At 42.9% G+C, this 70,661-nt stretch overlaps 5 protein-coding genes and 1 long non-coding RNA gene across 8 annotated transcripts; 3 read left to right on the top strand and 3 right to left on the bottom strand.

Moving 5' to 3' along the window:
* The first annotated feature begins 20,530 nt into the window (after positions 1-20,530).
* kpna6 (karyopherin alpha 6 (importin alpha 7)) lies at positions 20,531-34,816 on the top strand. The gene is made up of 14 exons (XM_077008497.1): positions 20,531-20,654; positions 22,894-23,027; positions 23,173-23,268; positions 23,388-23,487; positions 23,584-23,678; positions 23,871-24,002; positions 24,925-25,013; positions 25,194-25,293; positions 25,574-25,737; positions 25,869-25,947; positions 26,048-26,173; positions 28,715-28,842; positions 29,236-29,414; positions 29,532-34,816. The coding sequence occupies exons 1-14, from the start codon at positions 20,651-20,653 to the stop codon at positions 29,717-29,719; spliced, it is 1,614 nt and encodes a 537-aa protein (XP_076864612.1). The 5' UTR covers positions 20,531-20,650; the 3' UTR covers positions 29,720-34,816.
* Positions 34,817-35,081: 265 nt separating this feature from the next.
* On the top strand, positions 35,082-44,053 carry txlna (taxilin alpha). The gene is made up of 11 exons (XM_077008492.1): positions 35,082-35,240; positions 35,783-35,949; positions 36,523-36,768; positions 37,128-37,219; positions 38,548-38,718; positions 39,086-39,280; positions 39,535-39,654; positions 40,250-40,324; positions 40,489-40,581; positions 41,706-41,801; positions 41,902-44,053. The coding sequence occupies exons 2-11, from the start codon at positions 35,790-35,792 to the stop codon at positions 42,223-42,225; spliced, it is 1,572 nt and encodes a 523-aa protein (XP_076864607.1). The 5' UTR covers positions 35,082-35,240; positions 35,783-35,789; the 3' UTR covers positions 42,226-44,053.
* Positions 35,091-36,539, bottom strand: LOC143516718 (uncharacterized). The gene is made up of 2 exons (XR_013131770.1): positions 36,416-36,539; positions 35,091-35,179 (listed from the first exon to the last, which is right to left on the bottom strand). It is a non-coding gene; the product is annotated as an uncharacterized LOC143516718 (long non-coding RNA).
* A 657-nt stretch (positions 44,054-44,710) lies between the features above and the next one.
* Positions 44,711-49,027, top strand: eif3i (eukaryotic translation initiation factor 3, subunit I). The gene is made up of 11 exons (XM_077008496.1): positions 44,711-44,870; positions 45,467-45,559; positions 45,641-45,728; positions 45,822-45,887; positions 46,152-46,301; positions 46,561-46,688; positions 46,839-46,949; positions 47,151-47,240; positions 47,662-47,735; positions 47,947-48,039; positions 48,737-49,027. The coding sequence occupies exons 1-11, from the start codon at positions 44,868-44,870 to the stop codon at positions 48,816-48,818; spliced, it is 978 nt and encodes a 325-aa protein (XP_076864611.1). The 5' UTR covers positions 44,711-44,867; the 3' UTR covers positions 48,819-49,027.
* Positions 49,028-49,296: 269 nt separating this feature from the next.
* hdac1 (histone deacetylase 1) lies at positions 49,297-55,983 on the bottom strand. Of its 3 annotated transcripts, none has more exons than XM_077008493.1 (14): positions 55,841-55,983; positions 54,861-54,973; positions 54,639-54,756; positions 54,098-54,172; positions 53,822-53,960; positions 53,525-53,666; positions 53,312-53,404; positions 53,078-53,186; positions 52,825-52,965; positions 52,536-52,644; positions 52,140-52,267; positions 50,553-50,717; positions 50,189-50,237; positions 49,297-50,053 (listed from the first exon to the last, which is right to left on the bottom strand). In XM_077008493.1, exons 1-14 carry the CDS (start codon positions 55,890-55,892, stop codon positions 50,029-50,031), a joined length of 1,458 nt encoding a protein of 485 aa, XP_076864608.1. In that variant the 5' UTR covers positions 55,893-55,983; the 3' UTR covers positions 49,297-50,028. The 3 variants fall into 3 exon arrangements, with proteins under 3 accessions (XP_076864608.1, XP_076864609.1, XP_076864610.1); XM_077008494.1 differs by having other exon boundaries at positions 50,571-50,717; XM_077008495.1 differs by lacking the exon at positions 55,841-55,983 and adding an exon at positions 55,490-55,575.
* Positions 55,984-59,204: 3,221 nt separating this feature from the next.
* On the bottom strand, positions 59,205-61,958 carry marcksl1b (MARCKS-like 1b). The gene is made up of 2 exons (XM_077008491.1): positions 61,686-61,958; positions 59,205-60,506 (listed from the first exon to the last, which is right to left on the bottom strand). The coding sequence occupies exons 1-2, from the start codon at positions 61,767-61,769 to the stop codon at positions 59,967-59,969; spliced, it is 624 nt and encodes a 207-aa protein (XP_076864606.1). The 5' UTR covers positions 61,770-61,958; the 3' UTR covers positions 59,205-59,966.
* Between the last annotated feature and the right edge of the window lie 8,703 nt (positions 61,959-70,661).

The following is a 70,661-nucleotide window of genomic DNA, read 5'->3' as shown; positions in this document are numbered from 1 at the left end:
TATTGCTCGGAGGCCAATTTCATTAAAAGCGGAGGAACACATAATGATAGTGGTCAGTTGAAAGGATATCTGCTCCCTTTCACATCCGCCTCCTCAATGGCAAAGGCATTATGTGCTTTCCTTTGAGTGTTACACAAAAAAAAGTTGGAGGCGGGCACATGACATGCAAACTTAACACACACGTTCACACCCACACCCACCCACCCACTCTTACACACACACACACACAACAAACTCTCATTCTGATGGATGTATTCTCTGTGAGAGCTGCAGTGAAAGTGACTTATTCATTCCTTGTGAAGATTACCTCTCTCTCTCTCTCTCTCTCCCTCTCCCCCACTCTTATGGGTGTGAGGGCTGATGGTGTGGTGAGGGAGGGAGATTAAAACAGGTTTTTGAAGTCCCGGAGGTGCGGTAGCTGTGCTGACGGCGCAGAGTTTTCAGTAAGCACTGTCGCTCCTGCATTATTTATGGCTCTGGTGCTCCCATTATCTTCCAATGCGCCACTCTGCCGACCAGTGTGTGTGTGTGTGTGTGTGTGTGTGTGTGTTTGAACACACGTGCGTAAGTGCCTGTATGTATGTTTGTGTGCGCATGCCCGCGTGGACAGCACACGCAGAGGTACAAGGTTTTTTTTTGTTTTCAAGATATCTGCAAATGTCTTCCCTTTGTGAACACGCTGTACTGTATGTACACTGTACTGTACAGACACACACATGGTTGGCAGACGGTGGATGACTATCTTTTGTTAGATCCATAGTCGGAAGGGGCTGGCTTTGTCTCTGCTCTTTTACAAATGTTTCAAATCCTGTTTGTTTCTAACATCCTGACAACAAGCGACGAGCACATCATATTTGTAATTATGCACGGAGCGTTCTTCTCCTCCTCCTTCACCTGAACGCTCCCGTTCTTGTGTTCTCCGGCGCTGCCGAGATCAGTGTCACTCCTGACAGCGGCGTGGCCTTCAACCCAAGCCGACGAGGATGTGACATCGCTCCGCTGGGTTCTGCCTTTCACTGCGAACCTGTCGAGCTGAGAGGTGTAGTCAGCAGCAGGGCGGCCTAATTTGGGTTGAAGCGTACGCTACTTCTGAATGCACTACTTATCAGAAGCTCTACCATCAAGTGTTCATAACCCAGTGAAGTCGTTGCCCTGATTCAGAATATGAGCTGAGATTTTCACCTATCGTGGGAGATTGTTTTGACAATTGGAAGACAAGGCAATTAGCAAATAATGATTTAACTTAAATTAAGCTTTATTCAGATATTCATTCGTGCTTTCCATTGTTGAAGGAGTTTGGTATGACACATTTTTGCTTGATATTTAGGGTTCACACACACAGTGTGGGAAACCTATTGTTATTGTCGGGTTTTTTCTTTCTTAGGGGTCCAAGCACCAGCGGTGCTGGAACCCTATTGTAATTGTTCTGATTATTATTATTATTATTATTATTATTATTATTCTTTTTCTCCGCTAAAACGCGTCGTGCAGCCTAAACCGTAAGTCCTACAGACTTCTCCTTTGGCCAACTTGTAGTACTCCTCTCCGCTACTCAGGCGCAACACGCCAGCCCGATCGGACCATAGGTGGCGCTATAGCGCACAAAATCGCATGAAAAAGTTTACACAGGTGTTTCTCCTACACCGTATGTCCTAGAGATAAAATTCAAACTGCATCTGATCAGGCATGAGCTCATCTAAAAAAAGTTCCATTGAAGCTATATGCTCCGCCCCTTACATGTCGAGCTAATTTGCATAATATGCAAATACGCACACATTTTTGAGCGCGTACTAGTCCCTGGATTTTTCACATACATGCACATATGTGGTATCCAAGCGCTCACAAGAGTCTGAACTTTTATTGTTATGGAGCCAAAGTGCACATTTCTGCACATGGGCGTGGCCACATCCATCACAAGTCAAGCGTAGAAAATTCCTTCGCCAAAAATCCACATATTCTGCTGTATCTCAGGCATACTTTCATGTATTCACTCCAAATTTCACACACATGTACCTATTGGGTGTCTAGACCGGCACATACATTTTGGAAGACATGCACACCTAGGTGGCGCTATAACGGCCAAAAAACTCTCCTGCCCACACCGATTGGCCAAATAACTCCAAACTTGGTACGCATCATCTATATGCACCTATGACACAGGTCCTTGACCTGCACCATCATATGTCCAATATGGCCGCCGCTATCGACCAATCAGCTTTCAGTACACCTTTCACAAGCTTTTCATATGCCAATTTTTTTTCTGCCTTAAAACGCGTTGTGCAGCCCAAACCGTAAGACCTACAGACTTCTCCTTTGGCCAACTTGTAGTACTCCTCTCCGCTACTCAGGTGCAACACATCAGCACGATCCGCCCATAGGTGGCGCTACAGCGCACACAAATGCATGAAAAAGTTTACACAGGTGTTTCTCCTACACCGTATGTCCTAGAGATAAAATTCAAACTGCATCTGATCAGGCATGAGCTCATCTAAAAAAAGTTCCATTGAAGCCATATGCTCCGCCCCTTACATGTCGAGCTAATTTGCATAATATGCAAATTTGCACACATTTTTGAGCGCGTACTAGTCCCTGGATTTTTCACATACATGCACATATGTGGTATCCAGGCGCTCACAAGAGTCTGAACTTTAATTGTTATGGAGCCAAAGTGCACATTTCTGCACATGGGCGTGGCCACATGCATCAGAAGTCAAGCGTAGAAAATTCCTTCGCCAAAAATCCACATATTCTGCTGTATCTCAGGCATACTTTCATGTATTCACTCCAAATTTCACACACATGTACCTATTGGGTGTCTAGACCGGCACATACATTTTGGCAGACATGCACACCTAGGTGGCGCTATAACGGCCAAAAAACTCTCCTACCCACACCGATTGGCCAAATAACTCCAAACTTGGTACGCATCATCTATATGCACCTATGACACAGGTCCTTGACCTGCACCATCATATGTCCAATATGGCCGCCGCTATCGACCAATCAGCTTTCAGTACACCTTTCACAAGCTTATCATATGCCAATTAACATGAAACTCACATATTATGTTCATCTACACACCCTCTAAGACATACTCAAGTATGACGGGAATTGCACCACTAGGTGGCGCTATACTAGAATTTCCTGAATTACCCCTACATCTTTCTTACACATGCACACACATGCAATGGCCTACCTATAGGTTTCATATACACATTGCTTCACCCATACCTACCCAGTGATTACACACACATGCTTACGCATCTCAGGCGTGCCAGATGGTGCCCATACCCAGTGCTTGGACCCCGTAATTGCCGCTTGCGGCTATATTTATTATTATTATTCTTTTTCTCCGCTAAAACGCGTTGTGCAGCCTAAACCGTAACACCTACAGACTTCTCCTTTGGCCAACTTGTAGTACTCCTCTCCGCTACTCAGGCGCAACACGCCAGCCCGATCCGACCATAGGTGGCGCTATAGAGCGCAAAAAATTGTCACGCCTACACCGTATGTCATAAACAAAAAATTCCAATTGCATCTGATCAGTCATCTTCCATTCTACAAAAAATACATTTGAACCCATAAGCTCCGCCCCTTACATGTCGAGCTAATTTGCATAATATGCAAATTTGCACACATTTTTGAGCGCGTACTAGTCCCTGGATTTTTCACATACATGCACATATGTGGTATCAAAACGTTCAGAAGAGTCTGAACTTTAATTATTATGGAGCCAAAGTGCACATTTCTGCACATGGGCGTGGCCACATGCATCACAAGTCAAGCGTAGAAAATTCCTTCGCCAAAAATGCACATATTCTGCTATATCTCAGGCATTCTTTCACGTATTCATACCAAATTTCACATACATGTACCTATTGGGTGTCTAGACCTGCACATGCATTTTGGCAGACATGCACACCTAGGTGGCGCTATAACGGCCAAAAAACTCTCCTGCCCACACCGATTGGCCAAATAACTCCAAACTTGGTACGCATCATCTATATGCACCTATGACACAGGTCCTTGACCTGCACCATCATATGTCCAATATGGCCGCCGCTATCGACCAATCAGCTTTCAGTTCACATTTCACAAGCTTATCATAAGCCAATCAACATGAAACTCACATATTATGTTCATCTACACACCCTCTAAGACATACTCAAGTATGACGGGAATTGCACCACTAGGTGGCGCTATACTAGAATTTCCTGAATTACCCCTACATCTTTCTTACACATGCACACACATGCAATGGCCTACCTATAGGTTTCATATACACATTGCTTCACCCATACCTACCCAGTGATTACACACACATGCTTACGCATCTCAGGCGTGCCAGATGGTGCCCATACCCTGTGCTTGGACCCCGTAATTGCCGCTTGCGGCTATATTTAGGGGTCCAAGCACTGAAGGTGCTGGAACCCTATTGTTTTTGTTCCGATTATTATTATTATTATTATTATTATTATTATTATTATTCTTTTTCTGCCTTAAAACGCGTCGTGCAGCCTAAACCGTAAGTCCTACAGACTTCTCCTTTGGCCAACTTGTAGTACTCCTCTCCGCTACTCAGGCGCAACACGCCAGCCCGATCCGACCATAGGTGGCGCTATAGCGCACAAAATCGCATGAAAAAGTTTACACAGGTGTTTCTCCTACACCGTATGTCCTAGAGATAAAATTCAAACTGCATCTGATCAGGCATGAGCTCATCTAAAAAAAGTTCCATTGAAGCCATATGCTCCGCCCCTTACATGTCGAGCTAATTTGCATAATATGCAAATACGCACACATTTTTGAGCGCGTACTAGTCCCTGGATTTTTCACATACATGCACATATGTGGTATCCATGCGTTCAGAAGAGTCTGAACTTTAATTGTTATGGAGCCAAAGTGCACATTTCTGCACATGGGCGTGGCCACATGCATCAGAAGTCAAGCGTAGAAAATTCCTTCGCCAAAAATCCACATATTCTGCTGTATCTCAGGCATACTTTCATGTATTCACTCCAAATTTCACACACATGTACCTATTGGGTGTCTAGACCGGCACATACATTTTGGCAGACATGCACACCTAGGTGGCGCTATAACGGCCAAAAAACTCTCCTGCCCTCCATGCTTTCATGTAGAAGGACAATCATGATCTCATATGATTCTTTGCAAAATCACTAACAACTTTGTAATTGCAAGTGCTTTGCAAAAAAGTACAGATTTTTGTGTATAATCCAATACATATAATTTACACTTTTCATACTAGTCCTAGGATTTTCACTCCATCACCTCAAATCACATATTCTAATATCCAGCAGCATGTGAAATACAAAACTGGTGGAACAAATTCTAAGATTCTTGCAATTTAATATTTTTCATATGCATCACAATGGTACCGTCATGACATATGAACTGCATATTTCAAAAACTCCCCTATATAATGTCTGATTGTTATGAAAATGGACAGACACATTCAGAAGACCACTGAGGTGATATCTGCCAAGTTTGTGCCAAATCCATCCACAAATGGTTGTACTGTGAATATTTTCATTTTCTATGCAGAACATGCATGCAGATCAAAGGTCATTCTTTTCCTCAAAAGAGTTAGAGTTGAGCCTATTCCAGTCAGACCCATTAGCTCAATGGGTAGAGCAATGTGCTCCCAGCCACAATGCACGTGGACAACGGGGGTTCAAATCCCATGTTGGGCAGTATTCCACCATAAGTTTAAAAAGCTGCCATTTCGATTCTGTTTTTTGAGCAGGTACTTCATTCACGAACGTGCTTCATATACTTTCATGTACATTTCATAAAGCTTTACATGATGTACCAGTGGGTGCAAAATCTTGCCAAACCTCAGCTTGGACCCCGTAATCGCCGCTTGCGGCTATATTTAGGGGTCCAAGCACCACCGGTGCTGGAACCCTATTGTAATTGTTCCGATTATTATTATTATTAGGGTTCACACACACAGTGTGGGAAACCTATTGTTATTGTCGGGTTTTTTCTTTCTTTCTTATTAGGGTTCACACACGTAGTGTGGGAAACCTATTGTAATTGTCGGGTTTTTTCTTTCTTATTAGGGGTCCAAGCACTGAAGGTGCTGGAACCCTATTGTAATTGTTCCGATTATTATTATTATTCTTCTTTTTCTGCCCTAAAACGCGTTGTGCAGACCAAACCGTAACACCTACAGACTTCTCCTTTGGCCAACTTGTAGTACTCCTCTCCGCTACTCAGGCGCAACACGCCGGCCCGATCCGACCATAGGTGGCGCTATAGAGCGCAAAAAATTGTCACGCCTACACCGTATGTCATAAACAAAAAATTCCAAATGCATCTGATCAGTCATCTTCCATTCTACAAAAAATACATTTGAACCCATAAGCTCCGCCCCTTACATGGCGAGTTAATTTGCATAATATGCAAATTTGCACACATTTTTGAGCGCGTACTAGTCCCTGGATTTTTCACATACATGCACATATGTGGTATCCAGGCGTTCAGAAGAGTCTGAACTTTAATTGTTATGGAGCCAAAGTGCACATTTCTGCACATGGGCGTGGCCACATGCATCACAAGTCAAGCGTCGAAAATTCCTTCGCCAAAAATCCACATATTCTGCTATATCTCAGGCATGCTTTCACGTATTCACTCCAAATTTCACACACATGTACCTATTGGGTGTCTAGACCGGCACATACATTTTGGCAGACATGCACACCTAGGTGGCGCTATAACGGCCAAAAAACTCTCCTGCCCACACCGATTGGCCAAATAACTCCAAACTTGGTACGCATCATCTATATGCACCTATGACACAGGTCCTTGACCTGCACCATCATATGTCCAATATGGCCGCCGCTATCGACCAATCAGCTTTCAGTTCACAATTCACAAGCTTATCATATGCCAATCAACATGAAACTCACATATTATGTTCATCTACACACCCTCTAAGACATACTCAAGTATGATGGGAATTGCACCACTAGGTGGCGCTATACTAGAATTTCCTGAATTACCCCTACATCTTTCTTACACATGCACACACATGCAATGGCCTACCTATAGGTTTCATATACACATTGCTTCACCCATACCTACCCAGTGATTACAAACACATGCTTACGCATCTCAGGCGTGCCAGATGGTGCCCATACCCTGTGCTTGGACCCCGTAATTGCCGCTTGCGGCTATATTTTCTTATTATTATTTTTCTACTGATAAAACGCATACTGCAGCCTAGACCGTAAGGCCCAGGGAGACCAAACTTGGCAGGATGGTGTAGTCTCTTTGCGAGACCGTGCTAAAGCACAGAGACCCACATTGGCCTGATGGTGGCGCTATAGCGCACCATTTTGCGTTTTGGTCCATATCTCCCAAACCGTAGGGCCTAGAAACAAAATTCCACTTCTGATGGATTCCTTGGCTCAAGCCAAACAAAAAAGCCTCAAGAACCATTAAGCTCCGCCTACTTAGATTTTTTGCTAATTTGCATAATATGCAAAACCTACTTTTTTATACTAGTCCCTGGATTTTTATCGGATCACCACAACCTTGGTGTCAAAATATTCAGGAGAATCTCATTATCAAAGTTGCTTAAAAACATTTTGAGATTTGCATATAGTCTGGCTGACACATGTCAATCAATAGCTCCAAGGCGTGGCCAAATTTACTTAAACAGCCATATCTCAGCAACGCTTTGACCGATCTTCATAAAATTTTAACAGTTGTTAGGGCACATGACTCCGAGGTCATAGGTCAAAGCTGGCCACGATTGTCCAATAGGGGGCGCTATAACATGGGAAAAACTGTTTCTCAGAAACCATTAGTCACATCAAGCCAAAACTTTACAGGCATCATCAGGGGCCCAAGTGATATCAAGACACACAATGATGACATCATCACTCAAAAAACATGGCCGCCATGAGCCAATTAATTTTTAGGGTTCACACACGTAGTGTGGGAAACCTATTGTAATTGCTGAGATTTTTCTTATTAGGGTTCACACACGTAGTGTGGGAAACCTATTGTAATTGCTCGAATTTTTCTTCTTTTTTTTTTTTCTTCTTATTATTAGGGTTCACACACACAGTGTGGGAAACCTATTGTTATTGTCGGGTTTTTTCTTTCTTTCTTTCTTATTATTATTTTTCTACTGATAAAACGCATACTGCAGCCTAGACCGTAAGGCCCAGGGAGACCAAACTTGGCAGGATGGTGTAGTGTCTTTGCGAGACCGTGCTAAAGCACAGAGACCCACATTGGCCTGATGGTGGCGCTATAGCGCACCTTTTTGCGTTTTGGTCCATATCTCCCAAACCGTAGGGCCTAGAAACAAAATTCCACTTCTGATGGATTCCTTGGCTCAAGCCAAACAAAAAAGCCTCAAGAACTATTAAGCTCCGCCTACTTAGATTTTTTGCTAATTTGCATAATATGCAAAACCTACTTTTTTATACTAGTCCCTGGTTTTTTATCGGATCACCACAACCCTGGTGTCAAAATATTCAGGAGAATCTCATTATCAAAGTTGCTTAAAAACATTTTGAGATTTGCATATAGTCTGGCTGTCACATGTCAATCAATAGCTCCAAGGCGTGGCCAAATTTACCTAAACAGCCATATCTCAGCAACGCTTTGACCGATCTTCATAAAATTTTAACAGTTGTTAGGGCACGTGACTCCGAGGTCACAGGTCAAAGCTGGCCACGATTGTCCAATAGGGGGCGCTATAACATGGGAAAAACTGTTTCTCAGAAACCATTAGTCACATCAAGCCAAAACTTTACAGGCATCATCAGGGGCCCAAGTGATATCAAGACACACAATGATGACATCATCACTCAAAAAACATGGCCGCCATGAGCCAATAAATTTTTTTTTTTATTAATTGGCCATTTGACAGACTTACCATTGGCCAAACAACATGAAACCTCACCAGTGTGCATATCTCAGGACTATGTGTCTTGCTGTGCAGTTTTGAAACATTTGGCCACTAGGTGGCGCTATTTGTGAAAATCATGCATAACTCCTCCAAATTTTCACTTAGGAACATGCACCTTGTTTATGTTTATTCCTTGCAGTAGACCTGACAACTTTGCAATTACAAGTCTTATTAAAAAATGCATACTTTTGTCACATTCATCAATTGTTTGAAAATAGCTATTTACAAACTAGTCATAGGAATTTGATCCAATTATGGAAAAATTGCTATAAGCATAATCAGTAGACTCTGTAGGTAAAAAGTGATTTTAAAAATTTTGGATTTTTATTTTTCTGATTGGTCCATTTACCCATTATATCATTGTGGCCATGCCATTTATGACCTATATTGCTATAACTCATAAACCATGTATGCAATCAACTCCCAATTTGAATGGCTTTTATATCCTGAAGTCCTTGTGAGGTATGCCAAGTTTGGTTCAAATTGGCCTGTCGGGGGCGCTACAGTACCCAAAAACCTAAGAAAACATAAAAACTCATGCTGCAATCTTGTTATGCAGAATACAGACAATTAATTGGTCTTGTATGATCCAGATCAATAAGTTCTATAACATTGCAATTACATCTTATAACAAAAAGTGCACTGCCTGACCGGAAATGAACCTTTTAATTCACCAAAATGTCATTGCATTACTGAGATTAATGAGATATCAGTATGGTAGTACTTGGGCTCCATCTAGTGGCCAAACACCGAAACTGACTGAAAACTATTGCTCACATGAAATACCACACAAACACACACAAAGCTGATCTCAGCATGTGATTTAGTTCTGTGATCTGACTCAATTTCCCAATACACATTATTTTGATCCTTTTGGGCCTTTAGTGCTCCAATTGAACCTTTTTTTGCACATTAATTTATTTGTGCATTTTTTTCCACTCAAACAGCTTCTTTTCACATTTAGGGTCTAAAGGACCTTTTGGGCCTCTGCCTATTGAGGCCAAGAGGCCTATTCGTGTGTGAACCCGCCAATTGCCGCTTGCGGCTATATTTATCGTTTGTTTTTGCATATTTGTATTGAAAATTGTCATAATTTTGCAGCGCGAGTAATTCTTACAGGTCTGCTTTATGTTAGCCTCACACAGAAAGCAGTGTTAAATGGATCATCCGCCCACATACGGAGCATTTCCTGTGTACTTGAAAAAGTGAATGGCGTGACACAGCAGTCTGCTGCTGCCACATAACGGAACATTTGTTTGCTCGGATCCCTTTTGTGTGTATTGGGTGGACAGACATTAGGCTGGTTTTACTGACCTAAATACCATACAGCACGGCCACATGGTACGACATACAATGTAATGCATGTGATGAGAGGCTTTTTCAAAATCAATTGAGCCACTCGTAAGTGTGGATGTTCAGTTGAGACACTCATGAATATGGATGTTTAATTTATTGTAAAGTACATGATTGTGGCCTAAATCATCGGCCGTCTAAGGGGAGCCCTCCGCAGCCGTTGGCCTCCGTGTTGAGAGCTTCCATCCAGCGTCCCCATGGGGGGGTTGTACAAACATGGGCTGTTGTCTGTTCCTCTCCCTGTCCTTTGTTAATCGTCCTGCTCCTCCCATTCATCACCACTGACAGCCACACGCGGGAGGGCGGATACTCAGAGGACAGACGCCAGGGACGGGCCTATCAAAGCCAGCGGAAATGTGGGCGTGCACGGGAACCAGGACCCCGAAGCTGACCTGAGCTTGGTCTTCTAACCTGCGCCTAGCAGAAACTCATTTACCTGTGCCTGCGTGTGCAGGATTGGATGGATAATATGAAAGAGCCATAACTCTCCGTTCACCATAATGTGCTACCACAGCACATTTGTTCTTGTTTGAGATTTCGTAAGATTCACCATGTTTTCAACTGGTGCTTAGCCTAAAGGAAAACACGATGTTTGTTGATTTGTGAAAAATTAACACACTAAAAGAATGTAAATTTAAGGGTCATGTGAGGCTGTCAAGTTAAAGGTAAACGTGAACAGAATCGCCGTAATGATGTGATTTAGACTTACCATCATTTAGGTCAAGGATTAAAACAACTTCACAAGCTGCCTCGATACCCTGAGCCTAATGTGATCAGGACGGGTTACCACCTTGAGAGAAGGATTCAAACCTGTATTCCTTCCCTCTCTCCATTTCTTATATGCACACACACACACACACACACACACACACACACACACACACACACACACACACACACACACACTTTCCAAACCTTTTGCATCCCAGATGCCACTGGCAAGTTGGCTGACTGACCGGGGATTGTGGAGGGTACAGGGTAGTCGGCTGTGACGAATATGTCTCCAATCCCACAAATCCCCTGGAGAGCCCACGCTGCCTCGTCATGACGAATCACATTACGGTAGGTACACAGCATGGGTCTGCTCATCTCATAAACGTGACTGCCAAAACACTCCACACATTTAGTCATATTTATATGTTGCCAGAGAACTGGATTTCAAGTCATGCCCCTAACGACATACTTCATAAAATGCTTCTGCCACAACCAGTAAACATTAATGTAACAACCACTAATGATTACATAATTAGTCACGTTTATGCACATATAGAGCGAGGGCTGAAATAAAGTGTCAAGAGTGTGGTGTAAAGCTAACTGAACCTTCTCAGTGGGAACGGAGAAGACCTGCTGGGGTCAGGTCTGAAGTGCTCTCTGGAGGTCATGAGCTCAGGGGCCTCGACCTCTTTAATTACTGTGGAGTCAGTGCTAGTGTCGGGCATGTGTGTGTGTGTGTGTGTGTGTGTGCTGGACAAGAAATAACATCTCCTGCCTCTGACTCCATTTACAGTGAAACAGAATTCCATCAGGACCCCCATCTGTTTGGATTCTGGGAGCTTATGCTGTGAGGATAAGTTGTACCTTCCCGAGTTTTCACCACTTTCTGTGGCCGTCTTCTATTAGTATTGACAGCCTCTCCTCTGGGCCTCCGGGCACGTTGGCAAAGCAGCAGAAATCACGTCGCGTTCATACTCATTCACGGTGGTGCGCTCACAAAAGTTCACTTTTTTTTTTTTTGTTGTTGTTGCTGAAAAATGCAAATGCATTTCTTCACCAGCCATTTAGACACGCCCTCTGTAGGCCACTTGAAGTGAAGTGTTGATGGTGTGAGTGCGATGTGTGACACCATTGCTCCGACATGCCATCGTCGATGGCTCTCAGCCTGTCAAATCAGGCCCTCTACACGCTCACGACCCTTGACACTCGGAGGCTAATTAACTTGCCCGGATGCAAAATAATCAGAGTTTGAATGTATTTTCTTTTCCCTGAGCCTGTTCAGAGACCGTACGGAGGAAAAAGACCCAGCAAACGCTTGCCGGGGGCCCGGCGTCTGTGACCTGCGGTGGTGGTTGTTAGCGCTCTCCCCGGTGGGGTGTGGTGCTGCCACGTCTTGGGCCTGTGCTCTCCCATCAGCAGGTGACTGACGAGGTTCCTGATGATCTTCACTCACCCTCTCACCAATTACAGAGCATTGCACGGCACCACACTGGTAATTAATGCCCACGCGCCATTCCCCACAGCTTCTCAGTGTGTGTGGGGAAGGGTATGTGCGGGGGTGTAGGTATGTGGAATGTGTGTGTGTGTGTGTGTGTGGATGCACTCCACTGACTCCTTCACAACAGGGAAGGTTTTTTTTCACCTGCGGTGAAAATCACAGAGTAATTCCTGAGCACAACGATGTGCAATTTGACTGGTGTGCCATTGAGAGCCAGTGGCTAAACATTCTCAGTAAACCCATCCAGTGAAGCAATATTAACCTGTTTATTTTTGCATTTTGCAGTTCAAATGCTGCATTTAACCCTAAATCTAGATTGTTAAAATGAAGGTTTCATTATGATATACTATTTGGTATGTAGTTCTCAATATAAAGCAGTAAAATGTCTCTACCTAGACTGAGTCATGGGTCTCTGCACCAGTAAGGTCTCTACCTGGACTGAGTCATGGGTCTCTGCACCAGTAAGGTCTCTACCTGGACCGAGTCATGGGTCTCTGCACCAGTAAGGTCTCTACCTGGACGGAGTCATGGGTCTCTGCACCAGTAAGGTCTCTACCTGGACCGAGTCATGGGTCTCTACACCAGTAAGGTCTCTACCTGGACCGAGTCATGGGTCTCTGCACCAGTAAGGTCTCTACCTGGACCGAGTCATGGGTCTCTACACCAGTAAGGTCTCTACCTGGACCGAGTCATGGGTCTCTACACCAGTAAGGTCTCTACCTGGACCGAGTCATGGGTCTCTGCACCAGTAAGGTCTCTACCTGGACCGAGTCATGGGTCTCTACACCAGTAAGGTCTCTACCTGGACCGAGTCATGGGTCTCTGCACCAGTAAGGTCTGCTGGTGGTCTCCGCTCTCACCCTACTGGCTTCTACCACGCGACCACCCCAGCAGCGGTGCAGCCGCGGGGCAGGACGGGGTGTGAGGAGCGCTCCAGACCCCCGTCTCTCCCTGGTCTAGCGAGGGAGAGGAGCCTTGGCAGGGGAACAGATGCATAGCCACGAGGTAGGAGAGTTCAGCTGCATGTCTGAACACAATGGCCAAGGCTTGAAGGACGATGTCTCCTTCTGTGACTCTCTGGCTTTCTGCCCCGGCCTATACTTGCTCCTCTTCATCCTATTTTCAGCCATAGCACTCTCTCTCTCTCTCTCTCTCTCTCTCTCTCTCTCTCTCTGACTGACTCTGACTCTCTCTTCTCCAACACTCCTGCTCCGTCTCGGAGACGCTGGCCACGGGAGTGTGCTGACATGTGTTGGAAGAGTCAGATATAAGTGACTCTATCAGAGCATGTTCAGAAGATGTTAAAGAATATTGCAATACAGAAATTCGAAAAATAGTCTATTCGTCTGTAGTCTAGTCTGGTCTGGCCTACTCTGATGTAACATGCATCTATTCTAAAGTTTCAGCACATGCACACACACACTCATCAAGACTGTGATCATGCCATAGCACAAATAAGCACTCTCTCATATAAAGCAGGGCAAAGCGTGACCCATATTCTGACCCAGTCACACCCGCCCTTCTGATGTGAGAGGGGAGAGTCGTGATCGTGGAAAGGCCGTCCAGATAAGAGCTGGGATTGCAAGGCATCATGGATCCTGTCGATGAGTTCAACGCACACGCAGACACCCAGGCTCATAGAGTAATTCAGCATTTTCTCCCTAAAGACTGGCACATACACCATCAGAAGCTAAGCAAGATGTATGTGATAGAGGCCATTTTCTTTGACATGTAGCCTTTGTAACTAGATAAATGTCTGTTTTTCATTCACTGTGCAGCATATTATTTAATTTGCCAATACCTTTAGAGTGATTCATGTGTATTGGATGCGAGTGTGTGTGTGTGTGTGTGTGTGTGTGTGTGTGTGTGTGTGTGTGTGTGTGTGTGTGTGTGTGTGTGTGTGTGGGAAAGATGAGGATGTAGGGTGGAGATGGGGAGACATGCTCTATGCCAGGGAACATGGCTCTGAATGCAGCTCTTTCGTCTCTCTTCTACCTTCTATAGCACCGGGTTTAATTAGCCGTTTCCTCTGCCGTGTGTGTGCGTGTGCGCGCAGGTGTGTGTGCAGGGGAAGAAAAGAGAGGTGGAAGACAGTGGGAGACGGAGAGCCAGCCGCATGCTTGGCCCTGAATGCAGTACCACAGAACAAGTGCGGAGCAGAACTCCGTTCCTGGTGCTGAGAGCCAGACCTCTCAGAATGGTCTTTAAAGCACTGTTTATTTCTTTCTCTTCCATATCTTTGCCCTTTGTGTTCCCAGCTGCTAACCAGTTTATTTTTGTGATTCAAGAGTGAACAAGATTGACTTTATCAGCTCTGGGGGGAGTATTTATTTATTTATTTATTTATTTATTTATTTGCTGTCATTGTTGTTGATTTGTTTGTTTCTTGTGTTTACCTCTAAAGGCCATTTAGGTATTGTCCTTGTCTCAGTATCTTACCATTCTCAGCTCGGTTCTTAAAAGATAATGCTTGCTCAAGTCATGTTTTTTACATCAGTGTGGGGTCATTTTGTGTGTGTGAAGACAGAGAGAGGGAAATGTGTGTTTCTGTACCCTGCTGAGCCTAACCAGAGGTGTGACCTTTTGGGATGGTGTTTTGTGGGTCCTCGGTGCTGCTACGTCTAGAGTCCACAATGTGCTGGAAACATACAGCAGAACCGAAACCAGCCTTCCCCCACAGCTCAGTTCTAACCATACACCACCACACCAGCTTCTGTCTCACCATACCATGTTCTGTCTCACCACTACACATCACCTGTCTCACACTTCACCTTCTGTTTCACCAACACAGCTTACTTTGTGTCTCACACCACACCTCACTTTTTGTCTTACACACCTCTTTCTGTCTCACATCACACCTCACACGTCTCACCACTACACCTCACCTGTCTCACACCTCAGTTTCTGTTTCACCACCACGCCTTACCGTCTATCTCACCACCACAGAGCTGTGCTGTAGTTTTAAATGACCTGGACACACACACACACACACACACACATACACATACTGTACGCACTGTGGAGTCAGCACAACATAGCAGGGTTTTTAAGCTGCATGGCAAAGTGCATGGTAATTTATGTAAATACATCTGACTATGCCCTTTTCTAGCATTAGAGGAATTTTCACTCTTTTTTTTACTAGTGCTGTATTTTTTCTATAAATGGTAATATGTACAAATGCATATAATCCCACTTCATGTTCCGTGTTTCTGATGTTGCTATCTGATAGATAGATAGATAGATAGAATAGAATAGATAGATAGACTGCCCTCTTCTGTGGTTTGTCCATCACTATGTCTGCTTGGTTAGATACGATCATTGCTGGGTTGATTAGCCATTACTATTATCAGTCATCAGCTAAGAGGAATAGGCGGCAGCTACAGTCTCAGTGTCTTTTTGTGAAAATACTTGCTGTGACTCCTGAAATATGCACTGCTTGCTTATCAGTAGTGATGTAGCCAGATTTGTGAAGGGCAGGTTTAGTGTGAATGGCATCGAGTGTGTAGTCTAATGGATAAACCCATTCTGATTTTAAAGGCAGTTACTGATAGATGACTTGTGTCTTGTTGTGAAATACAAAAACATAAAATACCAGAAAGCATGAATTCAGTAAGTATTTGACCACGATCAGGTTATGATGGTGAATACTTCTGACAACAAAAGATATAATCAATGGGCATGGATTTTGCCTCAAAATCATACACTTGCTCACATTTGATTACGGTTACGGTTAGAGTTATACTTTGTTTTCCTAAGGATGCAGTCACAATGAGAATTCAAACAATACGTGTTTTATTCCACAATTCCACATAGGCATTTAAAGACATTTAAAGTTTGAAACATTTGTGTATTGTCACATTCTATTACTGAAAAAAGAAAAGATATTTAAACAAATTAAATTAATAACACTACAAATTGGCACTATTTCATTTCATTATAATTTCATTTCAATGTGCTACAGAGAATCAAAACATATATGCAACAACAATTCTGTAATTACCAATAATCTGCTTTTACCTCTTTGTAAGAACAAAACATTCTGTTACGTTCATTAATTAAAGTCAATACCAAATACCTTTTTTTAATCAGAGCCCATAATTAAAGGCTTTCCTAAATGGTGAGAGAGGCTGTAGGAACAGATATAACGGGAAGCAATTAAAACTTAAAACACAAATAAAACACATAATTCCACATAATTCTACAAATACAGATATGGAAATTATGCTTTACAACGATTAAGTAAATAAAGCATATATATAGAATGTTTCTAATATAACTTAATCAAATAGGCAAATTGATACATTAGATTAGCACAGTCACAAAGTAAGTCAAAACTTCTCAAAACTTCACAAAGTAATAAAATTGGATTCAAATCTACAGGAAACTCATTATTGGTGAACAAAATGGTTTCACAAAATTTCAACCTTTAAGGGTTCATACATACAAAGCTGAATTCACGCTGACATACATTATTAACATTCCTAAAAGTGGAAGTAATAAAGTTCTTCTGTAAGGGATGAATGCTGATGAGTACCACCTTAGGCCCTGGGCTGCACAGCCACTATGGGGGACTTTTATTATGCCTGGACCCATCTTTGTGGTCTAGGGATCATGCAGAGCCAGCACCAGACCCAGAGCAATGCTGATTTAGTGGAGGTGGGAGGAGGAGGGGTGGAGGTCCTCTGACCCAGGGCCTCTCCATCTCTCATGTCTACTGGTCCAGGATAACTGTGAAGATTTATGAGCAGAGGGGGCTGTCCAGTGGTGCCCTCTCTAATAATGAGATAGCCTCCAGGGCCAGAGGCACCCAGCACTCCCTCACTCTTATCAGCTCTGGTGGGGGCCTGGCAGCAGGACAGAACTGTACGTCACCATGTATTGTTGTCCGGTGAACCGTGGAGGGATTTTCTGTCATGCGCTAATAATAAATGTGCCAGTTGGCATTAGGATACTCAAGCAGAAAAGTAACATCTGTATTGAAATATTTCAAATGTCCTTTGAAAGCTCAGCACTATAGCTACAACCTAAAACACGCAGGGTTTAGACTCCGAAGGAAATTCTGAGTTGGAAACTGATCTACTGTGCCGTCCCTCAGTCTGTTCAATACAGTTTGAATCAGGTGGTCAGGAGGGCTGGACCGGTGACACTTCTCTCACTGTGCTCATCAGCTGCACTTTGTGTACAATAATTGTGGCATATTGATCCAGGGGAGTTTATCTATTAACATGGCTAAGTGCTTTCCAAAGCAAGAAGCCTTGTTTATCTTATCTTATAGCAAACCATATGTTTTATAGCATGTATGGTCACATTGACTCCAGCTTGACTATAAACTACAAACACCTGCTTATCACACTGCAAAAATACCAGTTTTGACTTGGTCCAAAACTGAATTAACTGATAGAAAAGGCTCTGAACTAGTTTATAATGCTACATTATTTTATCCAATATCTAAACATATCCTTATGTAAACTTAAAACTTTACTGCCCACGTAAAAGTAAATGTGAATTTTCCATTCAGATGGGCAACTTCTTCCACTCTCAACAAACAACACTTGTAAAAACCATGGCAAACAACCTTGTAAAAATAATTAAAAACCCACAGACAATTCTCAAAGTTCAGTAAGAAATGGAATTGGAAAACTTCCGTCAAAGGGTCCTGGAGTGCAGCTAAAACTCTACCAACGACTGTCATTCAAAACTGACAGCTCGCACGTAGTCAAGTCACACATGGTGGCTGTGGATTTCTATTGGCACCTTTGAAGTACCAAAACCCACATCATCCGTATGTGATACCACGGTCATCCAAGCTATTTCCCCCCGCCTTTTCTCTCCCTCTACGGTTCTACAACCACTCCCTCACGGTTGCTGCTATCTCCCTCACCACCTTGCTAGCTCCACGCCAGCAGAGCCAGATAAAGGCTGGGGAGTGGGAGAGTGTGGATTTAATTTTATATTTTATTAATAAAGACATATCACTTTCTCTGAGCTCATGTGCCTCCTTTCAACAGCTACACTTCCCTCTTCTGCTATCTAACACTCTCTTTATTAGAGCAACACAAAGCTGTGTGCTAAGGGAACCCTCATACGAGCAGCAGGTATAATAGCGAGGCAGTTCCCTTACTCGTGTGTCTTTGTCACTGCCCACTAGCACACGTAGTTTATGTGTTTAATTAGTATTTCATTAAATTGGAGAACAATGGGGTGGACTGGCATTGCTTCAAAAGTCTGACTGGTATTTAGCATATAATTATTATCAACATGAACAGTTCTTGGTGTGATTACCCTAAAACACTCAATTAATTATGTTATAGTTGAGGTTACTTTGACCAATAAACTGTATAAAACACTTAATCAACTGATATGACAAATCATTACTGGCCAGTGGAAAATAGCTTTAGTTTCCTGAACTTCCTGAAACTGAAATACATCACTTGTCTTCTAAAACAGATACATAACATTTTGTGACTCAGTGCCTATTGAAATAAAATGATTAGCCATGGGCCCAGGGATACAACTGATGTGGCTGTCAAAATAATCCCATTAGCAGCATGATACATAAAAGAACGAGCCTGTAGTTCTTATCTTAATTGGGGTTACATTTCTTCTGAGTTAATAACAGGAGCTGAGAGCTTTGGGTTTGAGAGCAAATGGAAGTATGGCATTCAAGATAAGACATGCAATTATATATAAACTCGTCTCAGTCGGTGGCCTTCACTGGGTAACCTAGTGCCCAAAGTTTTTATCTGCCAAGACGATAACGTCTGAGTCGTAATGCAACGTAATGCCGTCGTCTGAGTGCAAATGTTCTCAGATGCTTGCATTATATAATACAGCAATTTAAATGCATTTTCAAAATGGCCAGTATCCGTGTTTATTAAGGTTAAAGTCTGAGGTCCTGAGCAGGCCACTAACACATTTGCTCTTTTTGAATACTAACAGCTCTAAACGTATCTCCCATAGCAAAGGCTGCAGGGCTAAAGAAGATCAAGTCTAGAGGTTCATTTTGAATTATACTAAACACTAAAGCTGCTAGGTCAAGAACGCCTCTATTTCTAGATCCAAACAAGCCGAATATCAGTTGCAACAGCCTTTTAATGAAACACAGGAGGCGTGTTTAGCAGTCTTGCGTGTGCTAGCAGCGCATCACTGCAGCTTGGAAAGCGCGGGATAAACGTCCGCGAGCCCTCGTGGAGCAGATCGAGTCCTCGTGGGTTCTGCGGCCTGCGCGCGCGCGTTCCATCTCACAGAGTTTATGCAACATCGCCACCAAGCGTATGTTTAATGTAGTGCTTGAAAAAAAACGTCCCGTGTTGCAAAACACAGTCCCTTGGGTAAAACTGGAATTCATTGTCATCTGCTCAGCCCCATGTAACGTTTAATTTGTGTAACAAAGACCCTGTGGGTGCTTCACGGACGTAGTTTTGGGGGGGGGGACGGGGGGGACATGTCCCCCCCACTTTTTCAAAAGCCGGTTTTGGTCCCCCCCAGTTTTTACAGTTAAAACCAAATATTTAAGTAGCGACGAAGTCATGTCCCCCCCACTTTTTAACGGTTAAAAAAACAATATCCAAATAGCGACAAATCTAGCACTAGGATCATGCAGCTCCGAGCTCCCCCCCCCCCCCCCGCTCAACAATTTTTGTTCACAGCGCTCAACAATTTTCATTCAACTCCCCCCCCCTCCCCCCCGCTCAACAGTTCGCCACCCCAGGTTGTGTCCCCCCCACTTATGAAATCAAAACTACGTCCATGGGGTGCTTGTTACTGTTTTTACGCTTGAACAATATATTTGTACAGTTTTTGTAAGGCTTATAGGACGGGAGCTACGAATCAGTCTGATTTTACAGTCTAATCTTAATACAGATAAATATTCATATATATTAAGATAAACCATTCAAATGAATATACGTTATATTGACTGGTTTAAAGTACTAAACGTGTATTACTGCGCATGTGCAGCTTCTTTGCCCATTTCTGGGTCGCAGCAGAAATCATTAAGTTTGTCTTTGTAGGGCCACCGTACATCTCCGACATATTGTTTGTGAGAAGCAATTTCTTCTAGTTCCAGAGAAAGTAGCTACGGTTTATACCCTTCCAGTCATCAAAATATACTCTTCTATAAAACCAGCAAGATGGGTAAGTTTATTTATTGTTTCATTGTGTATGTAATGGAGTTGCGTGTCTAATATTTCCGTTTGTGCTGAAGCAGTAATGGCCAAAACAGACTTGTTTTAGCTAGCAGGCTAACTTACAGCACACTGTTGTTAGCCTTGGCGAGCTAGCAGGGCTGTGTTGGCGGGGTTATCAGCGTTTACTGTGTCGTTTGTCATTATTTATCCACGTTTAGATTAATTTTATCGTTGATATTAATGTTGATATGATATTAAGTTATGCCCGTCAAACAACTAACGCGTATTTGCTTTGCCCACGGAAACCGTCGCAGATTGTTATCCTCGGCGCAGCCTTTTAGCTAAATAGGTTACTCGCTAATGAACTACGGTATGAACTACCTACCCGACTATACAACCATACCGGTATATCGAACTACGGTATGAACTACCTACCCGACTATACTGATATATCGAACTACGGTATGAACTACCTACCCGACTATACGACGATACTGATATATCGAACTACGGTATGAACTACCTACCCGACTATACGACCATACCGGTATATCGAACTACGGCATGAACTACCTACCCGACTATACGACCATACCGGTATATCGAACTACTGTATGAACTACCTACCCGACTATACGACCATACCGGTATATCGAATTACGGTATGAGCTACCTACCCCACTATACAACGATAACAGTATAATGAACTACGGAATGAACTACCTACCCGACTATACGACGATACCGGTATATCGAACTACGGTATGAACTACCAACCCGACTATACAAAGATAACAGTATAATGAACTACGGTATGAACTACCTACCCGACTATACCGGTATATCGAACTGCGGTATGAACTACCAACCCGACTATACAACGATAACAGTATAATGAACTATGATATGAACTACCTACCCGACTATACGACGATAACAGTATAATGAACTACCTACCCAATTATTTGACGATACCAGTATAACAAACTACGGTATGAACTACCTACCCGCCTATACAACAATACCGGTATTATGAACTACCTACTCGACTATACAACGATAACAGTATAATTAACTACCTACCCAATTATATGACGATACCAGTATAACGAACTACGGTATGAACTACCCACCCGACTATACAGCTCACTGAATCTTACCTACCTTACCTAGTAGCTAAGTAATAATGTTAAAGTAAAGCTAAGCTAATCTAGATGCATGCATATGTGTGTGTAATTATATAATATATAACATTTATTTATATATATATATATATATATATATATATATATATATATATATATATATATATATATATACATACACACACACACATGTTCATCACACACAATAATACACACACTCAAGGTTTTATTTGCCTTTGGTCCAAGGCCATGGTTTCTTGTTTATAAAGCCTAGTGGACATGACCATGGTCATTTCAAATTCCCAAGGTTGGGGACTAAGCCACACTGCTATTTTGGAGTCCCATGTGATGGACTATAACTGTAATGGTGCTCTCACTTGGTGGAACAGCTACACAGCTTATTTTACTAACAAGCTAAATATGTAACATGGTAAATAGTTTTTCTCCTCTCCCTCTTATCAAGATGACTAAGTAGAAAAGTTCTCTGAAGAAGCCCAGACGTAAAAAAAGGGGGGGGGGGCGTAAGCAATAGGCAATTATTTACACAGATGCTGAGGGTGGGGATTTCAGGTGCTTGCTTATGTAAACAGCAATTAGCTCTGCTCTGCTTGACATGTGGCGTACTCTGCAGACGGAGGAATAGACTGGAATGAGAAATGAACATGCAGAAGAATGACTGGGAACTACAGAGACCTTGGGATTTTTTTTTCTTTTCGTCTGTCTGTTTTTTTTATTCAGTTTATCTCTTTATGGTATTGGGTTCAGCTATTTCTGTGTTGTCTGTATGAATTGGACAAGCATGCATACTAAACAAGATGAATTTTAATACCATATAGTGCCACTTTATTTAAAGGTTGGAGCAGCAATAACAAGGAAATGGACTTATTTTTTTTAGCGTTTAGTGTTGTGGGCCCCTTATTGTGTTTCTCAACATCTGTCCCCTGGTTTCTCCGTTGTCCTCGCTCATAACTATAACTTTTAACCAGTTCTTTGGATACAGCAATACTGACTTTTCCCTACAAATGTATTAGTTTTATTTATAGGGGGAAAAGTTGTATTTTTATGATATTTGAATCTGCTGCGTTTCCTCTTGTGGTTCAGAGCCGTCGGCTAGTCCTGCGAAGGATAACTACAGGATGAACCTCTACAAGAACAAAGTGATGAACATGGATGAGATGCGCAGGAGGAGAGAAGAGGAGGGAATTCAGCTGAGGAAACAGAAGAGGGAACAACAGGTACGTTTTTATCTTCATCCCTCTCTGATGTTTTGTTTATTTATTTAATAATTTCTTGCTTGCTCTCTTTTGTCACCCAGTGATTTTATCAACTCCAGTGGCTGCCCTGTGGTGTAATTGTGTTCTCTCTCTCTCTGTTTGGCAGCTGTTTAAGAGGAGAAATGTGGAGTTGCTTAATGAGGAGGGGGGCATGTTTGACAGCCCTCTTATGGACTCCTATGTTAGCTCCACCACCGAGCCTGTGAGTCAGAGGCGCTCTGGTGCCTTCCTCGTGGATCCCGTCCACACGATAGACCATTGAGTCATGACTAAAATGGACATTGTTGTTTTGTCATTTGTTATTTAAATGTCCATTTTCAGGAAGGAGTCATCACAAGAGACATGATTGAAATGCTCTTCTCTGATGATCCTGAGTTTCAGCTGGCTACAACTCAGAAATTTAGAAAGCTCCTGTCAAAAGGTATACATCACCTCAACAAGGGTTATCTGGTAGCCTTGCTGGGTGAATCTTAAACTGAGGAACTGTACTGAAATGTAACATTTTTATTTTATTTAGAACCAAATCCTCCCATTGATGAGGTCATTGGCACACCTGGAGTTGTAAATAAATTTGTAGAGTTTCTTGAGAAAAGCACCGATTGCACATTGCAGGTATAACATCAGCCACAATCTCCTTTCAGTCATTCTGTTCTGCTTCTCATTTCTTTCCTAATTTAGTTAAACCAAAATGTGTGTGTGTGTGTGTGTGTGTGTGTGTGTGTGTGTGTGTGTGTGTGTGTGTGTGTGTGTGTGTGTGTGTGTGCGCGCGCCCCCCCATTTGTATGCATGTGTGTTTCTCCACAGTTCGAGGCTGCTTGGGCGCTGACCAACATAGCCTCTGGCACCTCTCAGCAGACCAAGTTTGTGATCGAGGCAGGTGCCGTGCCTGTCTTCATCCAGCTGCTCAACTCTGACTTTGAAGATGTCCAAGAACAGGTACCAGTGCAGCAAAACGGGCCTCGCACAGGATGGATGGTCAGACTGGAAGCTCAAGTTTATGTAGTTCATCAGATGGGTGTAATCCAGCAGCTGTAACACCAATTATCAGTAGTTAATTCCAGACACATTAAAATAATATGAACCCATAGCATCAACATATTCTCATACACATAAACATATTTTAACTTTTACAGAGTGCAACACATTGGAACAAATAGCCAATCAAATTCTTCGTCAACAATCACCATTCACGCTGAAGAAAATCAGACCCGTGTAGCCTCCACAATGGTTAGGAATCACCTTGCCAGTGCTACAGAATGCCACATCCAAAACCAAATGACTACCATCTGCAGAGTTTCTAGCTACAGCTGATTTAGGATCAGTTGGCAGATGGTGTAAGGAGAAGGCAAGAACTTCAGCTGATTTAGGGTCAGTTGGCAGACGGTGCTTCTGAAATATGGTGTAACGAGAGGGCAAAAATTACAGCTGCGATGCTTTTCAAGCCTGCATTACCTCTCATGTTCAACATGGGATTCTTTTGTTTTCCCCCATAATAAATTGTAGTAAATATGATGGAGCTGCTCTACCTAATAATGGCATTTAAAAGGTAAACATGGGATAGTGTCACAGTCTTTCAGAGAGTTAACAGCCTGGGCTGTTTAGCAGGTCTTGTCCTGTAAAATTAAGGGAAATTGGAATAGAAGTATAAAGGTTTTTTTTTGCCACATTTCCTGTCATTGTATCCCTTCCTTTAAAATGGTTTTACTAGCTGTCTTTCCAGACGTAAAATAAAATAAAGCAGGATGTGGTTCTTTCTCAGTCTTTACTATACAATCATGCACTTGAGACATTTGGTATCGCAGTCATTGTAGGGATGCACCAATATTTTCTCAGGCGTGACCGTCTCCATTTGTTGCAGGCCGTGTGGGCTCTAGGTAACATTGCGGGAGACAGTGCGGTGTGCAGAGACTTTGTGCTGAACTGCAGCATCCTCCCACCACTGCTAACGTGAGTGTACCATGTACTGGGCTTCGTCTCCTGGGCGCTTACGACACTGTGCTTAGACCATGTTTCTGATCCTTATTTATGATGCGTTATCATGGTTGTTTTTTTTTTTCCTTTTTCCTCTCAAACGTTTGCACATTTTTTCCTAATCTTGGCACATTTTACTTTACCCCCACCCGCCAGACTGCTGACCAAATCGACTCGTCTTACAATGACCAGGAATGCTGTGTGGGCCCTGTCAAACCTCTGTAGAGGCAAAAGTCCACCACCAGACTTTGAAAAGGTCTCGCCCCGTTCCTCTCTTGCCACCTGCCTGTGTTCCCCTTTCATCACATTAAACCCTGTCTCTGTGTGTTTGCCCCTTTAGATTTAAGACGTTGCCTTCTCTTGCTTTTCGGTTCATATTGCTTTTCTCTAACCCTTCAGTTCGTCAGACCCAACACGGTTTAAAATCCAGTATGTCCATCTTTAAAGAGTCATCGGTTCATCCTTGCGTGCCAGGAGCTATGACTGCGTCCATGTCTCGCACACACACACATTCCCTCATCCTGTCCCCCACGTAGGTGTCCCAGTGCCTGCCGGTGCTGTCCCGCCTGTTGTTTAGCAGTGACCCAGACCTCCTGGCCGATGCCTGCTGGGCTCTCTCCTACCTCTCCGATGGACCAAACGAGAAGATCCAGGCTGTGATCGACTCGGGCGTCTGCAGGAGGCTGGTGGAGCTGCTCATGTGAGTGCGGGGGTCAGAGGTCATCAGAAAAAAGGGGCTTCTTCATGCGCTCACTGTTGTAAGAGGTCATCTCTCCGGTGCTTTCTCATCACTACTGGCTAACTCTGAGCTGCTGCTCTTCCCCCACCAAGGCACTCCGATTATAAAGTGGCGTCTCCGGCTCTGAGGGCCGTTGGGAACATCGTCACGGGCGATGACATCCAGACGCAGGTGTGTTGGCCGGCTGAATGCATGTGTGCGTTGCGTTGCGTTCCCGGGTTTAGACCTTTACTAGGCTCTGTGCTTAGATCTCCCTCATCTTGTCCTGCAGGTGGTACTGAACTGCTCTGCACTGCCCTGCCTCCTGCACCTTCTCAGCAGTGCCAAGGAGTCCATCAGGAAAGAGGCGTGCTGGACCATCTCCAACATCACAGCAGGCAACCGAGCTCAGATACAGGTACAGAGTCCTCCTTATCATACCCAGCGTGTATATCACTAGGAAGAGGCCTCTAATTCTATACAGCGGTGTATGATGGAGTATTACAGGGTGGCCGCGGGTCCTTAAAAAGTCTTAAATGGTATTAAATTTCATTTTTGTCAAATAAGGCCTTGAAAAGTCTTATTTTGTCTTAAATTTTCAACCACAATGTCTTAAATTTGCGGAGCTAAATAATTCCGTCAGCCATATGTTGAATTTCGGGGGCGGAAATCGGTAGCCATGCACTGCACAACCTTCGCAGTATTGCTCGCAAGTATTTCGGGCTTAACGAACACCCGTAGTTGTTGGACTGGCGGGATTGAATTTTCATGCGGGTTGTATGTACGTTAACGACTGTTCGGAGAGATGGGGAAATGCAAACTTAGCCAGAAATGGTTGGAAGACCCGAAATATTGTTGGTGGCTCAGAACTGTCACAGATACCAGCGAGGCTCGTCAGCAGCAGCCTGCAATATCAACGTTTTGCCCAACAAGAGAACCCATTCAGTCGAGCTCTGCTCAACGTCGCATTCACACTGTATGTGGCTCTACCAATACTTTGAAGGCTGAGGTAATATGGGCGCTAAAACATTTACGAGCAGGGCCAGAGTGGGACACTTTTTCAGCCCGGGAGTTTTATGCCCAAATCCGGCCCAAAATTATTTTTCCCTCCCAATCGGCCCAAACTAGAGATTAACATGAACCGGCCCATCGGGAATCCTCCCGAATCTCCCGATTAGCCACTCCGACTCTGTTTACGAGTCACCAGGCATACAGATCCAACGAAGGAATTGACTCATTGTTTAAAACCATGTTCCCTGATTCCGCCTTCAAGCCTGGTTTATACTTTCGCGAGTGACCGTAGCGTGAACATCCACGAACGGCGGAAGCGTTGCAGTGTTGTCCGAAACGATATATGTGGTATAGTGTTGCCACCTGTCCCGGTTTTCCCGGGCTGTCCCAGTGTGTCCCGGTTTTTTTCTTTTTAATATTCGGTCCCGGCCAAAAAACTAGGGTAGTTCAAACCACGATTCAGACTGTTTTTGCACACCTTAAATATGTTTTTTTCTCGCTGTGTCCATTTTAAACCCATCCGGTAACATTTTACATTTTAAACCCCTCCGGTAACATTTTACATTACGTTTTAAAAAACCCCCGGTAACATTTTACCCCCCCCCCCCCCCCCCCCCGTCAACAGATTACACGCCACCCTGTCTGTGTCACAAGTGTCCTTGTTTTTTGTCGGACCTAGGTGGCAACCCTAATGTGATGGTGTAAAGAAACACCCCTCAAAAACAGGGAAAGGAACATATTATTAATTTTAATATTACATTGTGTTTCAGGTTGAAAAGTGCTGGAATTTAGGCTAAAGTACTTGAAAATGCTTGAAATTGTAGCTACTTCGTTTCACCACAAATATCTGTCTGACTGAACTGTTCTCTTGTATTACGTTAACAAATAAGAGCGTCTTGTAATTCCAGGACGAAACATGAGAGAACGTGAAGACGTTAAGATTGGGCGTTTTGAAAATAAACCACCATTAAATAATGTGATAAAAAGCTAATTATTTCGAGTCATTTTGAGTATATGTATAAATATTTAACTTAAGTTTAACATGCTGGGAAATATCGAACTGGACCTTGAAAGTGCCGTACAAGTGCTTTAATTCCACCTTGTGAAGGTGTATGAACCATGGTATGAACCCTCAAACATGACTTTGTTCATGTGCGAAGTTTTTACAAATTTCAAGAGGTGCACGACCTCGCGAACCGACAGCGCGCGAGCCCCTCGCGCACGGGCAAAGCCACCACGATTACGTCATTGTACGCACCGCTCGCGACGCGTCAAATACAAACCAGGCTTAAACCAGTTATAATAATTATTTACTTGCTGAACAAGCCAAAGGGAAGCAGGAACCCTGATGGCCAAAGTGATCACAAAATCAAACATTCTTAGAAAAGCGTTTCAGAGAAAAAGTAGCAGAACTGAAAGTTGAGCGTGAGCGGGAGTATGAATCAGAAAAACAGGAAAATGGCCGTGTGTGTGTGTGTGTGTGTGTGTGTGTGTGTGTGTGTGTGTGAGCGCGTATGGTATGATACTGTTGTCAGTGTTTGAATTTTGTTTTGTATGAAGTTTCATTGTGTATACTGTACAGTGAAAAAATTGTAATGTTTGTGTCTCGTATTGTCTGTCTTGTGCATTCACATTTGAAGTTTTCAAGCAGCTAGATTAAATAATGTAAATAATCAGTTTTTGTGCTTTATTTTAACGTGTATGATCTTGCGAGTTGGTCTTAATTTTATTTAGAAAACGGTATTAAAAAGTCTTAAAATGTCTTAATTTTCACTTGGTCAAACCTGTAGACACCCTGTATTACTTTACACCCAAACTTCCAGGGATGTCTGTTTTTGAACACAGCAGCAGATTTTAGTTTAGTTACGGAATATAAAACTGTGATGGACGGTCATCTAGGGATGTTTTTCACCCCTTTGTTAATTTTTTTCTCCTTTGCTCTCCTCAGACGGTAATAGATGCGAACATCTTCCCCGTCCTGATTGAGATCCTTCAGAAAGCAGAGTTTCGCACCAGGAAAGAAGCAGCGTGGGCCATCACCAACGCCACGTCTGGAGGAACGCCCGAGCAGATCCGGTCAGCCCTGAATCTGAAGTCTCGCGCACACACACACGCCTCCGAGAAGTAGTCCCAGCAACATGTCGTATCGTACCAGCCACTCGGGTTTAGTTACTCCTGAACTAGTGTCGGAGCAGCACCGTAGTCAGTTTCACTCGCTGAATGAGATTCGGAGGCATCAGCAGGCCTTTCTCCTGATGTAGCTCCCCTGGGAGCTAATCACAGGCTGAAGGTGAAGCTTCCTTACACTGGACCACAGCAGTAGAATAGTCTTGTGCTACATGCAACTGTCCCTTAATCTAATTTGCAGACTTTAATATTGAATATTACATTTTAAAAATTTTAGCTTTGATTCCATCCCTTTATCCATCTTCCTTTCATGTTATAACGTTGTTCTCTCTCCCTCTGAAGGTACCTGGTGAATTTGGGCTGCATTAAGCCCCTGTGTGATCTGCTGACCGTGATGGACTCTAAGATCGTGCAGGTGGCTCTGAACGGGTTGGAAAATATTCTTAGGCTGGGCGAGCAGGAGGTCAAGCAGAACGGCAGCGGGGTCAACCCGTACTGCAGCCTCATCGAGGAGGCATACGGTTGGTTCTTACAGCTGTCGTTATTGTTGGCGTTACCGTTACTGCTACTAGCAGGAGAAGGTGTAGCATTAGCAATAGTTTGTGACTGAGATTTTTTTTTTTCTTCTCTTCCATTAGGCTTGGACAAGATCGAGTTCCTTCAGAGCCACGAGAATCAGGAGATCTACCAGAAAGCCTTCGACCTCATCGAGCACTACTTTGGAGTGGAGGAGGAAGATGCCAGCCTCGCCCCACAGGTGGATGAAAACCAGCAGCAGTTCCTTTTCCCACAGCAGGAGGCCCCCATGGAGGGCTTCCAGCTCTAACCAGCCCCACCCCACCGTCCTTGCCTGCTGCTGCCGTCTGCCCCCTCCGCCCGCGCCCACGCCCTCCCCCGCAGGCCATACGGGACCCGCTCCCACTACACCTCATCAAGCCCGACTCTGGTCCAGGAGGGATCCCCAGAGGAACGCTGCAGACGGACACCAGCCCTGCAGCTCGGCTCTGCACCATTTGGTTTCTGTCTTAATTGACCCCTAGTGGGGCTCCAAATTTGGGGTTATAAGTCGATGGCACTGTCACTTTTGGTTGAAGGGGATGCCTTTACTTCTTTTGAGAAGGCTATTCACAGGGCGTACATTCCCAACAAATACAAAATCCACAAACCTGCTGTTTAATCACCCCTTTCCCTCCTGATTTACTCTAACAGTTAATTTGGTCTTCCTCAACTATTGAAGACAACTGTGTACTTTTGCCTTCCTGTTACAATCCCCAGTAGTAGCAAACCATGAGTGGGCTCTGTGTTGTAAACCATGCTTCCTAGACATGGTGCTGTACTAGTGTCTGAGGGTGCGTTTGCCGTCTGGAGGGTTCCCCCACGATTATGGGATGCTCTTTAGTTTATCTTGGGGCTGTTTGTTTTTGTTTGTTGCTATACTTGGGTTTGGAAGTTATTTGAGCTGTTAGGTTGTACTGAAAAACATAACGTCCAAATATACGAGACAAAAAAAAATTCTATCCAGATTAGTGGCGATTTCAGCGGCAAAATAATTGGTTGTCTATTGTTTGTGGCGTGCAGTGTTATGAATAACTATAGTTTTGAAATATGCTGTGATTTACTTATTTAATGCGCAGTGTAAGAACATGGCTGAGGGGCTGGGGAATTCAGAAGGCTAAGCACTAAATTACGCAAATGATGCTCACTTTCTCTGTGTGTGTTTCTTAGTAATGCACCAGCGCACACAGTCGATCTTAATATGGCTTTCACGGAACTAGTCTGAGGTCAGGTGGGCCTCTTTGTTTCAGTGATTGGTGGCACTGTGAGTGTCGGGCAGATCCGATGTTGGGAGCTTTTTTTGGAGAGCCCTCAGTCTGCGCATGTGGGGTTTCTGCATGGTCTTCTATTATTCTACCAAGTTGCTCGGTGTATCCCTTGCCATATCTAGACGCCCCTCCATCGTTAATTAGCTAATTTATCAGCTACAAGCTACACTTGTTACAGAGGCTATAAATTTTGAAATGTCCATAAAGAACACCACCACAATTGGCCTCACCACAAATTAATCCCCTCGTCACATTTGTCAGTAACTTAATAGCATTTAATTAGCTCCTTACAATAACTGGGCTAAGCTATAATTTCACGTTCTTAAGGTGTGGCAAGGGATGTGTGTGTAAATCATGACTATCCTAACAAAATATAGTGTATAGTATGTAGTGTGTGCATATATATATATATATATATATATATATATATATATATATATATATATATATATATATATATATATATATATAAATATATAATGTAATAAATGTAGAATATAAAATGCTATATACTTGCACACAACTCTGTACACATGCATACAAAATAGCATTTGGTGTACACATATACAGGTAGGAACTCCACAAAGCATAGGGAGAAACCGCTTCCATAATCTTTGACTAAACATTTCTGCCTAGCCTTTTCCACGTCTTTTTTTGGGGGGTGTTAGACAGCTCTGAGGCAGTATGTTCAAACTGGTGTTTTTTCGCCCACTCGTTTTTACAGTTTCACGCCCACTCGTCCTCATTATCCCACAATGAAATGCTTTGTCATTTTCTTGTGGTCCACACATTCAAGTGGCTTATGGGCCCTGTGTTCCAAGAGGGGTGTGGGCTGTGGGTGTTTTTGTTTACATTTTTTGGTAACTTTTTCATGTTATTATGGAAGCATCCTTTTCTCCTACCTCTGCATCTCCCTGACTCCTGGGTGCTGTATGGAGTGGAGTTTAATTTAGCTTTGAGAGGGTCCTAAACCAATGGATGAGAAATGAGACTAAGACTGACTTATGGAAAGCGAGGAAAATTACTTTTGAGAAAATCTTCGAGGCTGTGGGTTCACATCATGATCTGCTAGCTTCTGTGGCTTCTGGTCTTAACATATGAAACACTGTAGTGTGTTTTGGCTTTGGTTGGCAAAGGTGAAGTTTTGTACGGTATTCCTGCGCATATTTTGGTGTAAATAATCAGCACTGAGAGCAACCAATATACCTGCTTCCATGACTACATTGGAGTCGATCACCTCAGCATTGCAGCTCCCTTTCGTAAACAAATGTTTTGGATGAATATTCATTTTCTAATCGGAATTCAGATGACATTCACCAAAGCAGTTTATTGCAATGCAGTTTTCTCCTAACCCATACTATTAGGCATTTGTGGTACATGCAAAAGTGGACAAGATCTACTTGATTCTTGTGCATTTGTTCGTTTTTCATGGTACCGTGAATAGTCATCAGTTGTGAGGGTTTCTTTTGAGAAATTGTGGTTATGTAAATTGATTATCAAAATAGATTACCCTGGTGAATGAAAACATTATGTAAATGGAGTTCACGTGTCATAAATTTTAGACCATTTATAACAGCATATTATTGATAAAGTAACTAAAATGGGGGGAAAAATGCACTTTAAAAATATTTTACAGCCTTCATTAAATCTTGCTTACACATTTGGCATTTCTGTGCAAATGTGATCCAATCGATGCGTTGGGAGTAAATTGTGCTTCTGGGGAGCTCCGATATTGCCGTCTTGACATTTTCTGCATCGTGGTGTTTGAAAAATGTCATGTTTACCAGTAGCTGAAAACATGGCCTCAAAGCAATGCCTCTCAGTGTTTGAAACATTAGTCTTTTACACAGAACTTTGACCCATTTTGCATTTTAATTGCATGATTGATAGTTGTATAATTTAAGGTTATTGGGGTTTAAGCATATGGGGGAGATGCTCCTTCATCTGCTCAGTTGACGTCAAGATCCTACGGAGACGTAAGGAGTTTAAATGCAGGGTTGATTACCTTTATAAAGTTGTTTTGGATACTTTTCCATGCCGCAGTGCAGGTGTAAGGAGGGGTGCAGAGTTGTCTCCCATCACAGTGGTTTATGCAGCTCTTATAAGAGGCAGATATGTTTTTTTTTTTTTTGTTTCTTTAGATTTTTATATTGGCAATGATTTTGGTTATTGGTTATTCACTTCTTTGTTGCTTTGACCAAGGGAAAATTGATTATGAACTGAGAGCACAAAGATGCATAAGCTTTGTGTTAATATAACCTATAATGATGCTGGAGTAATCACTGAACTCTCCTAGGAAAGGCTTGTTTAAGTGCATTGCATGCTCACTTTATGCAGTTGTTCTGATCCCTAGGTGTTAACTGAAATGGTTCAAACACCAGTACCATTCCAATAATATTGGCATTTTGTACAAAAATAATTGAGAACAGGCAAAACCTGAAGGTACAAAGATACTTTAAAGACTCATTCTTGGGTCTTGGTGTACATCATGCAGTTTTGACATTTTAATTAAAAACACTGTGGTTGATCAGATTGCATCATTGCACTCTGAGCATAGATAAGAAATGCTGCAACTACCTGTACACATCGAAGAGGGAAATAGGATTGTAATTGGTGAGGAAGTAAAATAAACGAATAATAATATATACCAACACTATATCCCATGGCCTTTGACACCCTGGGTAGGGTAATTATGGGTGGATCAAAACAAAAATAAACTAGACAGAAATGAAAATGCACTCATTTTCACTAAAGTGCCAATCAGACCAACAAAGACTGGAGGCTGATTTTTTTCCAGGTTATTTTTCATTTGTTTTGTTTTATATTTACTTGAATGTGCACGCGTTTGTGCAAATGTTGCTGCTCTATTTTCATATCTTATAAAAATCACAGAGGTTACATTATCTGCATAGTTTCTGTAGACATGTGGCAGTCTACTATTTGTACACCAAATTGGTAAATTGAATCAAAATATAAATTCAAATGTAAAGCTTATTTATTTTGCTGTACTAATTTACATTTTTAATCAAGGTTAATTTCACTTTTTGTTAATTGTTTCCCCCATTTTGCTTAGATGGGGGGGGGGTCATTAAAAATAAATCCCTTGTTGTATACTGGTACAGAACTGCTAAGAAAGATTTGAGTTATCATAGAAATTTTTTCACACGTGTCTCCTGCATTCAAGGACTTGACATTTGACATCGCTTGTGGTTATGCAAGCTCATATGAAGGTTCAGTGAGCATGGAGACCCAATTGAATTGTTCCAAGTCTTACCCCTTTACATGTCTGCATCTAGCACAACCCATTACAGCTGTTCGGTGTTTTTTTTTTTTTTATTCTTTTTTTCTGATAATCACTTCTTCAGGGAATATGTGGATACCATAGTAAACAGCCACTCTGTCCTATGCAGGAATATCAAAATTTCATTTCAGGTTGTGTTCACTGAAGGACATCTTTATAAAAAGATAAACAAATCAGGGTTTCATAAATCTATAAAATTGCATGTAAAGCAGGCATTTAGCAGTATCGGGCAGGAAATTTGTTATATTGGCACAATTGATTGGAGGAATATAGTTCTGCCACTATCCCTGATTATCAATGACTTCCAAGAAGTGCATAAACTGCTAAAGGCATTACTTGTACGGTTCAATTTAGTCTTTCTGGTCTTCCGTCCTAGATCTTGTAGATGTTTATATCTTGAGACTTTTCGTCTCTTCCAAATCTGAAGCCAGTGCATAATGCTTGGCTGTGTCATTTATAACATTAAAAAAAAGCAAATTAACATGTTTGAAATGCTATCTGTTTGTTACATTTATTCTTGTATACTGTTTAGTCTTTGCCCTAGTGGATCTTCTGACCTGATCCTGCAATTGTTTTGTTTTTGGGTGTATTTATGTACGTTTTCCTCCTTTTTGCCACCTATTACCCATCTAATACTGTGACTGACTTGACTTTACCGACGGTATGAATGAGTGACTACAGATACCCAAACTGAAATGTCACACAAACATAAACATGTACATTAACATTACTGAGCAAATGTTTTAAAACATTTAAAATGTTTGCCCAAAATGCAAATAAAGATAATGTAATAAATAAATTAGGAACTTTGCAGTTTTTTTAAATGTTTGTAATAATGTACATTTGAAGGTAATGGGGGGGGGGGACTTGATGGGGGAAAATTTGCATTACTTCAGAACGACAGAAATAAGAAACCTGAGGGCTCAGAAACCAGGAATGTTTTTTAAATGTTTGTCAGCCCCTGAACCTTCAACCCTGCTCTATAAGTGTGTAACTGAAACATGTTCCTTGGAGATGAATGGACCTTTAATAAGAAACAATATTGGAGCTTGGAGGTGTTTTGACATCTATAGTGTGGCAACCATGTCGGAAACGGCGTCTCTGATCCACCAATCAGCTTCGTGCTGCTTCTGCTGCTTCCTGTGTCCGTTGGCAGAAGAACCTGAGGGGGGAAATTAGCTAGCTACATTTGAAACTGTTTCTGGACCTTTCTTGATACTCTGGTAGTTTATATATATATTTTGTACTGTAATATAGAAAACAGCGATACAATTATCTAATATAACTGTTCAGTTTTAATTACTTTGCCCTGTTTCTAGCCGGGTAGCTTAGCTATCCTGGCTAACTTAAGTTACCTTGCTAGGCTATATAATTAGCTAGCATAGCTAAGCCGTTGTAGCTAATGTCGGTTAGCCCGTGTAGCTCGTGTGCAGCTCTCATACGACATTGCTTGAATTGTGTTGTGTTTGGTAGCCATGGGTATCTAGTTGAACTAAGGCCGGTTTAAATTAGTTAGCTAGGTTAAGTCGCTACCAGAAGCAGCAGTATGTTAGCTTAACTAACGTCAGCTAAGCTAAGTTAGCTAGCAAACTAAGTTGCTTGGCTATGTGGCAACAGACAGTTGCACAGTTAACTTCAGTCCCATCTGTTAAGCTTCTACAACTATGAAATGTAGCCGAGACCCTGAATTAGATTTAGCTGCCAGACAACAGACATTAAAACAACATTATTGGCTGGCTGGCTAATTCGGGTTGCTTGTCCACAGCTTAATAATGAAGAGACAAGACACTGAGGATCAGGTTGTGGACAACGGTGGAGGGCTTTCCTCCAACACGGATGGCACAGTCACGCCCGAAGGGACTGACTGTCCAAAAGAACCGAGCACACAGACAGACGGTTCTCCCACGCCTCGGTCCAGAACAGATGAAGGCTGTAAGTGAGCATTAAACAGACATTCACTCAAATCTGGCTCTGTCCCTTATACATGTGTAGCTGCCACAATTAAAGGAAGGTAAACTTAGATCTGGTTGTTAAATGAAGGTCAATGACGTAGACGATGAATTCGTGACTTGTATTTTTAAGGAAAACTAGGTAAGGCAGTTATAACCAACAACACCGTACTGTTGCTTTGGTCCCATGACACTCAGCTGGTTCATTGTGGGTTTTTTTTAAGCCCTTAGCAAAAGTTGTGACAACAGTAGACTGTCCCATGGCAATGTCTTAAAACAATGACTGTACTTAACTCTTGCCTTAACCTTTAACCCTGACTTAAACCCTATCGTTAAGTGGTTTAAGTAGGTGTCCTACAGCGGTGCGTCAGGACACTTTGTGAGTGTCCTGCCACAGAATGCTGTGACACCAGGTGACATTCAGGCGCCTCTGGCAGCAGAACACTTACTGTTACTGTTGCTGCTCTTTGATCTCTTGCGTCCGCCATTTTGAAGCAACGCCTGCACAATCAAGTCTAACGCGTCCACCGCTTCACTGTGCTGGTGCTGTGTCCAGTGGCCCAGGCCGGGGCTCCGCCCCCCTGCAGGGACATGGCGGAGGAGCTGAGCCGGCAGCTGGAGGACATCCTCAGCACATACTGCCAGGAGGACGGCGCAGAGGACTCGTCCACTCCCGACGCCCTGGAGGTCAACGGCCTGGCCGACAGGGACGACGGCAAGACGGAGGAGTCCAAAATGAACGGTGGCGGCGCGGACAAGGACCAGAAGAAGCTGCAGGAGAAAAAGAAAGTTAAAGGACTGGGTGAGTGGGCCTTCCCTGCCTGGGTGAGAGAAATTATGTGGGCGGAGCTAAAATTCCAATTATGGAATTATGTGCTTCAACCTAAATGATAAAAGTTCTGTTCCATTAAGAACCCAGATACCTCCTGGTTGCTAGTTCATGGCTTAATGAATCAATACTTCACTAACTGACACTATTTTACCTTGGATATTTCCTTTAATTGCATATTTCCTTCCTTTTGCATATTTGTTTAATTTGTATGATAGTATTGCCAGTGTAGTTTTTAATCCTGAAAGCATATGTAGAATTATTTGAAAAGTCAACAGATATTTTATGAAGGATTGATTATTGAAGTACCTCATCATTTTTGCTATTTGTAGGCAAAGAGATAACACTACTTATGCAGACTCTGAACACACTTAGGACTCCAGAAGAGAAACTTGCTGGACTATGCAAAAAGTATGCTGAGCTGGTAAGAGACAGATTTGTGGTTGTCCTCAACAGTCGTTAATTTTTATGTTTAATGAGATGTGACTGGGAGTATTCTAACTTCTAGACTTTCATTTTGAAATGGAAAAAGCCTGTAATCATATCTCTTAAAAAAGTTCCATCTCATAAAAAGTTCAAGTTAAAATCAAACCTTGCTTTGTTCCACGCCTGATCAAATTCATGACTTTGCGGAGACAAAAGACAGAAAAGCCTTGGGTTTCTGTACAAAAACAAGAACAAGGCTTCTTATAAAGGCTAGTCTTTAGTCCGTGGCATTTAGTGCTGTGCAGTTTGAAGGGAAACACTAAGATGTCAAGTGTCATGTCAGGATTCTTAGGGGAACCGATTGAAGCAGTGGAACCTCTTTCAGAAGCTCAGTGGACTGTGATCTCCTCTGTCCTTGGAATGAATGTGAGCTCCCAGCCTGGGCCCTTAAGCTCTCAAACTTAAATAGTCATGGCCAAGGTTCAGAAAAACACTTTATCCCCCTCTCGAATTTGACCAGGAACTCTTGTTACCCAGTTTGGCCTTTGCTGTAAAATGAACATGGTGTTATGCCTCAGAGGTTCAGTGATCTATATAAATATGATCAATCTGTTTTGCAGTACTTCTTCATCTTGGAGATAAAATACCTTGTACCGTATGGATTTCTGTAATATCATTGGAAATGTCGTCCTGAAGACTGATGACTCGGGCTTTACACATTTGGGACTTTTTGACACAGATGCAGTAGGCCTCCGTCCTGGGCGTGTGCGAGAACGCTGCAGTGTGCAGAATGCATTGGTGCACTGTCAGCTAAGGAGCTGCGATTATTGGTTGATTGAATTTCATTTGCTCGCCCCACCCAAGCAAAAACAGTATTGGGGAGTATGTAGTGTTTTCATTCCCCTTCTAAACAGTCCTCGCATTGCTGATGATGTTTATTCAAGTGGAGTTTCTGTCAGTTCGCCAACTCGAAATTTTTTGTTTTTCATTAAATATGGTCGTTGGTTTTTTTTTTTTGGTTTTTTTTTTATTTTTTTTTTTTTATTTGTGTCTCATACTACATGCGGAAGGATTAACTTGTTGGTGCAAAGTAAATATGTGAAGGTTTACCTGCATGTATCAAAACAGTAGTCATACATACCTTACTCTTGGCGTTCTAGTTATGTAAATGAAGTGTTCTTGTGCTTTCTGGGCTTAAATAATGGCAGCAGTTCAGTTATTTCTTGTATTGTGTTGAAGCTACGTTGTCATTAAATGTAGAGGAAAATAATAAACTAACTGAAGTTACGTATTTCAAAGAGCTTAAAGGCTGTGTGTGTTGTGCAGCTGGAGGAACACCGCAATGCTCAGAAGCAGATGCGTGCGCTGCAGAAGAAGCAGGCCCAGCTAATCCAGGAGAAAGACCACCTGAGGAACGAGCATAGCAAGGCCATCCTGGCTCGCAGCAAGCTGGAGAGCCTGTGCCGTGAGCTGCAGAGACACAACCGCACACTCAAGGTACACACACACACAAGGAACTCGTTACACCCACAACCCTGCATCTCTGCGGAGGCAAAACTTGTCTAACGTGATCTGTACACCCGGTACTTTTCCTTTCCAAACCAACTGCGTTTGTGTTTGTGCAACAATAGAGGTTGTTCCCTGCTGCAACACACCCGAACGAATCCACAAACGCCTCGAATGAGCTCAGTGTGTTGGAGCAGGGAACGCAAACGGCTCCGTAGGAGTCCGTAGGCGCTGTAGTGCGCACCACACTTAATCTTAGCCTCTGCATACAAGTACGTTGTTTGCAGCATCTGAACCTTCTGATGGTTGGTTGGTGTGGGCTTTTGTGTTTTTGGTTGGTTTGGGCCCCGTCTGGCAGGAGGATGGCGTGCAGCGTGCCCGGCAGGAGGAGGAGAAGAGGAAGGAGGTGGCCTCCCACTTCCAGGTGACGCTCAACGACATCCAGGCCCAGATGGAGCAGCACAACGAGCGCAACGCCAGCCTGCGGCAGGAGAACATGGAGCTGGGCGACAAGCTGAAGAAGCTCATCGAGCAATACGAGCTGCGTGAGGAGGTGAGTCCAGGAGCAGAGCGCACGTGAAGGTCTTGAGAAGATGTGAAGTTGGAGGAGAGCTCACGGGGCACCCCGCTGGGTCTAGGGTGGACGTGGTATCAAGTATAGGCTAAATGTTTGAGTCGCTTGCAACTTTATGTTGGGCTAGAGAAGCAAAAATGAACAGCCATGGTGTTTGAAGAGTCTTGATGGAAAAACATGTGTGACGGTGTTGGCATTGCTGAGCGCTGAGCCGTGTTTCTGCTTTGCTGCAGCACATAGATAAGGTCTTCAAGCACAAAGATCTCCAGCAGCAGTTAGTGGATGCTAAGCTCCACCAGGCTCAAGCCCTGCTCAAAGACTCGGAGGATCGCCACCAGAAAGAGAAAGAGTTTGTGAGTATCCAGCGGTGTTTGTGTGCATCCGTGTGTTTTTCGTTGTTTTTTTGTTTTTCCGGCCCCAAATAAGACATCGTTGTCAAGAGATATGAATACACGTTGAGTAGTCGCATGGATTAACTTTTATCTTCTTTGGGAGTCTGAAGATAACCCGGTAACTCCGCCCTTGTTTGTGTAACACTCCCCTCTGGGATGAAGTGCACATTCCCGGTAACTCCGCCCTTGTTTGTGTAACACTCCCCTCTGGGATGAAGTGCACATTCCCGGTAACTCCGCCCTTGTTTGTGTAACACTCCCCTCTGGGATGAAGTGCACATTCCCGGTAACTCCGCCCTTGTTTGTGTAACACTCCCCTCTGGGATGAAGTGCACATTCCCGGTAACTCCGCCCTTGTTTGTGTAACACTCCCCTCTGGGATGAAGTGCACATTCCCGGTAACTCCGCCCTTGTTTGTGTAACACTCCCCTCTGGGATGAAGTGCACATTCCCGGTAACTCCGCCCTTGTTTGTGTAACACTCCCCTCTGGGATGAAGTGCAGCTCTCCTGTCAGACCTTCTGATGGTTCTTTTTGATTCCCTCACTGGTGTGCAGCTGCTGAAAGAGGCTGTGGAGTCACAAAGGATGTATGAACTTATGAAACAGCAGGAGGTTCATCTCAAACAGCAGGTGAGGATCTGTCATGTTCAAAAGCAGAAGGGATCTTCAGAGATGAGAGCCGTCGTGTGGGATGTTCCAGGTTCCTGGTTCTGCCTCAGTTGTGACTACAGAACTTTCTGTTCCAGTATGGTACTGCATGGGTTATGGCTTCATTTCACCTTTGCCCTTTGCAGTTGTCACTGTACACAGAGAAGTTTGAAGAGTTTCAGAACACACTTTCCAAAAGCAACGAGGTGTTTACAACCTTCAAGCAAGAAATGGAGAAGGTATGCTAATGCTAATGAAAGTGGGGAACTTGACCCACCCATTCACTGTGCATTTGTATACAATGGCCCCATTTACTTATCGTATTTTCCATACTATAAGCTGCTACTCCCCCCCCCCCCCCCCCCCCCCCCCCACCCCACACTTTGAACCAAGAGGCTTATATTGAGGTGCGGCTTTTCTGTAGATTTTTCTTCACCCGTCAGGGGTGGAACAGAAAGTTAATCAGGTGGTAGGTCAAAGTTGTAAATCAAAGAAGAAAGTGCTCAATTTCATTTAGCACATGCAAGCAGCAGGCACGAGGGAGAATTTTTTTCAAACAAACTTGTTGTGCCAAATTCCGAGTCCCCTCGTTTGCACACGCATAAAGACACTACAGATGATATTCGGGAGATACAGTGATTATAACTTCATTATAATTACTGTTCATTAAGCACTCTAATTTTGTCCTAACTAGATATTTAGACATGGTACTGTTGTAATACTGCGAAGTCATGTGATCAGAGGTGAACTTCAGTTCCAGTGTGTATTTTATTTAAAATAACACCCTTGAGCCAGTGTGGCTTTGGACATAGATAATGCTGTATGCTGTGATGGATAATGAAAGTCTAGCTCTTATTTATGCATAGAAACGTAAATTGACAATATAATCTATGCGTGGATTATATGAGGGGAGTCGGAATTCGGCACAACACCGGCCAAAAGCCGGCACCATTCGGAAACCGATCAGTTCAGTTAAATGTATTCAGTTCAGTAGATATATGCGGCTTTTAGCCCGGTGCGGCTTATACAACATTTTCCATTTTTAAAATAAACTTTGTAGGTGCGGCTTATATTGAGGTGCGCTCTATAGTCGAGAGAATACGGTACTTTAGATGCTGGATAGGATGTTTCTATGAATGATGTTCACTGATTCTAACCAGAATCTTATATTGGATGATATGGATGTTAAAAATAGTAGGTAAGAGAAATGTCTTTAGAACTATTTGAAGTGATGCATTGTTGCTCTGCACATTGTAACGCTCATCCGCTGATTGAGTTCATGCAGAAAACTGGTGATTGGAACTGACATGGACTAAAATGATCAGCAATTCATTTGTTTAAATCTGTATGTGATGTTCTGCAGATGACGAAGAAGATAAAAAAGCTGGAGAAGGAGACGACAATGTACAGGTCTCGGTGGGAGAGCAGTAACAAAGCCCTTCTGGAGATGGCCGAGGAGGTGAATGAGACCCATTCATTCCACACATTCATTCGACTTACTGTCTACAGTCCATCAACCTTGCAAGTTCCTTAATTAATCGTTACTTTGTATTTCACAGAAAACACTTCGAGATAAGGAGCTGGAGAACCTGCAGGTGAAGGTCCAGAGGCTGGAGAAGCTTTGTCGCGCTCTGCAGATCGAACGTAACGAGCTGAGCAAGAAGGTCCAGAGCCTCAGTAAAACAGAGGACGGACAGGGCCTAGAGACCACGCCTACGGAGGAGGAGTCTCCACACCCAGGCACAGACTGCGAAGAGGGCAGCCCCGCCCTTCGGAACAGTACCGAACTACAAACTCCGCCCACCACTTGCACTCAGGCATGTCACTGTGGTCCAGATCCAGACACTGAGCAGCAGAAGGAGGTTTGCTTAGCCCAGGATTGAGTTACTGCTTCTTGGCTAACACTCCTTATAATGTCCCCTGTGTTTTTGCCCTATGGCAGCGTGGTGGAGTTTTGGTCTCCTCTTGGGGCGATCCATTCCGTCAGGGAAGATTGTGCCTTCAAGATGAGTCTTGTGCTGCATTCTTACTTTTAGTTTATTTTCCCCCTCTTTGGGTTTCTTTATTTTATTTCACCTTTCCTTTAATGGTAATCCCTCACTCTGACATGCTAAAAGGGGCTTGAAATGATGATGATGCTGCTGCTTTGAATTGCTGAACGCGATGGAGTACCACTGTCCACTAAATCTTGATCTGTCAGAGTAAGTTTTGGGTCCGTTTAGTTTGGCTTAGAATAAAACCTTGAAGAATGTAGTTGGGCGGCGAGACGAGCTGCTTGAGAACAATGCCTTATCTCTTACGAAGTGAACAGCTATTGCAATGTGGCAAAAGTTAAGCATCCACGGTATGTCCTACCATCTGTTATTTAGCATCGTCCTCAGCATCACTCTGTTTACCCGTGGTTTAGTTTTGTATTTGTTTATTGTCCACAGAACTTCACATGTTGTAAGGGCCTATATACCATAATCTGGTTTTGCTGTGATTCAGTGTTGGATTTTGACCTCACCATGATTGGTGCCTGTTACCTGAGAGGATATATTTTGGAGAGTTTTCTGTTTCTGCAATCAATAAAATGAATAATCAACATTTTCTTAAATTTTTATTAGCCATGCAAGTCATTGCTGTTTGTCCCTACAGTGTATTACCATGTTGGTAACATCACACTGGTTGATGTTATCATTTTTAAACTCCTGAGAACGTTAAAGTATCGAAGCCCTCAATTTCAACAAAATTGAAATAAGGAAGAATGTATGCTCGAAATTGTGTGTGTGCCTCATTGGCTTTTACATTCAGTTGGTGAAAATGTTAATCCCTATCAAACTGTTCATGTAGTCCAATTCTAAATGCATTACACTTTGTAGCTTTAACATTTTAAACAACGCAGTGTATCTTCTGAGAGTTAAGTCTTAAGCCACCAAGAAGTTCATTATTGGTTGTTTTGTTTTTTGTGTCCTTTCATCATGAGGTAGTTTGACCAGTTTTGCAATCATTCCATGAAATACAGAGGGAAGCATGCACTTGAATGAGACTATGACCACTGAGTAGTAAATTACCTACACCAGAATATCTCTTCCTTCAGAGCTTTCTTATAGTAGACCATTATTTTGATACTTTGTTGTCGCTAATATACAGTATGTCTCTTAATGTGATTGTATACAGATTAAAAGCAACTTTAAAAAATATACACATTGAATTGCATCCCAGATCCAGTTTTGTGTGTCACCAGGTTAAATAAAGAGATTCTAAAATGTTAAACTCTATGCAATTCTAGTTCTGTTCATGTTTATTTCTTTTAGCTCTCGAATGTCAGGCTATGGAAATGAATATACATTAACGTTACAACATTGGGTCTGGTAGCTGCAGTTGCATCTGATGTGGATACATTGTTCATTTGAGGCTATGTAATGTTTTCTGTTTTGTGCTTGGAACGTTAGCGTTTCTTTTATCTGAATGTCAAGTCCTCTAGAATCCACATCAGGTCTTCCATGTGTTGTCCAATAGCCCAGTGTCAACACGGGTCCAGAATAGCTGCTGTTTCTCAGCACTGCATCTGTTGCCTAACGGCATGCCAGCTTTCATTGGGCCCTGCTCAGTTGCTTTTGAATAATACTGTATGCACCTACTGTTAAAAAGGTACCAAAGAACACTTTTCTTTCCTTACTCCACCCTGTAAGCATCATTTGAAATTTAAATAAATTACACCGAAAAACATTCACTTTGTTAGTGTTTCAGTTTGCAAATACAAGGAAAGTGTTGTAGCAGTCTAATTATAGTGATTATAATTTAAATATTTTTTGTGCCACTGACTATTGTAAAGTGTGATCTGTTACTAAGGCTACTCTTTTTGTCTTTGATGGCTGCTATTTTTAGTTGAGGCCCAAATAATAATGTGTTCTGCATTGATGTATAGGAATGTTTGTAGGCTATACCTCCATCAAACATTCCATCTAAAATGCATCTAATGAAATCTGTTGTTTGTTCTGTTGTGCCATATAAATTCGTTTTAGTATGATTTATTAACATGCCTGTAGCTAGTCTTACACCCCAAACCCAACATCTAACCACATTAGTCAGGTTTTGTGTACACTGCTGCACAAAAGAATTGTGTATGCATTATAATAAACTGAAGACCCAAACTGGCACAATCATTGTAAAAGCACAATGTAATACTTTATTTCACTTTCTTTTAAGATGTAAAGTAAAAGTTTCAGTCAAAAATCCTCTGGATCGTGGAAATCAAGCTTCTGCTGCAAATGAACACCAAGGCCCTGTGTTCCGTGCAGATAATATTAAAGTCTGTCTTCCGTCTCAGCCGGTCCGGCGTCCTTGTCCGACCCGGCCCGTTATGTGGCGGTGCGTGTTCGCCCCGGTTCACGTCTTCCACGGACAGGAAGTTAAAAAATGTCACTTCCGTTTTTATCCCGTCGCTGATCAGCACGCGCAGTGCTAACCGGGTTTCCTTGGGTTTATTAAACGTCCTAATAACCGATACCGGCGCGGCGAGACGTGCCCGACACGAGAGATCATGGTGAGAGAAGACGGCCGGGTCACCGATGTGCTGTTAGTCGACACGGTCGTGTGGGACACGTTCATAAAACACACCTGACGCTCATTTAGCACGTTTAGCCGCTAGCCTGTTAGCTCGTAAGCCTGTTAGCCGATAGCCTGTTATCCTCGCCTGTGTGTTAGAAACTCGTTTTTGTAGTTTAGTAAAGTTAACCATGGCGCAAAGTTGTCTATAATTTATTTACTTTTTACATGTGTACTAATATTACATTTATATAAACATTATTTTCAAATGACACATTTATTAGACATAGCTAGCTGTTTCACTAAAGTGTCCCTCAGAATATCAAGATAACTAATCTAGATAAATATTAGTGATTAATCTAGGTTCACTAATTAGTCTATTATTCTGGTGTGGTTCATCATTTGTTTTCCTAAATAACTAGATCATTTAGATTGCTGCAGTTTCTATTAATAATACAGTCCTGTAGATTAAGTGTCAAACTTTTTTTTTCTGATTTGTGTGTTTTAATGTGATTTCTGCTATGTATTGTAGTTTTTCATAATATTGTTTCACGTTTGTGTGGCGCCTCTTGACATTAAATGTACTTTCTGCAGAAACCAATACTTCTCCAGGGCCATGAGCGCTCCATCACTCAAATCAAGTACAACAGAGAGGGAGATTTGTTGTTCTCTGTGGCCAAGGACCAGGTGAGTGGAGGGACTGGGGACTGCACAACTAACCGTGATCATTTGGAACAAATTGATGGATAAATAATGTTTCCTGTTCAGTTTGTGAACGTGTGGTACTCCGTCAACGGAGAGAGGCTTGGCACTTACAACGGACACACAGGCGCCGTTTGGTGTGTGGACGTGGACTGTATCCTTCACTTGAAGATGCTCCATAATGTTAAAGCTGTTGCAATAAATGTTGTTCCTATGTTTGTTGGTAACCTTAACAAGTTTTTTTAAGGGGATACCAAGCATGTATTGACTGGATCTGCCGATAATAGCTGTCGGCTCTGGGATTGCGAGACAGGTGAGTTGAGCCCTGCTGTCATGATGTGCAACTGTGGTTTCATTCCCTCACCTGGCTGCCTACTCTAACCATTCTGATGTGTACTAAAAGGACCAAACAGAAAAGAACAATCACATATATTTTGTGTCAGTCTGTTTCTGTTTTATATTTTAAAGGGACAGTGGGTGTGTCAGGTGTGCTGTAATGCAAAAACGAATGTGAGCTAGGATTGGTTTTAACATTGCTGCAGTCGTATTGAGTGGTATTTTGCATTTTTATCTTAAGGTAAACAATTAGCTGTGCTCGAAACCAATTCAGCAGTGAGAACGTGTGGATTTGACTTCAGCGGAAACATCATCATGTTCTCCACCGACAAACAGATGGGCTACCAGTGCTATCTTAATTTCTTTGATCTGCGAGACCCACAACAGATTGGTAAATGTAGTTCCTTACTGTTAACAGTAGAAAAATATGAATACAGAAATATTAGAACTGTAATTTCTGCAGTACTAAACATACACCTGAAATGCCTGTTGCTTGTGTGTAATGCTTTTATGTCAATACAGACTCGTACATATATATACTCACACATTCATATACACACACTAATGTATGTTTAGTTCGATGAAAGTGTGGTCACTGAATTGTCCCTCAAAAAAGGCTAATTGTTTTCTTATTTTTTATCTGTCCTCAGAGGAAAACCAGCCATATCTCTCTGTGCCATGCAGTGAGTCCAAGATCACGAGTGCAGTGTGGGGTCCACTTGGCGAGTTTGTCATTGCTGGTCATGAAAACGGGGAAATCAACCAATTCAGTGCGAAGGTTTGCAATCTCAGATCAAATGTTTATTTCCACAGGTCAGGCTGAATGAAGACAACCTTAGCGTGTGTGTTGCTGTGTGTGCATAGCCATAGTTTTAATTCGCTTGTGATTTAAGGTGTACATTTCATTTGTGCTTTTTAAAATCTGTAGTCTGGGGAGATTATGAAGAAGATCAAGGAACACACCAAGCAGATCAACGACATCCAGACGTCCCTGGACCTCACAATGGTCGTCACGGCCTCCAAAGACAGCACCGCAAAGGTCTGCACTATCGCCGCAAGTGGAGGTCCTTCCATAAAATATCTATATATAAATCTCTTAATATACAAACATCACAATATGACTGTTCTTAAGAAGAAAAGTTATTTATAATGTAATGTTTTTTTGCACATAGAAGAATTTAGCCTCTGTTAACATGCTTGGCCATGCGGAGAGACTGAAATGCTCCCTGTCTCTACGCAGCTCTTCGATTCAACGTCACTAGATCACATAAAGACCTTCAAGACAGAGCGGCCTGTGAACTCTGCTGCCATCTCCCCCATCATGGACCACGTAAGGGATCTACATCAGCCCGTTTCTTTCATTAGACATCACAAACCCATTTGATGGTACAAAGCTCAACAGACCAGATAAAACATGTAATTGTTATAACATAATACACATGTCTAATAAATTGCCACTATTTTGTAATTTTTCAGTAGAATATGGGATTGTTTCTTAGTGGAAACCAAATGAGTTTGCATGTTGTGCTTCTTCCTCTCCGTCGCCTCTCTGTGTTTCCACCAGTGTTCTACACTCAGGTTTCTGTCCAGGATGGGTGTAATTAGGACGTACTATGCTCTCTGATTCATGAGTTAAAAAACTAATTAATGGTTTAGCACAAGACGAGGAGTGTTTTCATGTGCGTATCCCGCCATTCCGGTGTCCTGTTTTAAAGTGTATGGATCTGAGAGCTGTGTTTGTTGGTACCTAGGTGGTCGTGGGAGGAGGTCAGGAGGCCATGGAGGTCACAACCACTTCCACTAGGATTGGCAAGTTCGAGGCTAGGTGAGTGTGGAGACCAGCGCTGCCCCTCAGGCTCAGCTCCTCTTACTGTGTTTTTATTTAATTTGAAGAATTGAGCAAACATGATATTTTGAAAAAAATGGATGTTGGGGAAATGAAGGACAAGGAATATGAGTCTGTAGTGTTGTTTTCACACCTCCGGGGGGTGGAGTTTGTATTCTGGTCCATGGCTAATATATTCCACTCTCTGAAGGTTTTTCCATGCTGCCTATGAAGAGGAGTTTGGGAGGGTGAAAGGCCATTTTGGGCCCATCAACTGTGTAGAATTCCACCCAGATGGGAAGAGGTATGTGTTATTGTCACCCCCACATACACACACCTTATTACACATTGCTATTTACAGCATTTTCCAGAGGCTTTGTGGTATAAATCACTACTTTAGTGATCTGGTAAAAGCAAACTACTGTTTGATGAATTATGGTTTACAGTAATACCAATATATAGCGACATCTCAATAAATTAGAATTTATCAAAAAGTTAATTTTTCATTAATTAAATACAAAAAGTGAAACTCATATATAGATTCATGTCAAACAGTGCTCTATTTCATGTGTTTATTTCTATTAATGTTGATGATTTTATTGGCTGTAAGCCATAAACCCAAAATCATTAATCTCAGAAAATTAGAAGTCAAGACCAACTGAAAAAAAAATGCAATTCATAATTCAAAAGATGATTTTTAATTCATAAATGTTGGTCTACTGAAAGTATGTACAGTAAATGGTCGGAGCTCAATACTCAATAAATACTCAATACGAATACTCAATACTCAATAAATGGTCGGACCTCTCAATACTTGGTCGGAGCTCCCTTTGCACAATTTACTGCATCAATGCGGCACGGAGGTGATCAGCCTGTGGCCCTGCTGAGGTGTTATGGAAGCCCAGGTTGCTTTGATTATATGTAATACTGGTATTATATGAATTATTGTAATATGATATATACATTATATACTAAGTATTTCTTCCAATTTTATTCTATAGCTATAGCAGCGGAGGAGAGGATGGCTATGTCAGAATTCATTACTTTGATCCTCCGTACTTTGACTTTGAACTGGAGGCCTGAGATCACACACACGGACAGCATTCCTGAATCCTGGTTCACTCCTCACTGCTCACCTGATTAACAGCTGAACTCTGTTACGTCCTGGACTTCACCGGTCAGACAGAGTCTGGTTTTATATGGGCCTTTCAACACAGGCTTTACCCATGATGCAAGTCATCTTTTGTGGTGTATTTAATCAAACATTTGAATTAAACTGCATTTCACAAGAATGTTCTTGTATTACTTTGTATATTAATTTGCTATTAATGAGTAGTAAATGATTAATTGTTACTGAAATTTCAGTTGAATGTATGAATCAGCATTGCTCTTCTAAAGTATTTGATGGATCATACATTCTGAACCATGGATAATATGCAAATGTGTTATTCATTTCAGAAAATGTATCCAAACAATTCATGACCATAGAAATGCCACAACAATGTGCTGGGACAGTCACACTATTCATGGATTCACAGTATTTGAAAATAGAAAAAAGACATGAGAGAAATTTCTCTTTATTTACTTTACCAAAGGCATTGTTATAATATGGACATTTCAAAACCACTAAACTGCTAGATCTGGCCAGAATTACCACCGACTTGCTTGCACAACCACAATAAGAGTAGAATCTGGAGTCTTAACAGCAATAGCACGGGTCTTTCTCCCCGTCTGCGGCAGGGGTTCAGATCCATCAACACGGACGCCGTCATTAAAACAAACATCTTTATCTCTTAAAAATGAGGTAAAGGACACTGTACCAGGGGAACAGTATCCACAGAAACACAAGACCTAATAAGCAAAAGAGATATGTCAAGTCCATTATTGAAAATAACTTAGAGGTGAGGCCTCCCCAGGGGGAATGCTGTAGACCAACTCCCACTACCGTTTCTGGTCCTGTTTGATTGAGGTGCTACTTTTGGTAGACAGTGATACATTTCTAACTTAAAAAATAAAATAAAAAGTGATGTAACCTTTCAAAGCACAAAGGGGGGAAGGAAACATACATCTTACATTTCAATTCACATTTGTAATGCAAAAAAACGTTTATACCGCTCGTTAAGAATACAAATAGTAAAATGAGTCTTAGAAAATAATTTACAGTTTTTAGCTTGGGAGCCAAGAGCGCAGGTGTGTGGGGTAACGTTGGGTGTGTGATGTTCGCACGTGTGTGGGGTAACGCTGGGTGTGTGATGCAAGTTAATGCATCCAACTGGACTTCAAATAAGTTCCCTCAGGTTTTCAACTCTTCTTTTGGCCTTCAAAAAAGAAAAAGGCTATTAATATCACGACTGTGCCTCATTTCTCTTGCTAGCACCCCCCCCCCCCCCAATAGCATTTTCCAAGAAGAACCCAATCCACACTGGGGGAGGCTAGATGAGAAACCATCTCACCCCTTTGTGTCCATCTTCTCCTCTGGTGTCTTCTCCTCCTCCTTGACATCTGTAGGATTGGAAAACAAAACATTATATATTATAACACACATACATTTTAAATTTGACATAACACAACCAACAAATGCAAACTCGTCCAAACTTTACCTAAAACATTCTACAGATTTAAACTGCTCTAAATGCAGAATAAAACTTTAACTCAAAGGCTAATGTTTGAAATTAATCTTAGTTTAAGATTTGACGGGACTGTAAAGCATTTGGACAGCAGAAGCACCATTAAGAGTGATATAAGCCAGGATTAGGCTCAGGAAGAAATGGCAGTGGCTCCCACCAAAAGGGTGATGAAGTGATGAAGTGCCGTTACCTCTGCTTGGCTGCTCACCTTTCTTCTCTTCTCCATCCTTCTCCTCTTCCGTCTTCACGCGTTTGGTCTTCTTGTAGTTGGCGGTGTTCCTGCGGCCGCCTTGTCCTTCATCGTCAGAGTCAGAGAACTCCTCATCGCAGGCTATCCGCTTATCGTGTGCACGGACTGGTGAAGGAACACGGTCAGACACAGTAAGCCCGTGAAAACAGACTCCCAGTAAACCTTGCACTATTAGACGATGCTAGTGACACATGTCCATCAGCTAGGGCTGCCATGATTAGTCGACTAGTCACAATTATGTCGACTATTAACATAGTTGACGACTAATTTAATAGTCGATGCGTCATTTTTTTTCTCTCCAAACTGCTGCGTCTGCCTTTCTGTCCTTGACGCACATGCGCAGTAGTGGAAACCGGGGTAGACAGCGGACGACATTCCAGGACGTTATACAGACTGGTATAATGGCTACCCGGCTACGGAACTCAAGTGTGGGATAATTTTCCTAGCCGGGTCCCGAAACGCATGCAATATCTGCAAGGCAGAACTTGCCTTCCACGGCAGCACAACCGCGATGTACGAGCACCTGAAGCCTGTTGTGGCTGATTGTGACAATGATGAAGAGGGACCGTCATCTCTGTAATCTAAATCGCTAGTTAGCTGCTAACGTTACCGTAAACAGAGTGTTAACTTAGTACTTATCATGGTAGCTGTAAAAGTTAACATTAGTGATGGCGATTTGTTTCATTAGCCTTAGCACGCATTGGTGTGTTTTCTGTGACGTCAGTGAGACCAAAACTTTATTTTTGTGAATAATTCCTTAGTTTCAGGTACCTACCTTATTTGATTTAAATGTAGCTAGGTTTGATGCCAGAGACATCAAATGAAAGAAAGAAAAACCTAAAAAAAAATTCTTTATTAATGTATTTATTTTTACGTTGTTTAAGCCAGTGCCTTATACTTATGTTAATAATTGTTTGTTGCAACAAGCTGCATGTTTCATTAAAGGTTTAATGAACTATGATCTTAATTGTTTTTATTTTTAGTTAGCATACAGCTGAAATCTAATGATGGTTATATAATAGCAGTTGCATTCTAGTGTGATAAGCTTTATGTTTTATATTCAATTAACGTACGATCTGATTAGTCGACTAATCATAAAAATTAATCGGTGATTAGTCGACTATAAAAAATAATCGTTTGTGGCAGCCCTACCGTCAGCCTAAAAAACTCAGCTCTAAACTCTTCCATCCAGAATGCAAATCCAAGCAAGGCCCCATTGAAAGGTGATCCCAACCGAAGTGCCAGACTTCAGAAGAGAGGAGTCTGCACCTCTGTTAAAGGTAACAGTTTGGTCTTCCACTATGTTTTCTACAGGACATTATATCTACCCAAAGGCTGAAGAACATGGTTCCTAAGGCCTGTAGAAGTCCAACGCCACTCTGAGAACTTGTTCTGCTCTTTGAGGAGGTGCGCAACAACGGGAGGACTGGGATTCACACTTACTCGGCTTTTAAAAGAGCATTAGGGTGAGGGGAGAAAATACAAGGGCCAGCAACCCCAGCAGTCCCAGGAGGCGAAGGGACTCACTGGGGACACGTTTGTCTGGGTCATCCTCCTCGTCCCCGCTGTCCTCTTGCACTGCGTCCTCTGGGATGGCCTGCATCTGCACGCCCGGCGCATGGGGCAACATGCGCAGGTTTTCAAACAGACGCTGCCTACACACACACGCACACAGGCCAGAAGAGAATCCTGCTTTAAGAGTTACCGTTTCTCACAACTACGGAAGTGACATAACTACTCAATAAATGCTAATACCAAAAGACTTACTAATCAATGTAGTAATACTACTACTACTACTAATCAATATTTATGCAGCACATTTCCAAAATGATGCATATACAGTAAGAGTGTTTCACAATTGATGTTAATCAAGACAACTGCAATGTAAAAGAGCAGAACGCTTCACACGTTGGACACACTCACTTGATCTTCTCTAGGTAGTCGTTTGTGTTCTGGTTGGTCATATTGGAAGGGCTTATGTGGAGCTTGAAATCAGGTCCAAAATATTCAAAGTAGTCATTGTATGGAAGTTCTGATGAAAAGAAAAAAAAAAAAAAAGACAGGAAACGTTGGCACTAAATCATAACTCGATACACACAAAAAAAATTGTACATACATTACAAACACATTTATTAATATTAAACGATCAATCCTCCTTCATGGTATTCCTTTCTCAAGGGTCAACGTGCCATGCGTGATATCCCAGTCTTACCGTTGGGAATAGTGGAGTCCAGTGCTACAGCCGTCTCGAAGGTCCAGCAGCGCGCCACGTTCCTGATGGTGTAACCTCCACCCCCCAGCATCAGCAAGGGCAGGTTGAAGCTCTTCATGTACTCCACACACTTCGCATGGCCTGCAAGACACAGAGGAACCCCACATCAGAGGGCAAAGATGTGTCTGGGGCGGGGAACGTGTATAAGTACGTACGGGTGTGTGTGTGTGGGGGGGGGGGGGGGGGTTCACACCTTTGATGGTGAGGTTGAAGCAGCCGAGCCTGTCTCCAGACAGAGAGTCCGCACCACACTGAAGCACTACGGCACTGGGCTGGTACATCTCCATGACTTTGGCCATGATCTGAAGCACAGACCAGCACGCATAATCACACAAGCAAACAGTCCGACAGGTACTTCAATTACACAGAGTATAATATCAATATTTTAACCAAACTGATTCAGCTTTTTTTAAAAATAACGACTTACGGGTTTGAATATGGCTTCGTAAGACTCGTCGTCGATGCCGTCCCTGAGCGGGTAGTTAACAGCGTAGTATTTGCCCTTCCCTGCCCCAATGTCCTAACAAACGCAGAAACAATTAGCACAATAATCGAAACTCAAAGCTCTACATAAATGAGTAGAACTGTGTAATTACACCTGCGATTCACTGAAAGAAAAAAAACCCAAACAGGAACTCACTCTAAGGTCGCCGGTGCCAGGGAAGTACTCTCCATACTTGTGGAAAGACACTGTCATGACACGGTCTGTGGTGTAGAAAGCCTCCTCGACTCCATCACCGTGGTGGATGTCAATATCGATATACAGTACTCTTTGATGATATCTACCAGACAGCGTCAAATACACCGTGTATCGTTAAAACCGAGTTCAAGCTGCAGCAATAAATCTCTACAGTGGCACTGAGACAGTTACTACCAGAGAACGACTTAAGGGAACACACTTAAGGACAACCGCGAGGTTTACGGAGGACGGACGTACTTTAGCAGCTCCAGGATGGCCAGGACAATGTCGTTGACATAGCAGAAACCAGAAGCCTCCGACTTCTTGGCATGGTGAAGGCCACCTGCCCAGTTGATGGCAATGTCTGTCTGCTGTTTGTTCAGTTTGACAGCCCCAGCTGAGCAGGTCAGAGTAAACACCAAACACATGGTTGCTCATCACACTTAATGTTCTCATAGTCTGAGAAGCCATTCATTTCCCCTTCCCTGAACAAAATTAAAAGAGATCCAAACCCAGAGAGCAGAACACACTTACCAACAGAGCCTCCTGTTGAAAGCTGGCAGAACTCAAACAAGCCATCAAACACAGGACAGTCTTCACCAACATTAACTGAGAAGGAAATATTAATGATCGTTTTTTTTTAGGCCTATGGCATTTTAGAATTTACTTTTTCCAATACCATTTTAAATCTAGTGTGTACATTTGCAACACTTCAAAGCATTGCAGCTGTGTCTGAATGTTTTTCTAAAGATGTAATCTCACTACACGTTTGAAATGGGTTCTTTTCAAGCAAAGCATCACAAGAGAGATCCATTTTGGACATTTCTTCAAACATTTAACGTTCAAAGACAAGAAAGAATATTTCAGCTTAATGAAGACACTTTAGAAAATCTATAAATATTAGAGGAAGAATCCGATTTTAAATAAACAATTGAGATACAATTAGTTGATTACTGAAAAAAAAAACGCTTGCTGCAACATTAGACACAGTGATGTCTAGGAAACTGCAATACAAAAACAAACTGTAGCCTAAATCTGCTACACCAATATCACCATCCTTGGATAAAATACTCACATCTCTGCATTTGCTTGCTATACTCAGACATGTTGTCTGGGCGGATGGAGCGCAAGAACTTAATGTAGTCGTCGCTGTGATACTTGGTCATCTCTTCAGCATTCGCTTTGTGTGGCCTCTGTCGATGTACAAACGTATACAGATCAGTCACGACCATGACTTCCTACATCAGCTCGTACGCTCCTTGTACAGGTCAATAACCAAACCACTTCTGTGCCTTACATAGATCTCCATCTTTCTGTACAGCCCATAGTTCAGGAGAAGATTGTGGGTCATCCGGATTCTGTGGGGCTTCATGGGATGGCCCTGGCCATAGTAATAATTCCCAACATCACCTGAAAGGGAAAAAAGTAATTTAGTAATTAAAAACTAAGTAATTTAGTTATTTAAAAGTTCAGATTTGTCCTTAAACGTCTACCAATTTCATAAGATATAAAAGGCTTTAAGTTAGAACTAGTCAACCAACATTCATTTGCTATAAATCAACCAGCAGACCAGCACAGCTCCCCACATCCTCCAACTCTACAGCTGTATCAGGACGCACCACAAAGGGCAAAATCTTGCGAGTAAGGCATAAAATAACCTCCAACACACCCAAAAAACAAGCACAATACACCCGTACGGACTCCTGCGTGTGCACCGCGCCGAACTTTCAGTCGCACCGGTTACAAACGAACTTGGGAAACTGACAAGTCCTCTGTGCTGGTCGTCAGGTCGGGCTGTGCTAGCTCCGCTCGGCTACTCCCGTTAGCTGTTCCGCTGGGCTGACGCGTTAGCTCGCTGGCTAACTACTAGCAAGTTGGGATGCTGACACCTCAGCTAGCTAGCGTACGAAACCGGCCACAACTCACCGGCACCGCGGTTTATCCGTGTCGAACTGACGGTCGTTATTATTGTAGTGGGGGAAGTGTGATAACCGCAGACAACACAGAGCGGAATTACACTCGATTACTTCTGTCTGGTTAGCTAGTTAGCATTAGCTAGTTAGCATTAGCCACACAGCTACTTAGCCGAGTGGCTAACTCCAGCTAGCACAGCTGTAACTAGCATAAACTGGCTAGCTAACCGGCTACATTTAGCTAACAATTAATACCGGAACCCATACGAGTGAAATGTTTGCAGAAAACGTATAAAGCAATTACTGCTTTTAGTTTTTGCGCAGGTGAAAATATAACACGGCCGCACAGAGCGCCGGTTCTTACCATCATAATAATAGCAAACTTTCTTCTTTGTTCCTTGGGAAGTCAGCGCCATTTTACCCCCAATTACAGTGTGAGGTTGAGCCTGCCGGGCTTTCTGCGCTACTAACTTCAATGGGAACTTGTCGATAGTATATCTCCTCCAATCAGATTTTAGCTTTCTTTTCTTGAGGCGTTACCGTATATGTCCGAACCAATCATCTCTCACTGTATCCTTTCACTCTTGGTGATACAGGATTAAGTTAAAATGTCCTGTGCAATATAATAAAGCATAGACATAGAGCTGGTGATACGTATCTTCTATGATCTTGGAGTCCAAATTCTCTGATCTTGGCGTATTAAGTTGGCGTATTAAGTTGCACATCACGACCCTGATGTGCAAGTTTCTACATGTATTTATTTTCAGGGAGGCCATGCACTTAAATTCAGGCCACTTAAGTACTGAAACTAACTCTTGTCAGATCTTCTGATTCATGCCACTGGGGCTTTTCACCTGATCTAAAATGCAGCTGCAAAACTGCACTGTAAATTCTTGCACATCAGTTCACTGTGACGCTCACATCACTGATCTCCTGAACTCACCATCATCATATTTAAAACCCTGATGCTTGCCTACAAAGCAAAAGCCCAAACCTACTTGAACGCACTGGTCACATCACCAGTTGGGATTTATTCAAGGCACACCATCCGGACACCATCAGTCAAGCCAGCATGGTTCTCTTTTATCTTTGTCTTATATAGTTGTGTGGAAAGTGGTCCTAACCAGGTAGTTGCAGGCTATACACAAACACTAAACCTGCGGATGCGCTGAGGCTAAAAGTGCTTGAACAAGGATAGACATACAACACATATAACACAGGCCAAAATGAACATTTTGTTACACATTTTGTTACACAAAAACAAAACCACTGTAAGAAAAGATTGTCAACCTGATATTACATTTTACTTATTTGTTCAAGTTAGTAAAATGTAATTCATGTAGGATATACATTAAACAGCTCTTGTGTTGTCTGTAAATAAAAACTGTGCGCTAAAAATATATCTGCAAATCTTGATTTACTTCCCCTGGTCTCTGTTCCATACTATGCTATTTATAGTAGAGTTATATTAAATAAATATTGCTTCACTCATATTGCAGCACAAACACTGCCTTCCAGAATTACTTGCACACCTGGAAAATATTAGAACTATAAGTTGTGAAGTTATTTGTTATCAGCTTGATTGTTTTTTTTTACTGAAAATATGAGACAACATGCTTATCTTTAGTTTGTTCATTTATTGATTTTCTTTAAAAACAAATAGAAATTCCTCAACAAAATGATATTCAAATTAAGATTTTATTAAATTTCCAGTCATAGTTCTCAAACACCTTTATTCACTCATAAGAAGATACAAGATCAGAATACACAAAGAATGAATCATGTAGACAATGCCAATCTTTCATTAGTAAGGCAGAGTCTGTAAAGTAGCTTTTTGGGGCAGTCATGGTCCTGTGGTAGGGAACTGGTCTTGTGACTGGAGGGTCGTGGGTTCGATTCCCAGGCCTGAGGCCATGACTGGGGTACCCTTGAGCAAGGCCCCTAACCCCAACTGCTCCCTGGGCGCTGGGCTAGGGCTGCCCACCGCTATGGGCATGTGTGCGCCACAGCCCCCTAGTAATCACTAGTGTGTGTGTCTAATTGCACAGATGGGTAAATGTGGAGAACAAATTTTGATTGTGGTGAAAAATCACAGTTGACAAATATGGCTCATTTCACCTGAAAACATCTCAACTATTATGGCAATAATTTAAACAAGGGCACATCATGTCATTGATGCAAAGCACCAAAGCTTTCTCACTACTAACAGGGCTCCTTATGGAGAATTTAGTTAGTGAAGGCATTACAAGCCTGTGCTTTGCATTTAGAAATGCTGAACAGTTATGGTTTTGATTGGCCTGTCTAAAAGAGAATGTTACATGTCTATGAAAGTGAGGAAGATGATTCAAGAGGCAAACCTTTTTCCAGGGCACATAGTCTCCATTGTGAAGTACCGTATGCTGATTGATCTATTATGTTATAGAGCCATTTTCTCCTAAATATTTGGGAGTCTTGTTAACATTCATGCCATAAAATTGGTAATTCTAGCGAGTTTGGGTTATGATTGGTTATCTCAGCAGTGCGGTTAGTAAGTGTGTATGTTCAGGTTCATGTTGATCACAGAATTAACCTTGTTAAGTACTGCAGTCTGACCTCATCCCTGCTAATAACCTTGTGAGTTATGTTAAAGACAGGACAGGACCCATAAAGGACCTGAAATTTTAAGCAGGCATCTAAGCAGGCATCTTAGATAAGTAACTTATTTCACCTTCTTCAATATTACAAAAGATAATTCAATTTATGTTATTACATAAGCAATTACAAATAACAACATACTGTATATATGCGTAGTAGTAATACAAGACATGGACACCTGATGGCGACATATGGCCATATTTTACTCATTCACTGCATTTCGAATATATTTATGTACTAATATCAAGTTGATAGACAATAAAGGCAGTTTTTATAGACTTTTTGATTATATTTAGCAAATGTTCTTATATTTGGAGTTTATTATAGGTGTAGTAATGAAGTAAATAATTGTAATTGATTATAATACATCGACAAACACCTAACAGGAGACACATCTACATTTGACCTGACATGGGGTATATTTAAGGGATACACACACACATGAAATCTTGCTGCAATAATGAATAAACAGTAATTAAATAATGGTCTCATCATTATTCACAACAAGCAATGTTTTCTTTCAACAAGTCATTTATCAACCACTATTTTTTAAATAAAAGGGTGATTTAAAAAAGCAATTAATTCACTTTTACATCCTGCAATCAAACAAGGCACTAAATAGTGGATTGCACCTCAGATGAACTGTTATCTAATGCTACATCACATGGCATTTAATGCTCATAGCTCATATTTTGTTTTCTCCATTTTCTCAATTATCTGGTCTACAAGTAAACTGCGCAAGCACATCATTGTACATTTGGGTTTTTTTTCTGATGCATAAGACTCCACATGAAGAACTTGTAGTAGTATGGATCATTGGGGCCTCATTGGTAGACGAGGTTTATTTGGTTATTGCCAAGTCAGGCCTGTCTTTTCCAGTGTCTCCTAATTAATCAGTGTGATTAATCTAATTAAGGTTTCATATCTAATTATCAGGTGGCAAAAATGCTCATAAATGTATTTCACTGTTTTAAGTCACAAAGAGCAACTAATGGTTTTCTGGACTTTTCCTTAGACTGAATTTGTAGTCGTGCAGTGGCGTCTGTCTGGGTCTCTACCTCACAGCTGAAGAGAAGGACACGTATCACCCTTAATTAGGTAACCAACATTTATTTACCATTATCAACTTTACAATAAAACCAGTAACATCTTTTAACATTAGCAAAATAAAGAACAAAATTGGTCAAATTTATTTACATAGACAAAAAAGCAGATCAAGGCTCACATTTAACACATAACAACTCTGCTTCTTTTAAAACTTCAAATGTGAACATAGCAAGCTCAAATGTGTTTTTTTTTCTTTTTCACCAAGATGAAAATTAAAATGCGATTTCAAACAAACAAGACAAAGCCTTCTGGATATTTAAAATGGTTCTCTATACACCACAAAATACTTAAATTTGGGTTAAAATATAGGAATGTAGAAAGTTGGCAAGTCTTTTTTTCTTTTCCATTTTTTAACAGTCATTATATGTGGTGATGGTTCTCTTTTATATAATAGCATCTTTGTGGTGGTGATTTTGAAAGATGCCTGGTCTTCATCTCCTTTTCAAACTCATCTCTCTCTCCTGTGTTGATATCCTGATTCCAGGTGGTATCAGCCTAAATTCAGAGTCCCAGACCTTTGACCATTTACTGGGAAGTGAACTAGTGAATCTAGTCTGTCATGTCTTATTAATCTTGAAGATAGTGGCACAAGGAGTCTTTTTTTCACATACATGTGTATATATACATATACATATATCCATGTATATATACATATGCATACATATACACATATATATAAATATATATATTTATATATATTTATTATTTTTTTCTTGAAAAACAGTTCACAAAGTCCTTGTGAAGTACAATCACTCTTTCTGTTCAGATGGTGCGGGCGTGGAGGTGGTCTCCTCTGTCGCTTTTGTGGGTTCGGCAGCAGGAGCCGGGGGAGCAGCCTCCTCCTTGGGGGCGACGGCCTCCTCGGCCTTGGCTGGGGCTTCCTCGGCCTTGGGGGTCTCAGCAGGGGCGGGGGTCTCCTCCGCCTTCGCCTCCTCCTTCTTCTCCTCGACCGCGGCCGCCGCCCCGTTCTCCTCGGGCTTTTCCTCGGCGGTGGCAGCGGCGGTCTCCTCCTTCACCTCCGTGCTCTTTTTGTTCTTCTTCAGCGAGATGCCCTTGAACTTGAAGGAGTTCTTCAGGGAGAACTTCTTCTTTTTCTTCTTGGGGGTCTCCTTGGCGGCCTCGCCCTCCGGTTTGGCCGCGTCGCCCTCTGCAGCGGGTGCGGGCTCGATGGCATCACCTGCTCCTGCCTCGGGCTCTTTGGCTGCCTCGGCTGAACCGTTGGTGGTGGCAGCGGTATCTCCCTCCGCCTTTGCAGAGACGTCACCATTGGTTTTAACATGACCATTCTCCTAGGGGGGGAAAAAACAAAAAGTGGTGAGGATTTAACTAAAGGCAAATAATGGGTTTAACTATAGATGTCGTTCGTGTGATAAATCAGGAGACACTTGAACGTATGTTTTTTTAATTAACTCCATCTGTGTCGTTTTAATCGTCGACGAACCATTCGACGACCGATAACGTACAAAACGCAAGGCTCGTAGGTGACGCCTTGCAGTACCGCGGACCGCCGAGTGGGGGCGATAACCGACCGTGAAACAAACGGACCGCGAGTCGAGACTGGAGCTTTCAGACAAAAGACCAAACTCGATCGATACGAGGTGGTTTCGCCGTATTTGATTCACAAATACCGTCGACGTAGGTTAACCATTTAAAAAATCTAAAACAAATAACCCGTCGATATTAAGTAAAGAACACCACGGGAGTCTTTTCCATACATTTTTTTTGGTGTTTTTAACCAAATCTGGTGTCTGTGGTGATTCTACTACTGTCCAGTGTCTAGACTCGCACGCTCGCGCGTCTGTAAATCCAGCCGGCACGCGCTCCCGGTAACACCAATACAACCAATCTCCAAATCACGCTTTTCCACCTACGTGATATGTAATTACACTTACATTAAAATGCAATGACTTCATTTCGGTGATATATAAATAAACGAGACACAAACACTATTGCCAATTTAAACTGCAACTGAAGAATACCATTAAATGAGGCACCATAAATGCTAAAACATGCTTGAAAAGCAAAAGCAGCTCTTTTGCACGCTTACGGAGGTCGCAGGTGAATATGTACATGCATCTTCAAGTGCTCCACTAAAAGAGTGAGACGTTATTGACAGCCATTACGTGCCTGGCCAACGCTTTACGCACACTGTAATGAGCGATGGCGCACGGATAACGGGTCTCCTGCTGGAGATTTGGACTCTGAAAAGCATGCATGTGCATTTTTTATTATTTTTAATGCATTGCATTAACGATAGGTCGCTAATTAATGAATGACGGTCTATTGACCATCACTCCTTCAGACCGTGTGCGCCAACGTCTAATGCATCAGCAGGAGAGCTGCCCAGCAAAAAGCACTCCCGGCAAAAGCACTTGTTAGGTGTGGGTGTGTCACCATCGGCGGAACGGCTGAGAAGAGCGCAGAAGAGCCGAGAAGAGCGCAGAAGAGCGGGGAAGAGTGCTGCCTACCTGTCCGTTAGTCTTGACGGCAGCCGGGTCACCGGCGGCGGTCCCGTCCACAGCCACTCCTCCCTTTGATGCCTGGGATCCCATCGCTTTTTAAAGTTAGTTCAAATAAATCAGGTGAGTGAAAAATAAATCCAGACCAGTGGGCGTAGCGTGCATCCAAAAGTGCGAGAAAGCTGCTTTTTTTCTCGGTTTAAAAGGAAGATTTGACACTTCTCTGCTCCCCGACGTCCTTCACCCGTCCGCGTCGAATGCGACCTACTACTAGCAGTACTGGTTGAACGGCGCTTCAAGATAACCCTAGGCCCCGCCCATGGGCGTGGCGCCGTGACTTTAGCCAATCTGAAACAAGGTGCCGCCCTCTGCCAGACCCCCTGTATATCCCACTTCTTTGCTCACTATCTAGGCAAAAAAATGGCATTAAATCTATGTTAGAAGGGACCTGTTGAGTTATTTAAAAACCCAAAACTTAAATCTTTAAGTAATGCATAAATCACTGCAAAAATAGGGGACTAAAAGTTCATTTTTGAATTTCAGACATCATTCAGTAACTTTCTGGACCACTCTCTAGTTTACAGTAACAATGAAATGGAAATCACAATAATATCTATTATTGATTATAGCTAAATTGATTTGAGAGTAATAATACTTAGCTTAGACATAACAGACCCAAACATGGATTCCTAACAAAATAAAACTCAAACTCGAGGAAGGGTCTATTGATTGGAGAAAAGTTGTAATGTTGTTTAAAGGTCGTGACTGGGTCTCTCTGTCCAGTCCCCTTGGCATTGCCAAATGCCATAAAGTCTCTACTGTCTGTGGAGGACCGAGGAATGCAAGGCATGCAGTGATCATGAAGATTTTTTTTTAACTTCATTTGCATCTTGCTTCTTTCTTAGAATGCCGGGTGGTGGCGGGGTGTTAGAATGGCTTTGTTGTTTGTGTCAGATGAAGGAATGTCATGAATAAGATCATATACTGAATCATTCATTTCATTTTTCCTTAGGGAGAGAGTTGGGGGGTTGAGAGAAAAAAAGAAAGTTTTGGGGGTGGGGGTGTGGTTGGGGGTGGGGTTGCCAGAGCCTCCCAGTACCCAGAGCTTTTGTGATGTGGTTTATTTTACTTGATGACGGGTCAGGACACATCATCTCATTGTAAATGCTGCAGAACCCCCCCCCCCCCCAACCCCTCCACCTCCAAAAAGCAGCTGGTATGAAAGGCTATCATTGTCACAAGATCAGTTGAGAGTCAGTGTACAAAAGCAAACAGCCACAATCCACTGCAGAGCAGTCTGCCTTTCACACGTTCTTTGCACCGGGGAAGACCTCCACATTGTGATGGGTTTTAATGTCTCGTGGAGCTCACTTATCAGAGCAGAGATAAGCACACGCAGACCGAGAGGGTGGACCTCAGGCGTGAATTTGAATGGGCGTGTTGATGGTCCTGTGATGGGACAGGGGGGCTGTCACACACCTTGTCCCCATCACAACTGTCTGGACGCCCAGCAGGTCAGCAGGAGGTATTGTGGATGAGAATACCAGCACACTCAAAACACAAGAGATTTTCACTGGGTGATTTGTTCTGAGTGATACTCTGCTCTGGAACAATATGCTTTAATATTTATAATGTCATATATGATATAATGTTATTACAAAATCTAATATTAAAATATTCATTCACATTCATTTGCAATGTCATTTTGTAATTCTTGTTCAAGAGACTATTTCACATTCCTTTGATCCTTTCTGATTGGCTCCTGGAGCCTTTCAGTGGTTTGTTTCCTTTCACACAACTGCCCCTATTTAGGGATTTTGTCTTATCTTGTAAACACTACACATGCATTTACATGGAGAGAATGAGCCCTAGTCCAGTGAGAGAGTTGAGTTCAATCACAGGGTCACTCGGGAGTCACTCAGGAGTACGAGGTGCTGTGTAAGTGCCATTGGCTTCACATCAGGATCAGAGAACTTTTCAACTTTTTAACCCCAGCTTTTTGAGAAGAGGAGAGGAGGGAGATACGAAAAGATGCAGCTGAAAACATTATTTGTGAAGGCAGATTACCCCAGGGAGCCTGGGCTCTGTGGTGAGCGGGTATATCAAGGCCGTGGATGACTTTCTTTTGTTTTACCACATTTCTAACTCTTCTAACGACATCTCTCCATCTTGCCCCCTCTCTAGTTATGGCCCTGAGGCCTCGAGCTGCTTTCTGCCCTGTTAAACGTAGAGCATCTTATCTCTCTCTCTTTCTCTCTCTCTCTCTCTCTCTCTCTCTCTCTCTCTCTCTCTCTCTCTTTTCTTCCCCCACAAGAGTGAATGGCTCTTTTTGTTTGGCTGCCTGGATTTCATGCCTGAACACAGAGTGAGATTTATATGCTAAAAAGGACCTATTGTTCAGTTTTCAGAAAGTCAACTGGTGAGCGTCACACGCCGGGGTGCGGAACACTAGGCGAAGAGGGCTCCATACGGCAGAGTGCTGACACGGCCACATGGAAATGGCCCTTCTTGCTGCAGTCATTAAATACTATATTCAAATCTCAACTCAAATGTCATAACATTATTGCTAAGGCCCTACTTTTCCTCCCCACTCCAAAGAACCGAAGAAGTATTTCTGGTGTCAGTCCTTTCAACATATAGGAGCGGATTAAGTAACAGCTGGAAGTTTCACAAAAACGAAAGACAGGACTTTGTGCAGTGACTGGTAACTCTCTTTTGCAAGCAAGTTGCTTTTGTCTTCCTACACGTTGCGTTTCACCGTTCTAAATACCAAGTGACACGACCTCTCTAATTTGTTAGGTGTCATTGATCTGTAAGGAAATCTAAGACTCTTAGCCTGTGAATGAGAAAGTGTGAGCATATGGCACGGCAATCTATGAGACAGATGTCCATGTTGGACAGAGACAAAAAGGGGAAGAGAGGGGGAAAAATCTTGACTTTAGCTTTGAGCTTAAGTGTGAAGGTGCCGGGGTCCAAGGAGCCGACGGCTGGGGACCTCACATGCCACACGGAGGCTGACAGCACGGGCCCATGTGCAGATGGAAAGAGTGCAGGGTTGGAGGTTCAGATGCCCCCTTTCCCAAACACAGACACCCCACAGAACCTTAAACATCTCGTAAATCCATATCCATCACTTCCAGGAAGGCACTGAAAAAAAACCCCACTGTGCGTTAAAATGGGAATTCCAACAAAAACAGACTTTTGTGGACCTTTACGCTAAACTGTGGCCAGTCATCATTACACGCCCGGGCTACTGTTATAACACAGACGCAATGATATTTGAGCTGGAATTCACCTGCGGTTCCTAGCAGATCACCCATTGTAAACTCCCTCACCTGTAAACACCGAGGCGGGTCTCTGTCTGGTTTGGCGTGTACCTGGGGAAACGTGACGGGACTTTCCTCTGCCAGGACTCTACTGGGATTCCCAAGTCTGAGCTCATCTGCACGTCACTGACTCGGCGGTGTGGTTCACGGACCTTGAACTTTCACTTTCATTTCACCTCTCTTGCCTTTGCTTGCTGTCTTTATTTCTGTGCCAGCCGTAGCAGGGGAAATCCCAGGGGAGGAAGGTTTAAACCATTCTAGTGAAAATTTAAACCACCCTTTAACGACAGGAATGCCACGCACTTCTGTAAATGTGTTTGCTCTTCTCTGCCAGAGAACTGCTGAATGGAGTTTGTTAACCTTTTCTCTGCCAGGCCCGTCACGAGCCAACTGCACCTAAGTCAGCTGTTCACATCACAAAACACAAGGTGGATTGATCTGCTCTCTGTATTCTATTGTCTGTGCCCTAACCCTCGCTGCCTTGGCCACTAACAAGCACCACCATGTCTCCCATGCCGTACCATCGCACACTGGGGAGCCTCTGTTTCGCAGCAGTGCCCGAATGAGAAAAATGATTTGTTTACCACAAGGAGGAGAGATTTTGTGAATTCAATTACGACAAATGTTCAAGCTGTCTGGGTACGGTGAACAGATGACTCCCGCACATTCACCGTCCCTGTCGTATACACAGTCTCACACACCTCTGTAGAGGCAGTAGAGGCAGTAACGTGGTCCAACCGTGGTAACGCCACCGTCCGTCCAACCGGACACCCTTCCTCTCTTAGCCGACCGGCATCCTTGCGTTTAATCCTGGAGCCTCTCACAGCCCCCTGTGGCCTCTCACCAGCGACGGTTCCAGCCTGCCTCTTCCTCTTCTGCCATGCTCCTCCTCTTCCTCTCGCCCACCTACAGAACATGGGATTCGGGAGAGGAGCAGAAGTGTGTTCACATGTATGAAACCATGAAAGGAGGGCTGGTTATTTTTAACCTTCAGCGTGGGCACCGTGGGCTCTGCGCACACACACACACACACACACACACACACACACACACACACACACACACACACACGGCAGACGCGAGTGTGCTCACACACAGCATCTCGTGACTGCATAAGGAAGTGAGAGCCATCTTAGGGAACGTTTTTTTTTTCCGTTCAGGAGACACATCTAATCCTGCGGAGAAAGTGGAAAGAGTTTCATGCTAGATGTCAGCCTCCGAGTTTATATAATCTAGATATTTGTTATTGAGCAGTGAGCACACATAGTAGCACACAGAGCAGTGTGAAAGAGGCCCATCTCATTGACACGTCCGCCAAAAACATCCAGACAGCCAGTGCTACACACCGCATTTCTCCATCTGTGCTAGTGCAGTTTCCCTCACCCACATTTGCATCTGTTGTAATAGTAATAAGGCCAGTCTCATGTGTCAAAAAGGGATTTGAATAAACACTTAACTGTTTGCACTTGACTGTTTAACTGAGGATATTACTGCCCATAGCTTTACCATATCTCTGTGTGTGTGTGTGTGTGTGTGTGTGTGTGTGTGTGTGTGTGTGTGTGTGTGTGTGTGTGTGTGTGTGTGTGTATGCAGTCTGTGAGTAGTGTATGAATAACCTGAAAAGACGAGCAGACATAATAGTCCGAGGTGAACTTGCTGAGCAATACTACAATCTTTTTATAAAACCTGAGCTAGTTTAACATTTTTAGTAACAGCTAGAAAATATAATAAAATCCTCTTCTGGATAGGTCACAGAAGCAAATGTTGTGTAAACAGTTCTTGCATACATAAGCACACGCACAAATAAATACAACAATTAGAACATTCTTGAAGGTGCAGAAACACAGGCAATAATGCTTTTAGTGCAGGATGGGGACTTTACACTCTACCTGCTGTCATGACAGATCGATAAAACATTGGCAGTCACTCACAGGCTGGGCCTTACTCATAAACATATATATTGTTCTCCTGGCCAATGACATCTGTCTGAATTTTGCCCATCATGTCTACTTTGTTTACAAGAAAAGGCAATTTTCTGACTCATACAGTCAGAAACATGGACAGTTATAAGAAATAAGGAAAGTAAATTGCTCTCAATTCATGAACCATGCCAGCTTGTCAGTTTATGAACCATAAACCTCAAAATATCCAAGATAGAAAAATACAAATAAAATGAAACCATAAGTGACACACTCATTGAAATGAATGATACAAATGTGTAAAGTAAACCCTTTCTTTGTGACTGATGAACTTTGTTACGAGGAAGTACTCTTTGTTGAGGGGAAGTAGAAACAGGGACTACAGCAGCGAAGTGTCTGTGCATTCAGTGTGTCTTCGGGGACGAGAGATAATAAACTGTGTCTCCTCCACCCTCGTGTACTGACCTTCCTGGACCATCTCGCTCTTTGAATTCGATTTATGATTTAAATAAGAGTGTGACAGCAGGTTCTTGATCCTACACTCATTTTAGCAAGAACGATATGGTCCAGGGAGGAGCTGTGCGTAGCGCTCTGTGTGGGTGGGGCAGGGGGTGGAGTGAACAGTGAGGTGGATGTGTAGGACAATGGCACACTGACCCACTAATTCTGCGTGTGCACTGCCACACTGGGCCTGTTGTGGCCTAGTGAAGTGTCTGTTACTCCTTCTAAAGCACACAGAAATTGACACTCAATATCCTCCTTCAAATTCTTTCCCTGAAAATATTTTCAGCCATTATAGTCCTGCAAACCCCACGTGAGCACACAGAAGCTCAAACGTTCGTATGTTTACACCTGGTTGTTTGATTTGTCGGGACACCATAACACTCGATTGCCCTCACAAAGGCACGCAGAGCTGGCGGTGCCCACAGAGACGTTTGGGAAAGTCGGACACTGCTGCCACGCTGGTGAGACGGAGCCCGGCTCTCCGAGCTCACAGTCCGCATGCAGATTGCGCTCTCCTTCCACCGAGAGCACAAAGAGACCAGATGGAGGAGCACTGATGAAGATGAAGACGAGTTAGCCATCTATGTAAGATCTAGGGCTCTTAGGCCTCTACGGGAAGATGGAGGGATCAGTGGTTCAGCTGTCCTGGGGTCCTGGAGAAGACGATGAGCTCGTCTCTTGGATGTCAGGCTCAATACTTACCTGTATGTGTGTGTGTGTGTGTGTGTGTGTGTGTGTGTGTGTGTGTGTGTGTGTGTGTGTGTGTGTGTGTGTGTGTGTGTGTGTGAAGCAGGATGAGAGAGGGTCATGGCGGAGGTGCACTCAGTAATGAGCCCCAGCCGTTTCCGACTGTCTCTCATTCTCTGGTGCTGTCCATCAACCCGTCTGAGAGATCTTATCACGTCCCCCTTTCTCCCCACCTCGCTCTGTCCCTCTCCCCCTGTTGTCTCGTTGCTCTTTCTCCTTAATTGCTCCCTCTTTGCTTTTCATTTCTCTTCTCCGCACCCTCCTCTCCTCCTTTTAATCGAGCCCGCGCTTCCTCAAACGGCGGTCCTGCCCTTGCTGATGAGCGGCCCTTTCTTTAACACCACCTCTTTCAGCAGCGCTCCACATTCGGGTTGGGCTCGCCGTCACCAAATCGAGCTTTCGCCGCGTTCGCCGAGACGACGTGGCCGAGGGGCCCGAGGACGGCAGGCTGGGCCATTACTGGCTCTTTTGTGGAGATGAAACGTCTGTCAAAGGGCTCTCTCCCCCTTGGTGTGAACCACATCCGAAGTAGGTCACTGACCATAATGCTACAGAGAGGAGATGGAGATGGCCGGCTCATATGCAGGACGTACGTGTGGAAGTTCGGCCGCCTCTCGCCCCGTTCTCTCACCCGGGGTTCTTGCTTTTAGCCATAGAGAGGCTGTTTCTCAAGTGTCATTGGCGCATTTTGGTTCATCATTGTCTGATGTGTGGTCATATTTATGCCGTGATAATAAACAGCTTCAATCTCTTTAATTGCCCCTTTTGGCGACAGTACGGCCTCTAAAATGGACGCCGTCGGAGAGGAAGTAAGTCCGCCCGCGCAGGTAGAAGCAGCAGTGGCAAAACAGCGTGGCCATGATTCGGGATGCAAATGCCTCTTCACCAAGGCCACGTGACCCTCGGTCATACCACTCCATACCGGGGGGGGGGGTTAAGATCCTACCAGACGATATTCCCATTAGAGGCGGTCAGCAGTGTGTCAGAGGATCACGTGTGACGTCACCAATCTTCATCATGCTGTCACTGCTGGGCTCATGTTGTTATGCCAACTTGGCCACTTTATTTTGTGTTGAGTTCCAGCTCAAAGCTTCATTTGAATGAGTGTTTACTAAAGCATATAAACCTAGTAATTCAATGACAGTGATGGTGTGTGGCTGGTACAATAGCACACTTTGTGTGACACTCATTAAAACTCTCTTTAAGGCACTGGGGGTGCAGGGGAGAGTCGGGGTGGGGGTGGGGCGGGGTGAGGGGATTGTGTGGGGGCAACAATTCAGCTTTCTGGGTCTTTAGCAGGCCTTAAACAACCGAGGCTTTGTGAAGGCGCCGGCTTTGAAGTGAATGAGGTAGCGCTGGCTGCACCTTCTTGAGGTTCATCTTCATTCTCCTCAGCCCTGATGATAACACGTTCTAATTCGCATACAGTCAGGACAGCTAGTGGCTCTGAAGTCAGAAACTCAAGAAGACACCAAGATGCCCAGAGCTGTAAAACCTGCTCTGTCTCCCTCTGAAGACAATCGAATGGTGAATCTGTCACTGGCTTCTTTAACTTGTCCTTGGAACAGAACAATTTTCTGTGTTAGGGAGGTATTTTTAAAAGACACTTGATGAAGAACCTCAGAGAAGGTTTGTCTGGTATATATAACACCTCGAACCAGAATCACCCTAAATGGGGAACCTTCAAGAAATTAACATGAAATGTGGCTATTATTCATATGATTATTAACATTATTATTAATAAAAATAATAATTACAGCAGGACGGCCATATGCCATGCTAAGCTTTCAGTCTTCAGTAAGGCTTTCACTGGAGGTGATATAGGCCAGGAAGTGGGGACATGACCCATTAACTCACACACATCATTTTAAAGGAATGACACATTGGTGTTAAACAGGGTGATAGGAATTTCAATCCAGAAGCCATTACTATGGATATCAACGGGCCATTAAGTGTCCAACGCCTTAAAGGTTACAAGCAGCTCAGTAGTGCTAAACAACAGTATCATATTACAGTCATCCCCAGTGTGTCTTCTGATTCATTTTATTTACAATATCAATTATGCGAAAGTGTCTATCGCTGAAATGGCAGTGAGCTAAGAGATTGAAAAGGGGGATAATTAAACCACATATTCTACATATCTAATCCCTCCTTGCTGTTTTGAGATTTACAAAAGCCAGCCTGCAATTTTCATATAAAATGACTCCTGTGTCCAAAACAAAGTGTAATACACATGGCTGGACTTTCTGGAATTCCTCAGGAATGATAAGCATTTGTGTAGAGTCCCAGAGTGGACATAGTCCAGTCTTGGAATGCCTGCAGAGACACCGTCCCCCCCCCATTTCACTCAATATCCTCCTTCAAATTCTTCCCCTGAAAATATTTTTCGCCCATTATAGTACTATAAACCCCATCTGAGACCTATCCTTCCATGAAACCTATCTTGAATTACAAGTCTCGGATATTTCAGTCTTGCTGTCTCAGGGAGA

The sequence above is a fragment of the Brachyhypopomus gauderio genome, chromosome 6, assembly GCF_052324685.1.
Source record: "Brachyhypopomus gauderio isolate BG-103 chromosome 6, BGAUD_0.2, whole genome shotgun sequence".
Taxonomy (NCBI): Eukaryota; Metazoa; Chordata; class Actinopteri; order Gymnotiformes; family Hypopomidae; genus Brachyhypopomus; species Brachyhypopomus gauderio.
The sequence above is the reverse complement of the archived record's forward strand: the minus strand, read 5'-3'. Positions and strand labels throughout refer to the sequence as shown.

What these genes read in the sequence shown, in the direction of transcription:
- eif3i (XM_077008496.1), top strand. An exon ending in TTGGTGTGTGGACGTGGACT is followed by an intron (nt 45,729 to 45,821) that starts GTATCCTTCACT and finishes AGTTTTTTTAAG; the next exon opens with GGGATACCAAGCATGTATTG. An exon ending in TCAACCAATTCAGTGCGAAG is followed by an intron (nt 46,689 to 46,838) that starts GTTTGCAATCTC and finishes TAAAATCTGTAG; the next exon opens with TCTGGGGAGATTATGAAGAA.
- kpna6 (XM_077008497.1), top strand. An exon ending in GCACCGATTGCACATTGCAG is followed by an intron (nt 23,679 to 23,870) that starts GTATAACATCAG and finishes GTTTCTCCACAG; the next exon opens with TTCGAGGCTGCTTGGGCGCT. An exon ending in ATCCTCCCACCACTGCTAAC is followed by an intron (nt 25,014 to 25,193) that starts GTGAGTGTACCA and finishes CCCACCCGCCAG; the next exon opens with ACTGCTGACCAAATCGACTC.
- hdac1 (XM_077008493.1), bottom strand. Translation starts at nt 55,892, where the DNA reads ATGGCGCTGACTTCCCAAGGAACAAAGAAGAAAGTTTGCTATTATTAT. An exon ending in GCCATCCTGGAGCTGCTAAA is followed by an intron (nt 53,667 to 53,821) that starts GTACGTCCGTCC and finishes GCTGTCTGGTAG; the next exon opens with ATATCATCAAAGAGTACTGT. An exon ending in CTTCAACCTCACCATCAAAG is followed by an intron (nt 52,966 to 53,077) that starts GTGTGAACCCCC and finishes TGTGTCTTGCAG; the next exon opens with GCCATGCGAAGTGTGTGGAG.
- marcksl1b (XM_077008491.1), bottom strand. Translation starts at nt 61,769, where the DNA reads ATGGGATCCCAGGCATCAAAGGGAGGAGTGGCTGTGGACGGGACCGCC. An exon ending in CCGTCAAGACTAACGGACAG is followed by an intron (nt 60,507 to 61,685) that starts GTAGGCAGCACT and finishes TTCCCCCCCTAG; the next exon opens with GAGAATGGTCATGTTAAAAC.
- txlna (XM_077008492.1), top strand. Translation starts at nt 35,790, where the DNA reads ATGAAGAGACAAGACACTGAGGATCAGGTTGTGGACAACGGTGGAGGG. An exon ending in AAAGAAAGTTAAAGGACTGG is followed by an intron (nt 36,769 to 37,127) that starts GTGAGTGGGCCT and finishes TGCTATTTGTAG; the next exon opens with GCAAAGAGATAACACTACTT. An exon ending in GACACAACCGCACACTCAAG is followed by an intron (nt 38,719 to 39,085) that starts GTACACACACAC and finishes CCCGTCTGGCAG; the next exon opens with GAGGATGGCGTGCAGCGTGC.